The sequence below is a fragment of a genome, unplaced genomic scaffold (assembly GCF_019419815.1).
Source record: "Pyrus x bretschneideri cultivar Hongxiangsu unplaced genomic scaffold, Pyrus_bretschneideri_v1 Contig14, whole genome shotgun sequence".
Classification (NCBI taxonomy): domain Eukaryota; kingdom Viridiplantae; phylum Streptophyta; class Magnoliopsida; order Rosales; family Rosaceae; genus Pyrus; species Pyrus x bretschneideri.
This window is the reverse complement of record NW_025999435.1, coordinates 7,549,392-7,621,480: the sequence shown is the minus strand read 5'-3', so window position 1 is coordinate 7,621,480 and position 72,089 is coordinate 7,549,392. Positions and strand designations below refer to the sequence as shown.

Here is a 72,089-nt window from a genome sequence, read left to right as displayed (position 1 = left end):
ATATGGGTTTCCGAAACCATTATTAAGATAGTCTTGATAATATATGTCTAAAACTATAAATCACAAGACAGGTTAGTTGTAGAGATCCATCCATCATGGATCTTAGCAAGCTAGTGGGAGCTATAAGCGTCTTATGAGAAAAGATCAATTGTTTGATTTCTCATAAAGATGTAAATGAATCTTTTGTTTACTAGGTTTACAAAAGATTACTGGGAGTTGATCATATTCCTAAATTTGAATATATATACATGATATATATTAATTTTGAAAATGAAAGGAATTCTTCATCGTTAAAGTTATGACTTTAAACATTCTATAATGATAGAATGTATATGGGAGACATAGTCTATATACATGGGATGGAAATCTATAATGATAGATTTCAAGATATAATTGGATTATATCAATCCCTAAAATAGACAAGAGATGCTAGGAAGTTTCTCATATGATGATAAACTTCAATTAGAATGACAATTCTAGTGAGATTAGGAAGTTGTTCTTCTCAAAGGGAATATACCCTTTGACTCCCAAAGAAATAATGCGTAAATAGAATCCTTTATGCATACGCAGAAAGGTGATTTATGTATTTCATATTGTATGAAAACATTGATATAAGTTGTACCTAGAACGGTACAAGATGATATCAGTGCAAGCCCAAGATCAGAACCATGGCAACTGTCAAGTGAATCCTTAGGTATTTAAGAAATACTAAGGATGGATTCCTCAAGAATGAGGAAGAATTAGAGTAACGTAATGGAAGCGTAAATGTATTAGATTATGAATCTAATCCATCATAGAATATCTCTTCATTATGAATGAAGTGATAATGAGATATCTCTTTATTATGACTAAAGAGATATTTGGGTGGAAACGTTAAAAGTAAATGACTTTAATGTGTTCCATCATGTATGCAAAATATATTGCCATATAGAAGCTTACAACATTGTTGTTTGGATGGGAAAGTTCATTCATGAACTCTCCATTTGGTTCCAACCAGAAAGTGTATGACACTAATGGGGCGATAGCTCAAGCCAGGGAATCAAGGTCTCATCAAGGTCCGAACTCAAATGAGAGACTGAACCACATGATTGAGAATCATGTATAATGGTGACGTCGTTATTCTCAAGGTTGCTTCTATGGATAACATATAGATATCCATTGTCTAAGCCTACTACTCAGCCATTTATGAAATGACTACAGAAGAGGTATCATCACTGATGACTAAGCTGATTGGCTCTAGTGAAAGTGGGAGATTGTTGGAAATGTGCCCTAAAACCAATCATATGATGATACTTTATGGACATTTCACATGTTAAACTAATCTAGTTTAATATTAAGGGCAAACATTATTGTTTGAGCCATCTCATATAAATGTTATATGCTTAAACGATAAGTCCAAGGAATATGTGATTGGAAGAATGCGATCTAAAGAAGTTAGATTCATGAGACCATTCTTTTGTTGACACATCCTAAACGTTCCTGATCATAGGATTGTCAATTGGGCATTGACAGTCCGTTAAGATCAGTACGTGCTATGTCTTCTCTCAGGGAGAGTGACTAGTCTCGAGTCATTGGTGTGTGTGACATCAAGACAAGTACGTAGGTGCTCAATAGAGAATGAGTTCACTGAACACGATCAACGAAGAGTTCTCATATTCATGTCACATGAGAACTCATGGTTGGGATAATGCAAATTAGTCTTTTGACCTGAGGCATCACAGTTGTCTTGTGGTTAGGTCCTTAATCTTTGATTATGTCAAAGTCACTCCATCATGAGGGTGTCCATGGCATCGTTGGGGTTAAGCCACTTAGCCATGGAGGCAAGTGAATGCGCAACAAGGGATCTCTAACCTTCAAACTGTTTGAGGGAGAATACTCTATGATATGATTTAGAATCTCTGGCCAGAGTATGAATGAGATGTTGGAATGCGTTCCAGATCACATTCAAGGTAATCATATAAGTACAAGATTCACATTGGATAGTAGACATGAATAAACTATCAAACCAAACAATGTGGTCAAGAGTATTGTATTAGAGAAATACCGTATTGCATTTGTAATCCTAAACTGAATAGGTTCTCCACCTCTTCTGATTAGCTTGGGTAACCATGACATGCTGCTAGGCGTCAACCATGGTTTGTGGAAGCCCTAAAAGTGTATTATCACTAACGGGAGAATTGAAAGTAAGTTTCAATTCACAATCGATTAGAAAGAGTTTTGATCGCCCACTGCCTCGCTAAAAGGAACCTAATGGATCGTTCACCGAGTAAGGTAGAGTTTGAAGAAACAATGGAGATGAGTAAGAATAATTAAATGGTTTAATTATTTATCTAAGGCTAGGATTAATTAATATGTTAATTAATCAAACGAATAAGTTCGTTAAAGACCTCGGGTTAGTTTTGGGCCGCAAGGCCCAATGGGATTTGAATGTCAAGCCCATTAACTCAAGTTGTATGACAACTTGAATAAAACAAAGGGCTTGAAAGCCCAATAAACCTATAGGCCATGTGTAAAAGAATAGGGCTTTTGGTCCATTAGGTCACTTATTTGAAGGGACTATATAAAGGACTTTATAGCCTAAAATTTACTAAGGGTTATTTTTGGGGAAAGGATGAGAACACAAGCTCTCCTTTCTCTCTAAAATTTCGGCCACCTTGGAGGGATCATCTAGCAATCAAACTCCTCCAAGGTCACTCATTTCTTCTTCATTATGCCTTGGTGATGAATCATTAGAGGTTCTCAATTTTGGGAACTTTGGAGAAACCTTTTCATCCATCCAAATCCATGGATCTAAGATGCAAGGAATGAAGGCCCTCTCTTTGGGTGATTAGCCTTTGCTTATGCAAAGTGGAATCTACAAAGGTATTGATTTCTCAACTCACTTTGTTTTGAGTTGAGTCTTGGTTCACCTATCTACTAGGCTTTGAATTTCATGGGTAAATGTTTTGTTTTTAAGTGCATACAAGCATGATTCCGCCTTTAATTGTTAATTGCATGCTATTGATGTTGCTTAAATGAACATGTTTTTCACAAATCTTCCTTCAGTGAGTTGTTGGCAGTCGTATTCAGCTGCTAAGACCTTTAGAGGTGTGAGCTGGGCGTGGGAGTATCTGAGGAGTCTGCCCATTTATTGAGGGCAATCCCGTCTTTCTTGAGCAAAAGTCCACATGTCGCCATTAGAATTTTTGGGATTATTTTATGCTCCACAAATGCCCCCATACCTGTTGGGCTGCACGTAGGAAAAGAGCAGTAGGTGTGGAAATCCTAAGCTGTATGGGCTTATAGAGTTGTTTCCCAATTTGAACTTAATTTCTTTCTATCCAGCTGGAAATTGCTTATCAGAAAGTCCTAAGAATCTCGAATCTAAACTCATCATTTTTAAGGGGTTTGATGTCTCTACCTCTACTTCTATGTAGCTGGAACCGTTTCATCAGGAAGTCATCCACTTGAAGGCTAAGCTTAGTGCGACTCAGGCGATGTTGGAAGCTACAAAGAAGGAAGTCAGTTGTGTTTCACTGGTGGTCAAGGACCTTGAGCATGTCAATTCGAAACTATGATCTGCTTGTTTTGCCAAGGACGAGGAGTTTGTCTTTATGCATGCTGAAGTGTCTCGTCTCAAGGATGTTGTTAGTAAGCTTGAGTCCAAGGAAGTGGATCTGCAAGGTGTGTTCTCTGCTAATGAGAACCTGAAAAAGGAATTGGGTAAGCTACAAGATGCTTACAATGGACTTGTTGAGGAGAATGTGTAGTTGAGGAATGGGAAAACCGGTCGCGAAGTGACTCTTGCTTCTTGCCAGGCCGATTTCTACAAGCTTAGCTATGTAGACCATCTTCAGGGTAGGCCGTCGAATTATGAGTTTTCCGAGAAGGACTTCGAGACTTTCTCAATTTCTCCAGTTGATTTCTTAATTTCTCGTTTAAGGCTACCTTTAGTGGAGCAGTTGAAGGTTAAGCAGTCCAGGCAAGGGTGGCTGAGGATGAGCTGATGGAAGCTATGGCTGCTGAGAACGGTGTTGCTGCTAAAAACGTGGCAGTCGAGGGACCGGTGGTTGTGCAGGTTGCCAATGAGTAGTTTTTTTGCTTAGACTTAGGAATTTTCTTCTTTTCCTTTTCGTCTGTCTTATTTGAACTTTGTTGGCCTTTGAGTCGGTTTATCAATTTGCTAGAAATTTAATAAACAGCTTTCCTTCCTTTGCTTCATCCTTCTATTTCGCCATGTCTTTTGCAAAACATTACCGTAGGATGGGCGGCTGGGTAAGCTGCTTCAATGAAATAGTCGATCCCACGTCGCCACTTAGGTTTTAGTTTCGGCCTTGAGGCTCAAGGAGCTTTACTTGCAAGAGGAAAAAGTGCAAGATTTCTAACTTATAGAGCCGGCAGCTGAACTTGTAGCCTCTGTAGGAAGCAGGCGAGTCCGCGTAGCTACTATAGTTGTGAATCTCGACTTTAGCGGCTACATGAGCCTTGGCCCTTCTGGAGCATGTTGCAAAATTTTTAACTTATATAGCTGGCGGTCGAACACTTGTTTCTCGTAGAAAGCAGAGGAAATCTGCAGAGCTGTTATAGTTATACATTTCGACTTTAGCGGTTGCATAAGCTTTGGCCTTTCTGGGGCATGTTGCGAAATTTTTTACTTATAGAGCCGGCGGCCGGACACTTGCTTATTGTGAGAAATTCAACGTAACGGAAAATTCAAGAAACTAAACACAAGAGGCTTCTATGAGTATTTGAATTAGCTCTCAATGAAAGCACCTATTTGTTTATGCAAATTTCTGCTGTATCTAGCTTTGACAAAAATGCCCTGCAAAACAATCAACACCTTTGATCAATGGCCTAAGCTTCACATGCCCACAAGGTTTTTTTTTTGGGGGGGGGGGGGAGGGTTAGGCTAATGGATGTCTGATGCCTAAGTTAGTTTTTCTGAGAAGAGTAAAGTGTTTAGAGCTTTTCAGGGTAGCAAAAGCCTCTGAAATTTGGTAAAATATGGGGTATATATAGAGGGAGAGGGCTGGCCATAGTGTTAGGGTTTTACCCTACACATGGTAGCATCCTATTGGCCAAGGTTTATGGACAAATATTCTCAAGATATTAAATAGGAAATAATATCTTGAGATAATGGAGTAATTATCTCTAATTGATATAAATTGAGATTACTTACTTGAATGGAGGCAATCTTCAATTGGGAATGTATTAAAGATAGAATTTGGGTAATTAATCCTTATCTTTAATGCTTTGACTTTTCTTTGCTAAGGGCAGGTGAGTTATGGGCAGTCGTATTCAGCTGCTGAGACCTTCAGGGGTGTGAGCTGTGTGTGGGAGTATTTGGGGAGCTTGCCCTTTTATTGAGTGCAATCTTATATTTTTTGAGCAAAAGTCCATGTGTCGCCTCTAGAATTTTTTGGGATTATTTTAGGCTCCACAGTGCCCATGATGGATTGAAATCTATCATAGACATTCATTGTGATAGGTGAGCTCTTTTCTTCTAGTGTGCATTTAGGATTAATGCTTTTCTTCTTGAAATGGAAAATTGCATATAGGATTTGTCGATCAAATTTTGTAACTTATTACCAAGCATTGTGTTTATATAATTAGATGTCCTAACCAAGATTACGGGAGATTTGACTGGGATGCGTTAGGACCAGAATTTCTTTTTCATATTCAAGCAGAAAATGCAAATGTAATTATGCGTATTTAAGTCTAATAAATTTCTATATTTCGTTAAAAAAAAAAAAAAAAAAACACCAAGATTACGGGCCCATTTGAAAATGCTTTCTTTAGAAAGAACTAATGCTCATAATTGTTTTCAGTAACAACGCCACAACGCCATACACGCCATAAACTTTTTCTTTCAAATATAGTTCCAAACATATCATACACTTTTTTTTGTCCAACATAGTTCCAAACATACCATACACGATACACGCCATACATGCCATACAAAGAGCAATATAAATATATGGAAACTTTTAGGTTATTAATAGAGTTCCTCTTGTTGAATTTCAAACTCTTGTAATATTTCCCTTATCATTTCTTTTAACACCCTTCGAGCTTAACGGAGTGGACAACACAAGGTACTAATTAAGCTCAAAGGGCTCGAAGCAAATGGAGCAAAGATAGAACGTGAATCCAAGCAAATTTTGCGTGATTAGCCCCAAAAAACTACTTGTGAGCAATTCAAACATTTTGAAAAACAGTTGAATCAACAAATATGGATTTCAATTCGATCGGTAGATCATGAGTCGCTTTAACATGTGTTGGTGCTTTTAATTTTTAATTTTTATTGATGTGTTTAATGGTGCTTAAAGCATCATAATATGTTTGGGTTTTCTTGCTACACTTTCTCTGAGAAAATGCGATGTTGTGCGTGTGTACATTTTTCTGTTAAACTTGAAATAATTCATTACCAGGAACTTGTATGGATCCCGTTGCCCATCAGGTCAAATATTAAGCAAGAAACTACTAAACAACATACATGATCGAGAATTTTGATGTCCAAAATTAGTCAAACTGTTCACCACCTTATATCAGCTTCTTCAAGTATGCGCGTGTGATCATGAAATGAGTAAGTTGCTTCAAAAGATGCCAAATATCTCGAATTATAAATATTTTTCACGCAATCTTTAATTTTTGTTTTCTTCTCTGAACCAAAATCTTGAAATTTCCTTGAATAATAATTTGATTGAATCACATCCTGACTGTCCAACTTAAAGTTTGCTTAAGAGCCACAGTATCTACCTGCAAAATCGTCGAAAAGCCTAACAGAAAAGAACCTGCAGAATTGTAATAAATCCCACAAGAATTTCGAATTACAAAAACATACATCAAGCTTACAATTATTTCTAACACTACTTACATAATTATTTGGAGGTTCCAACCATATGTTTCCGAGTGCGTGTATGTACGTTTCTATACAAATTTAGTGATTGAAATAATAAAGTACAGTAAATGGTATTTACAACATAATATAAGATAATTATATCGTACTCATAAAAAAATGTGGTCAACGTAGAAAATCATTAGTAGAAAATTTTGTTGTGTAGGAAATAGGAAATCCGATCATAAAGTTTGGGGATTGTTGGGGTCTATTTTGCTAATAAAATAATAAGCTACAACTTATATGCATATATACATATATACATGACAGTTCAACTATATATCAGACATACTACCAAATATATATATATATATGTATGTATGTATGTATGTATGTACGTTGCTGTAATATTATTTTTAATTTTCATTTCAATTCCACGAGCTTAAAAATTCGAATAAGAAATGACTAGCTAGCTTCAACACCGTGCAATATTGGAAAGAACATATATATCATTGGATATTCTGGTCGTTGAGGTGATCATAAACTCTCAACTGCTACAGTTTTCTTGGATGTGCCTCTCACCCGCACTTACAAGCAAATCAAGTAATGCCACCACATTACCAAAAAAAAAGTAAGCCACCACATTACCTATTTTCTCCTTCTACCCAAACTACCAACCTGTTCATTCATGTGTGTGTGTGTGTGTGTCTGTGTATATATATATCATACCTAAGTAAACAACCATTATACTCCACCTGTCTTTACCTTAAATTAAATGCACGAATTTGATTTAATTTATACCCCATTTTATAATTGTTGGCACAGAAAATATGGTTTTATAGGTAAGCTAAGTAGCTATCTGGCTTGCTGCATGAAGTTCTCTTCCCTTCTGGGGAAGGTATATGTATATAGTTTTTGCAGTACGTATTTGCATGACAGTAACAAATAAGTAGATAGCAAAGTAAAATGTAAAATATATGTAAAGTGCCTTACAAGGTATACGTGCGATACTTGTCATCTAATTATAATTTGTGACATCTGTCAGTGCCAAAGTTGATTAGCTAGGCGGGGGCATAGATTGGATCAAATTCATTCTAATTATTTATGACGATATGAATATAAAACCAAAGAACACGTAGCTTGCTACGGTTAGATTATGGAAGGCTTGATTATTCCACTTGTAATAATCTAAGCCTTCCATATTATATCAAGTTCTAAGGCAACATGTAGCTAGCTAGGGTTTGTGTTTCTTTAAACATTTTATGTAGTGTTTGATGTGTTAATAATTAGTTATAATAATTGATGTAAGTAGTACGCGTTAATTGTCATATGATCATTGCATGTACTTTATTCTTTGGTCGGGTTGGCACGTAATTTTAGTATGGATAACTATCAAGGCAATATTAGAGTTTAGTTAGCAGAATAATCGTACGACAAATATAAATTGCAAACCGAAATATTAGTTAGTTAATAAATTGTTCCTCTTTTGTATACACCAACTTCCAATTTTGCTCAAACATAATATAGTAAGGAATAAGGACTCATCCTACATATCCCATGAAAAAAAAAATTTGTGGTCAGGAATATATATGGCCCCTCTCCTTTAGCATTGTGATTTCGTGACCACACATGTAATGTTACTAAGGGTCCACTGTTGAACTGTATGGCACCTAAGGCAAGAGCTATAAGTCAAGGACCAACAGATCGGATAATTAACTACCCCCAATCTATATAGCTAAATGTTAAACATGAAAACGTAAGAGATTGACCATTTATCAGAAAACCCTGACATCATAAGGTCAAGCTTTTGAATCAAATGTTTTCATAGACATATCGCTATGGTGGTACCACATTAACTTTACACGATCTTTGCTAAATGAACTAAGTTGGTACCAGATGTTGGCTATTATCTTCCATCAGATTGCGGAAACTAAAACCACATAAGTCGTCAAACAACCAAGTTCTTTAACCAATGAGTTAGCACAGACTTGGATTTGGGAATTGAACAATATTCTCAAGCGAAACATACGTGGCACTTTTGTAGCACTTAGTAGTACGTGTTAGCATAAACATATATACTTAATCACCTACACATGGTCCGTGTCGAAAATAGCAAACCATTTCTTGCGAGTTGTGAGCTGTTTTACTAAGATCTGCACGCATGTATACGGGCTTGTTGATGTGTTGGCACATGCATGCTTAGTTATCAACGACATTAATATCTAGGGTTTAGAGATTGGATAATCGCCAAGGGGTGACGAGGCTTCAAGTGCATGCAGTTAATGAATTGAAATATAACTTAGTAGAAATTTGTAATAATGGTAAGTAGTTGTTTATATGTAGAGCGCCGCTGAAAGTACGCTAGTTCAAACCATGGTGAGAAAGTGTGATATGGCTAAGGAGTACGGATCAACAAAATTATTAATACTACTAATAATAAATCTCTCACATATATAGGTGATGCTTATGTGTACATACAAAGAAAGTCAAATGCGTGCATTGACAAAATGTTGATGATGGTTTTCTTAGTTACTTCACCAAAAAATATTTTACATGTACACATATATGCAATTATTTTATACTGATTAACTGAATATGCAGATAAAAATATCGACGACTATGCTATATATCAACAACTATATGTTTGCAATATTAATGACTAATTAAATCAGCGACACACCGAAAACGCATCTGCATTTTAAAAAATACAGTTTACCGCAACATAGAAAATCTGCACAGAATACAGACACATATACATGTACAGAGTGATAATCTGCACAGAATACAGACACATATACATGTATAGAGTGATTTTGTGTATATGTATTCAATCATATACATAGTACGTATTACGTACATATATTAATTCAAGCACATATACAAATTTATACAGCTTTCCTTTAATTTAAACTTTTGGTGCTTTCAATTCAAGAGTGAAAAATCGTAGCTTTAAACATAGTCTACTGAGTGATATTCAACCCAAATTCAAGGAAATGCTAGAGATTTCCATGCCAGTTGCTGCAATTCTTTAATTGGGCAGTTGAATGAACATGCACATAGAAAAGGCTAGGGCCTCATTATGGGTTCTTTAACTATAGCCACTTGCCAAAGTCACAAAACAAACTTGAAGAAGAAGATGACACAACACAATACACACATTTAATTAGGTGAATAAACATGATTTCGTCGACATAATCAAACCCATCTGAGTGCTTAATTTCCCTTATTAACAAAATCAGAAATTAAAACAAACCTTAAATATTCATCTACTTATCAAGCGCTTCATGTTGTTAATGTAAAGCAAGATTTATTTGGCTTAAAACTTAAAAGAGCAACACCGGATCATACTCCTTCAAGATAAGGACACGTAAGCGTGGTGATGACGAAATGGGTGATGGAATGGTGGAGTAAGAGTGCAATCAAAGGGCAGTGGGTTTGTGTAGGAAAATAGGAAGAAAATATTTGGATGCTTATTACATGTAAAGAAAATCTCTCTCTCTCTCTGCCCTTAGGTCACCTATCTTTCACCATCACCCATTTTCTGAAGCCAGACACACCTGAACACAATGTAGTTCCCACATGCCTTTCACAACCCAATGGTGGACCCTAAAATCTATCTCTAGAATATTATAATTTGTGTATGTGCGAATTTGATAAATTAATTTTATTGGACATGACATGAGGCGAGGGAAAGTTGAGGACTGAGGACTTTATATAAATGTGGGGGTGGGGCTTTTGGGTCTTTAGGGCTTTTACTGGTAGCGTTGGTGAGCCTAATTGAGTAGTTTGTTGGTGCTTACTAGCTAGTCAGAGTACTTGTTTGTACATTGGTGGTGTTTGTTTAATTAGTACTAGACTAGTAGTATGGGAAGGCAACCGTGTTGTGACAAACTTGGGGTAAAGAAAGGGCCATGGACTGCTGAGGAGGACAAGAAGCTCATCAGCTTTATTATCACCAATGGCCAGTGTTGTTGGAGGGCTGTGCCTAAACTCGCTGGCCTTCGCCGGTGTGGTAAGAGTTGCAGGCTCCGTTGGACGAATTATCTCCGCCCCGACTTGAAGAGAGGCCTCCTCACTGAAGCTGAAGAACAGTTGGTTATCGATCTCCACGCTCGTCTTGGAAATAGGTCACCCTCTAATATTCATGTTTCTGTGTGCATGATTCATATACATGTACATATCAATCATTCATTACATTTGTGTTTGGGAGCATGTATCCGTACATGTGAATGGTTTTATTAAATAATGGTGTTTGGTGGTGAAAAAGGTTGTTTCACCTTCATCTTAATTTTAGTATATATTATAAAAGATGTCAATATTTCTTCTTCTTCTTTTTCTTCTTTCTTGAGTTACAAGCTTGGTTTCAAACTTTCTTTCTCCATAAAGCTGAAAATGTGACTGGAATTAATGTGTTCAACAAGACAAAGAAATTAAGGTTGATTTAAGAGAAATGACCTTCAATTTCTTGGTTTAGATTTTTTTTTATTTTTTTACGTGTATCATATTTACTAACCATATTACTGATCACGTCTCTCACATGGGAATGTATGCATTAGTTCTAACATCTTCATCTCATATGGTATGCATAAGGCTCAAGAGTAATTTACCCCTCAAGATTTTGCTTGCTTATAAGTTTAAGTTTACTCTAGTGCTAATTACATGCATCCTATATTAATTAGTTGGTAACTTATGAGAAGCATTAAGCTTATGATCACTAATACAAGTTTTACTAACTAATATATATGGTTTTCTGCTTGTTTTGGACATATAGGTGGTCCAAGATTGCAGGCAGATTGCCAGGGAGAACAGATAATGAGATCAAGAATCATTGGAACACCCATATCAAGAAAAAGCTGCTTAGGATGGGAATTGATCCTGTCACACATGAACCCCTCCACAAAGAAGAAGAGTTGGCGTCCAATATTAAAGAAACTAACTCATCATCATCATCGTCACATGATCATGATGATCATAACAATAATTTGCCAGCTGATCAGTCTACAAATGATCTTCACAATTCACAAGAAAATGATCAAAGCGTGGTGAATTCATCAGGATCGGAGGAAATAAACTCATCGACCGAAAACTCCTCCACAGGCGCTGAATCGGTGTTGTTAAACAACATTTGCAATGACGATTCGTTAATGAACAGCCTGTGGATGGATGAAACACCTCTGATTGATGCATTGTGGAACGACAACAATCAAGTAGAACTTGATCAAGGAGGGATCGATTACAATATCATTGAGAATAATGGAATGGGATTCCAATCTAATTGGGAGGACAATTGTGCATGGCTTTTGGACTGCCAAGACTTTGGTATTCATGATTTTGGTATGGATTGCTTCAATGATGTGGAAGTAAATGGTAACAAAACACTAGAGGTGGGGGGAAAATTAAGCACTAAAATAAATTAATTAAATAGAAAGCATGCAGTTAATGTTTATTAATGTATTAGTGAAGAGAGAGTAGTAGTCAAAATTCAAATGTGCTAACATGTTACAAAGTACCATGTCTGCTGCCTCACTTTTTATTAAGTTCTTGGTGTTGAATTTTATCTATTACGTTATACAATATTCTTGGAAGGTCGAGGATTAGACCCGCTTCTTAAGAGGTTTTCTCACCTACCAAAGAAACAGCGATACCAAATTACCTAATAAAATGTACATGTTGTGATATATCTTACGTAAAAGTATATGTTAGGGAGTTGGATAATATTGTAAAAGTATTCGTAGTACTGCTGGGTTTTGCTAAGATGAAACTTCTGTATATCAATTATGTTCTTCAATATTTATGCTGAAATTAAATAAAACAAAAGGTTAATTTATTACATTCGATTGTGTTTGTTTATAGACTAGAGATTTTATTTTATCTAAATAAAAAAGAAGATTGGGCGAAATTAAAAAGTGTGAGTTCATATGTACTACATCCATATATGAGAACTGAATTATAAACGTGCATATGAACCATGCATGCTTAATTTGAGATAAATCATGCACAATCGCCACAAGTAATACATGATGGAAAAAAAAAAGAGAGGAAAATTAATTCATCCTATTCCCAAATTAATATGTTAATTAGCCTTTGCAAAGAATGTGAATGGATCCAGACCCTTGATCTGTCCTGCATCATGAATTTTCTTTTCTGTGTTTTGGTGCTAAAAACTAAAATGAAGGTGTTTACATAGCATGCCACTACTACCACTTTAGGGTTTAGAGTTTATAGCTGAAATCCAATTAGCCACTTCCCAAGTGGCCAGAAAATCGTGTCGATATATGATGAAATCCTAAGCACACCTTTGTAGTGCCACAATCAGCTAGGTTTTGATAAATTATGCGGAGATGATAAAACTTGAGTGCGCACTAGTCAATTTATTCATTGGAGTTCCCTTTTAAAGCATTGTCACCCTATCATCATTGAGAACATCTTCAAGGGGAAAAAAGAAGGAAAACGAAAAAAAAAATACACTATGTTATGAGATATATTTTTATATACCTGAAATACGAGTCGGTACATTATATGTTATAAAAAATTCTTAAAACTAAAACCTTTTAGGTTGATTATTTCAAAAGTTACTTAATATCTTAGCTAGTTTTTATTTCAAGCAGACATAATAATTTTGTACTTTTTATGCTGCCATATATGCACCTTAATGTATTTTGTAATAAGCATTCAATTTAAAGACATGTTTATTGAAATAAGGTCTTCTTCTTAATATTTTATAGGATATTATGTTAATGTTAGAGAGAACTAAATATAATATAAGCGTAGGATTTGAATCTTAAAAAGAACAATACTTCCGGGTTCTTTGACAGGACGAAAAAAAAAGGGTCTTGTTTTCAAGAAGTTCATTAATTGATGTCACATGCACATCACTTGTGACATCCCACATCGTTCAGGGGAGTGATCCTTAAATGTATATTCTCATCCCTACTTAGCACGAGGCATTTTGGGAGCTCACTGGCTTCGAGTTCCGTAGGAACTCCGAAGTTAAGCGAGAAGGGGGCTAGAGCAATCCCATGATGGGTGACCCACTGGGAAGTTGCTCGTGAGTTCCCAAAAATAAAACCGTGAGGGAATGGTAAGCCCAAAACGGACAATATCGTGCTACGGTGGTGGAGCGGGGCCGGGAAGTGATCCGTCCCAGGCCGGGATGTGACATCACTTGCTACACAAATGTGGTACAAAAATATGATTTCTCAAACATTTTCCGAATCAAAATAATTCACAACTTTTAGCCCCTGGATTACCGAATATAGTACTCTACACACACACACCCCAACCATATATATCTGTATTCCCAAGTAATTAGATTGCTGTACGTACATAATAGATTATGATTAAGACTGGTCATCTTTTTTATATAACAAAATTAGATTGGTCTTTATCTATCACTACTCATGACTAGGGAGATAGCTAACGATTACTCCTCACATTCAACATAAGCACTTGTCATTAAGCGCTAATCATCATATGTTTTAGACCTGATTGAAAACACGAAACACACATGTCTGTCTATTCCATTTCAACAAGTTGGTATTTACAAGAATTTACAATATATCTCTTACATAATCATGATGTCAACGTGAATCAGTTTCTTGAGAAACAAGTTAAAGTGAATATAACGCTAGTATAGTAAAAGTAATCATAGCATCAGTAAGAAATTGCACAATTATATGGGGAGAGCCACCTATAGGTTTGAAGTGGTAGTAGTCAAAAAGTCCTGCAAGAAGTTTTACAAGAAGTTGGTTCTTTTCATTAATTTTGGAGTGGAATTTCAACTTTATGGGGTTTATATTATTCGGTTAAATTATTTGTGTGTTAAGTTTAGCTTGAAATTTCATCACAGATGATTCATGTGAGGACGTGGAAAATCATCTTACTTCAAAAACTTACGAAACCTTACACAATTATAAGGAATTGAGCCCCTTTTCTCAACAGAAGTAGAAAAGGAGATCATCTCTAATTAAGAGAATTGAGAATATGTACACACTAATGTGAATGGGAAGAACATAGTTCGCACCCATGATGCCACAACAAATAATTAAATAATTAAATACACATCAAAGTGTAAAAACAAAAGGGAGATACAAGCGAGAAGGAGATCATCTCTAATTAACAGAATTGAGAATATGTATATATATACACCAATGTGAATGTGATGAAAATAGTTCGCACCCATGATGCCACAACAAATAATTAAATAATTTAAATACACATCAAAGTGTAAAAACAAAAGGGAAATACAAGCGAGGCGAGAGAGACCCAACACCTAAGAATCTCATCAATCCTCATCGATCGATCGAGTGCTCATGGTCATGGTGGCCGGCCTCAACAAGGAATGATTGTTTAGTGGAAAGCTCAATCACTTGTGGTGTTGTTAAATTGAAAAATGGACCATGTTTTCAAGTGCCCCTTACGTGATGCTTGAATATTTTTTGTGACTTTGAAAAACAAGGTAACTCGTGTGACCTATCAAATTAGCTTATATGTAGGAGGATAAAGTCATAAGTGAGCTCCTTTGATGTGTACATAGAACCACCTAAAGTTCAAAGCAATTGGATGATCAAAATGTGAGAATACGTAGTTTGACTTCAATGGCAAATCCTATACACAATGATTGTGTGATGAAAATTATAACCAAAAAACAAAAAAACTTGTAGCTCTTGTTTAATAGCATTGACTCTTACATCTGATATCTTAAGGGCCTGTTTGGTATTTTATTACAAAAATTTCATAATTTTATAAAACATTTCTTGAGAACAATTTTCTTCATAATTCAAAAACTTGTTTGGTATGAAATTCACAATTATTTTTAAAGAAAAAAAAAATGTCATCCTACACCAAGAACTTCTAAATTCAACAAAGGGAAAGATGAGAGAGAGAGCATCAGAGGAGAGGAGAGAGGAGAAAGAAATAGGAGAGACAATCAGAGGAGAGAGAGAGAGAGACAAAGAAAGAGAAGGAGAAAAAGCAAAGGTAAATTGGGGAGGGTAAGGATAGGGAAGATTGGAGAGGAGAGAGAAATCATTGAGTTAGAAGATAAGGAATTAGGTGTAAGAGGAAAGGGAAAAGAGAAAGAGGGAGTTTTAAATTTAAAAACTCTAAAACCTCTTGTTTTTAAGAAATAGGTTAATTTTTAAATTAGTTTTGAGTCCAGTTTTTAAAGAGTCTACCAAACAAATTTTTTTGTCAAATACCAAACAAGTTCTCAACACTTAAAAACTTGAAATTTTTTTTTGAGTTTAAAAAGTTAGATTCAAGTAAATTACCAACAAGCCCTAACATATTCTCCTCTTTTTCCATATCGCTTATATATTAAAAAAAAAATTTAAAAAGTATCAGACATAAACAAAAATGGATTTAGTTGAAAATAATAATTTCAAGTTAATCGTAATTAGCCTTTCATGCTTTCACAATTTATTAAAAAAACACTCTAAATACCCTTTTGAATAAACAACAAGCCTAAACTAATTTAAGTTCCATAGAAACACTATAAATCATAGCTGTTTCTTTTTCTTCTATAGTTGGATTTTTTTTCTCGAATTTTAACCTTGAATTGTTAATTTATAATATACCACAAAGGTGGTATTACTAATTAGGGTAATTTTTTTTTATAAAACCAATAAAATGTTATGATATTGATAACTGGGTAATTCTCACTTTATTACCCTCAAGTATCATGAAGTTCACACTTTGCTATCCTTAGGCTTTTTTGGTCTCAGCTTCATATCTTAATTTTGATTTTTTTGATACTTTAACACTTCCATTAGTCTTTCTGTCAAGTTCTCCATTAAGTAATGACGTGACATAACTTTGGCAAATATGGTGTGACATAACTTTTGCTAAGTGTATTTTCTGTATATATTTGCTAGGTGTATTCCCCCTTAGTGTCAAACAATTTTCACTGAGGGTGAGGTCTTGTCTTCCCAAAAAATTGTACTCTTTTCATCTTTTGCCTTATTCATGGGCTTTGAATGTTTATTTCATACCTAACTTTGATTTTTTTGATACTTTAATACTTCCGTTAACCTCTCATTAAGTGATGACGTGACATAACTTTCGCTAAGTATATTTCCTGCATATGTTTGCTAAGTGTATTTCCCTTAGGTATTGAACAATTGTTGCTAAGGGCTAGGGCTTGTCTTCCTAAAAATTGTACTCTTCATGGGAATTTGGATGTTATTTCATCCCTAAACTTTGATTTTTTTGACACATAATACTTCCTTAATCTTTCTGTCAAGTTTTTCTTCATTAAGTGATGACATGGCAAAACTTTTGTTAAAAGTGTATCTTGCATATGTTTGTGAAGTGTATTTCCCTTAGGTGTTGAATTTTCACTTGGGACCAGGGCTTGTCTTCCCAAAAATTGTATCATTTTACCCTATTTATGGGACTTTGAATGCTTATTTCATACCTAAACTTTGATTTTTCTGACACTTTAATAATTCCCTTAATTTTTCCGTCAAGTTATCTGTTAAGTGATAACGTGGCATAACTATCGCTAAGTGCATTTCCTGCATATATTTGCTAAGTGTATTCCTTTAGGTGTTTGAACAATTTTCACTAAGGACCAAGCTTTGTCTTCCCAAAAATTGTCTTTTTGCCCTATTCATGGGTCTTTGAATGTTTTTTTTACATGCAATGAAAATTTTTTTTGCACATATTTACTAAGGTATTTTACTCAAGTCATTAATCTTGTTAGAGTAAAAATACTTAGAACTTATCATCCTTTGCTTCCTTGAAGTGAAATATAATTTAATTCAATTAATTTTTGGAGTTAGCTAAACTCGAAGTTAATAAGTAACAGAATTAAACACAGATATGTTTGCAGGCTTAGGTGCCCTTTAGACCCCTATGATAACATTGCATAAAAAATGCTATACCCTACACTTATTGTTTATAAAGTTTCCCGCTGCAATAATCCGAACACTACCTTACTCTGACATTAGGTCTAAGAGCTGTGGAAAATTTCTTGCTCTTAAACTTGCTTTGGTGCATTGATAGGATTGAGGATGATAAAGTGATCGTTTTTTGTCCGGAATGGCCTATGGATCTTAATGTCAGTCGGCATATTTCGATTGCCTTGCTAGCTAAATAACATTTGCTTACACTTGCAAAAGATTAATCTAAGTGTTGCAAGATATTTTGAGCATGACCTTGGATCCATTATTCGTTCGCCTTGCCCTACTCCAGTATGAGGATTTTAATAATCATAACTTGTAACCCAGAAGGCACTTCCTCCTTAAACTGAATGCGTATTTGTTTCTAGTGAACCTTAAGCAAAATGTTCATTAGGGATTCAGCCGCTTGTATGTAAGATAAAAAAATACCTTTTGAATTCTTTTGTCAGACCTTATATGCATCACACCTGAGAGTTTTTTTATTGGATTACACTTAAACTGATTTTGCTAAGTTACTTATGCGAATTAGAGCTCCGTTGGAATAAAATTCCATTCAGAGGATTTCCAAGTTTAGATGCCTTAATCTGACCTAATTTAGGCACAAGTTCACAGCATAACGTACTTGACTTAGTATGCTAGACCTAGATAGAAGTAATCATACTTCAAGGTCGAAGTTTAGAGCCACCACTCAATAGGGTTCGGTTCGCCCTTTTCAATTATTCCCTCGAATGGGCAGAGCCAATGTGTACCCCACAGCCCTTAAGTTGCATAAACTTTCTAGAAGCCATATGGTGTATTAGAAGCTTATGGACAACATGGCCATGTCCCAATGTTCGTAGTCTTCCTAACGTAACTACGCTCAATATGAGTCGGGTCTCCCAAGCTGCTAAACATAATACCATGGGAATAGGCTTTATCATAAGAGTCTTCTTTAACACTACCACTTAGAATTTTTTTAACTTGGAATTTGGCAGAGTTTCAAAGCTGTGTGATATTTGGGATATTGGGGGATTCTCTGTACCGCAAAAAAGAAAAAGAAGAAGAAGAAGAAAGAACCGAACAAACAAAATTCGTGTGATAATCAAACTAAATTCTTATTATTAAAGAATGAAGGTTTGATGGAGTGTGGTTAAATCCAGATTGAACTACTTACATATCTCTAAGAAAGAGAATCAAATCGCTGATGTAACTCTAAGAAAAGATGATACAATAGGGGTTTACATTGGGGTTCATCTTTGAAGGTGGCTTGGCTTAGGCAAGCTTTCAAGTTGTTTCTCCAAGTCTAACCGTAGACGGGTGGCGTTGGAAGTTCTTAGTAATGTTGCCGAAGTTTGATATCTTTTGGTGATCAAAGTTTCATCCATGTGTGCAAGGTGTACATTCATTTGCCTCGTACTCCAATGACTTTGTATATACCTTCCCAGTTAGCCCCTAGGTTGCCTTCTTCAGGTACCTTAGTGTTCTCAAACTTCCCTTAAGACAAGATCTCAAATTTGGGTGTGCAAGGTAAGTACTCATTTCGATTGGTTGTATTACAAGAATGTTAATTATGATGCTAGAGGGAAGCTAAAGGGTTGCTATCTTTTTCTTGGTTATTTAAATTCTAATGTTCCTTTTTATGATTTCGAAAGGGTAATTATTAATGTTTTCGTGTGTGCTTGGGTTAATTTTAGGCGGCCCGAGGTTCAGCAAGCCCATTGTAGAGTTTGTTTCAGGGCGATTAGTATTCTGATATTTATCGAGGTTACGTGCTTAGGTGCATCTATTGATCTTCCCATGGTGAGTATCTGATGCATGCTCCGGGGTAGTATTTATAGATGGTGGAAGTTAGTTGTAGTGATCATCCAAACCTTTAATCCTCCTTGCTTAAGTGTCCTTAGTTTAGCCATGACAGTCGTCTCTCAACTTGAAGGTCTAGGCATGCTCGCATTCCTACTAGCTCTAGGATCCTGTCTTGGCCAAATATGTTTGCCAACCCATTGCATGGTTAACCTCCTGTTGTGGTGGAAGGGGCTCGTGGAACCTTCACTTTGGAGAATGGGGTTACTCGGGTCTCTACTAGCCTCTTCTCTAACCTCAATATGGAGTACATGGAGAGTAGAGTCCTAGTGGGTAAACTCGTGGGTAAACAACTGGATGCTAGGACTATTAAGTGGAAGCTTGGTCTAACTTGGGGGGATAGAGTCAAAAACCCTTTTTATCTTTACCACTTTGGGCATAGATGGTATGCTGTTAAGTTTACGAATGAGGAAAAATTGGAGTTTGTGCTGGACCATAGGCCCTGGTATATGAGAGGGCAAATATTTCATTTGGAAAGGTAGAGCATCCAATTTCATGATACTAACTTTATATCCAACCTAAGAGTTTGGGTAAGAATTCCAAGGGTGCCAGTCCAATATAGGAATGCGGAAATTCTGGAGGTTAATACTGAACCTATTGGAAGCTTTATTAGGGCTAGTGAGACTACTTTGTCTGGTTTAAATGGCTTATTTGTTTGTGTTTTGCTGGAGGTTGACCTTTGATTGCCTCTTAAAAGATTAATTGTGATGAATGATGATGAGGAGTGTCTGCTTCTGTTAAGTTATGAGAAGTTATTTGAAATTTGTTTTTATTGTAGATGAATGCGCTCTAAGAGGCACTCATATCCTGCAGATTTTGATAATGATTGATGCTTGCTAGTGGATAGGATTTTTTAGGATGAGCCGATGATTTGCCTAGAGAACTTCCCAGTTAGTGATGAGACTAAGAATGACCTTGAAGAGGGGGTTATGTTGTTGTTTTCTCAACCTACCTTGGTGGACGAGTTTGGTCATTTGAAGGGTGATGGTCTATCTCAAGGGGCAAATGTTTAAAAGCAGCGTGAGGAAATAAGAGGTGGTCTGAGGTTCTTGTGAGGAGAGGTAGAAACATCAGTAGGGGTAAAAGCTCATCTCGTAGAGATGGGAGAAGCTATGATAATGTTGTCAAGGGCAATATGACTTGGGTCTCGGGGCTGACTTGGTGTATAAGTGGTGCGTGGTGGCTAATTGAGGGTCTAGGTATAGTACCGTTGGTCACATGAGTGTTGCTGAAGAGTTGGGTAATGGTAGTAGTAGCAAGCGAAAAAGTGTGAAAGAGGTTACCGATCTTGGGGCCTGAGATTATGTTTTCATGGAAACAGAAGATGGTGTGCTTGAGCAAGTTCAGATGGGGGGAATGGGAAGAGGATAAGAAGTGAAGCTAAAGATAGAGAGAGTCCGAGTTACAACCTGGATGAAGTTGATTGATGAAGTTGATTTATTGGAATTGTAGCGGCTAGGGCAGGCCTGATTTTGCCAGCCAGTTTAATTGCCTTTGTAGTTTAAATATTTTAGATGTTTTTTGTTTAGTAGGACCGAAGTTTAACCTAGATAGAGGTCTAAGTGCTAAATTGTCTAAGCGGTTCAGTAATATGCTTTTTGCCAGATGAGATGGTAGGGCTAGTAGTCTTTGTTTATGTTGGAATGTTTTCAATATTAATATTAATGTTCTTGCCCACAATTCTTAGATTTATTCACTGTGAAGTCACTGAAAAATGCTCTGCTAAGCAATTCTTATTTACTTGTGTTTATGCATACCCCCAAAAAAGTCTCCAACCCCAACTTTGGAATGAAATTATATCTTTATTTCCTAGCAATAATCCTCTTCCTCCCTGGTTGCTGATAGGCGATTTTGATAACATTGTTAACTTGGAAGAAAAGTTTGGGGGTGATAGGAATGTTAGTGAGCATATGGTAAACTTTAATAATTTTCTTAATGAGGGAAATTTAATTTCAATCTCTGTTACTGGGGTGCCATTTACTTGGTGTAATGGTCATAAGGATAAGTTATTATCTTTGAAAGACTAGACAGAGCCATTGCTAATATGAATTGGATTAATACATTTCCAGATGCTAATCTTCATAACTACCCTATCTTTGGGTCTGACCATAGTCCTATTCTTCTTGATACCAATAATTTTAGAAGTGGTAACACTCTGGGGGTTAGCACCTTTAAATTTGAGGCCATATGGCTTTCTCATCCAGAGTTTAAAAGTGTTGTTAGGAAGGCTTGGGATCAAACTTTTATTAGCAGTGAGTGTGAGAAAGTAATGGGTTGTTTAGGGACTTTTAGATTTCTAGTCAAGAACTGGAATAAAGAGGTATTTGGGAATTTATTCGAGAGAAACAAGAGTTTGCTGTGGGATTTAAATAAAGTGCAGAAAGAGATATGAATAACCCTAATTCTAATAGCCTGTTTGTTAAGGAAATGTGGATCAAGAATCAATTTAATGAGGTTCTTAAGATTGAAGAATTATTCTGGGCCCAAAAAGCTGGAACCATTTGGCTGCAGCTTGGTGATAGAAATACTAGATATTTCCAAACGGTGGCTAATGTAAGAAGGAAATGGAATGAAATTTGTAGAATCAAGGATAGTCAAGGCAATTGGTGGTAGATGGGTGAGGGCATGGAGAGTGTGATCGTTGAGGATTTCAAATCTAGATTTTGAGGCCTTCCCATGACGTTCTGGCGAGCTTCATTGACATCCTTGTTCCTTGTACAAGTAATGTGCATAATGATAATCTTAATAGGCCTATTATCGAAGTTGAAGTGTTTGAGGCGGTTAAAAGTATTGGAGCCTTGAAAGCTCTAGGGTCAGGTGGTATTCATGCTTCTTTGTATCATAATTGCTAGGAAATAATTGGCCCTTCTGTGGTTAATTTGGTTAAAGTTTTCTTCTTGAATGGTTCAAGCCTTCATCTAATAAACCATACCAATATTGCCCTTATCCCAAAGGTGGAGAACCCTGAAGTGTTTACTAACTTTAGACCAATAAGCCTGTGTAATGTTACTTATAAGATAATTACCAAAATCTTGTTGAGTGGAATAAACCTTTGTTAAAAGTTACATTTCTAAAAACCAAGGGGCCTTTGCTCCTGGAAGATCCATTCAGGATAACATTCTTATAGCTCATGAAATCTTTGCCTCTTTTAAGGCTAAAAAAGATAGGAAGGGTGCTATGGCTATTAAGCTTGATCTGGAAAAGGCTTATGCTCTTCTCAGGTGGGATTATATTAAGGAAGTGTTGGCTAAGTTCGGTTTTCATGATCACTGGCTCAAGTTGATCATGGATTGTATTACATTGGCATCCTTCTTGGTGATTATTAATGATAAGTCTTATGGTTATTTTTGCCCGTCCAGAAGCATTAGACAAGGTGATCATTTATCCCCTTATATTTTCATCCTTTGTATAGAGCCCTTAATTAGACATTTAGATAAGTTAGGAAACTCACCTAAAAGTAATGTTGGTATTTTAACGGCGCCTAGAGGTTATAGAATTTCTAATTTGATGTTTATGGATGATTGTTTGATTTTTTTCTTGTGCTACTAGCATTGCGAATAGGAATATAGCTAGAGTTCTTAATAATTTTGCCCAAACTTCTGGCCAAAAACTAAACATTCATAAGTCTTCTCTTTATTTTTCTAACAACACCCCTAACAACATTAGGAATGACATTGTTAATATTCTTGCTATTCAACATAAAGCCACGATTGGCAGGTATTTAGGTATCCATAATATTATTCTATGGAAGGACCAAGTTAATTCTGAAGAGCTTATTATCAAAATAAAGAATAAGTTAGCTGGCTGGAAAGCAATTACTCTCTCTAAAGCTGGAAGACTAACTTTTATCAAGGCTAACCTGCTAGGTGTTCCCAATCATAGTATGTTTTGTTTTAAATGTCCTAAGAAAGTTTCTGAAACTTTAGATAGAGAAAGTAGGAGATTCTTGTGGGGAAAAGATAGTAAGCTTGTCCCTGTGGCCTGGAATAAAGTGTGCAGCCCTAAAGATAAGGCAGGTTTGGGCATTAGGAAAAGTAGTCATTTCAATAATGCTTGTCTAGCTAAGCTTGGATGGAAAATTTTAACGGATAGTCAAAACTGGTGGGTTCAAATTGTAAAGGATAAATATCTAAAAAGAGAGAAGTTCCTTAAAGCTAAAGTCAGACAACACCACTCATGTGCCTGGAAATGTATTCTTAAGTCCAAGAATATCATTAATTGGGGATGCGGTGGATTGTGGGAAATGGTGAGAGCGTCTGCTTCTGGACCCATAATTGGGTTTTTCCTTTCCCCCTATCCAACTTGATCCCGCCCAGTAACTTGGTTAATATTGATTCAAACTTGAAAGTGAGTTATTTCATTACTAATGGTCAATAGGATTGTAGTCAGTTGAGCCAGTTACTTCATAATGACATTGTGGTTAAGATATCCATCATTCTTCTCCCTATGACACCTCAAGATGATGTGTTTTGCTGGGGCCCTAATGCGAATGGTAAGTTTTTGGTTAAGTCAGTAACGTGGATCCAAAACGGAAATTTTAATAATAATAATGTTAGTGGGCTTCTTAAGAAAGATTGCATACAAGAGATAGATTATCCAGGTTGGTCAACAATATTCCTTCCTCCTGCCCTATGTGCGATGATGAGGAAGAGAATAAAGCTTATTTATTCTTGAACTATAACTTTGCAAGATTAATATGGAATGGTCAAGCTATTCCTAACTCTATAAGGTTAAATCAAAATCTCCATTTTATTGATTGGCTTAATGATCTTGAGGTTAAGATTGATGTTTGTATGTGTGCTCTTAGTAAAGCTTTACTCATTTGTTGGCAAATCTGGAAGGAACGAAACCAGGTGATATTTCAGAATAAAGTGCTAAACCATTCCTGGATTGTTAAGGATGTGGTTAATCTTGGAAAGGAGTTTCTTGAAACTAATAATTTAAGCCCTGTAAGTCAAAATGGTAACTCATCTCCCCATTGTTCTCATATTCGATGGCGGCTTCCTCATAATGGTTTTGTTAAGCTCAACTTTGATGGCTCTATGATGGACCAAGGTGCAGCTTCTGGTTTTGTGATTAGGAATGAGGCGGAGGATCCTATTACTACGGGGGCTAGACGTACTGGCAAAAACACGATTTCTGTTGTGGAATGCCTTGCTCTGCAAGATGGCCTTTGGTTGGCTAAGGCCAAAGGTGTGTCTCGTATCATGGTGGAAGGTGATTCAAAATTGGTGATTGAGGCTATTAGGGGTAACTATAACCCCCGGTAGAGACTAAGGACCATTCTTGAAGATATTCGTTAGTTGGCTAAGTCGTTCTTGAAGATTAGTTGGAATCATGTCTTTAGGGAAGCGAATTTTCTGGCTGATGCTGCCAGTAGAGTTGGTTTTTCAGCTGATTTGCATATTTGGGATAATTTTCTCCCTGTGGAAGCCTTCTAGACTTTTATGTTTGATTGTACCTAAACTGGTTGCCCTAGGGGCTTTTCTCTTTAATTTAATTCTTTTTTATTATAAAAAAAAAAGTTTTAACCCCTTTATTATACTATGACTCGATCTGTTGTTGATAGGCGACAAGTTGGACTTAGGCACATTCCTTGCGCTTTTTCGCAAAGTCATTTAGATTTAAGGATTCTAGCATTTTCCAATTTAGTCTGTTCTTCAGTATCTAAGTTTGGCATTATTATGACCTAGACCAGGATGATGGCTTCTGTTTCTAAGGCATGGAAAATGGAGTTTCTCCAGTTGGTTTCCACACAATAGTGTGATACATCCATAGAACTCAAGACAATTCCTCTGTCTGCTTACCTTTCTTTTGCTCAAGTCTTTTCTCCAAGCAATGGATGATCGTTTTGTCTGAAGCTTCTACTTGACCATTGCCCCGAGAGTATCGCATAGTGGAAGTAAGATAGAGGATTTCGAGTTCTTTGTACCAGTCTGTGACTTTGCAGATCATTGTTGGAGAATGGTGTGTGAAATGTTGAATCAGTAGTTGAAATTTTTCAAGACAAAAGACTTGACCACTACACTAGTACCGAGACAAGGGCTCTGCTTCGAATCATTTAAAGAAGTAATCTATTGCTACTATAAGGTATACTCTGTTTCTTTAGCCTTATTAAGTTCTTCTGCATGCTGATGATTCATTGGTGCATAAGATGAAAAACTACCAGGTTGTTGTAGGGTTACGCCTAAATCGCCAGTTTCACAATTCTAAGAGATTGAGTTGAAGCGCCATTAAAGGTATGTAGAGTAATCTTACTCTTCTCATCCTCCTCGTTGTTTCTTTAATGAAGAAGTTAACTTTGGATCTGTTATCTATCAGCACTTGGTGAACCATTGCATTTGAGATCTGAGAGTGTCATTATGTGAGAGCGCACATCTTCCAAATCTTGATCAAAGAACATCAAGATGTTGGACTCGATCGGAAAAAGTTTGTTGATGGAAGCTAGCATTCTCGATTTTTTGCAGCGGTCTTTCTCTCATTTCTGGTATTGTCATATGTTTTTGCTCCTCGTAGATGCAGTTGACGTTTAGTGTTCGTTTATTCACCAACCCTTGGTTATCATACTATTCTAGATCATGCTTAGGCTTTTTATGAGAGGTTTTGGAAGTTCGGCCATGTCATTTCGCATAGGTTTGGGGTCCAAATGAGTGTTGTCATGGCTAGTTGTTCTTCTGGAATTATGGTATTCAGGTCCTTAAATCTGAAAACAGCATCTTCTAGAGCTTCCACGCAAAGTTTGTTAACAAGTTTTGATCAATTCTCCACCTGAAAAGTCATTAAGATCTCGCGAAGTTTGTTCACAAAGGTATTGATCCTCATCAAGACTTCCCAAATCTAGTGTATGATAGGGGTAACTTCATCGTCAGGGCCCCGTTGTTTCCTAGTGCGACAAAAGTGTACAAATCTTGATTGCTTCCTCAATAGGAATTGGTACATCCCTTCACTAAACTATATAAACTATCTGAACTAGACATGATGTGGTAGAGTGATTAGGATGTGGGAATATGAAGTACTAGCATTCACTGAACTATCTGATGTACCAATTCTTGGAATCAAATTCACACACCATCGCAGACAGAGGAGTTACACAAATCCGACAACCTGTAAAAGAATAAACAACAAAGATAAAAGTTGGGTATATATGAGGTACCGGCCAAAGGATCTCCGACAGTCAAGTTAGTAAGCAATATAAGACTCAAACAGTGGGCAAGAGAATAGAGTATACGATAATTGCATTACCATAGATGAACCTTGGATGAGTGTATTTATACTAGTCAAGAGAGAGGCCTTTTAGGATATGGAATCCGTATTAAACTAGGAGAATCCAAGAGGATATTTAAGATTAGATATTGTGTTCTCTTTAGAGTATGGTTACTGCAGCACATACCAAGCCCTAAATTATAAGAATCTCCAAGAATATTGGAAATTAGTATGATCCCCAATCGAATCAGGTCGCCTACTTTTTTGGAGCTCAGCTGGATGTGGTGGCATCACTGGCTTGTTTGATCAACTCAATCTAATTCGAGTTGTTGAGTCCATGACTAGACTTCTGAGGTATTGTATTCTGATCCCTCTTACTCCAGCCTGGAATATCATGGTCCCCCATATTTCATTGATTATGTAAAAAAAAAAAAAAAAAAAAAAAAGATAAAAATTGGCAATGATACATGGCTAATTATTAAAGATTATATTGACCTTTGACTACATAACCTTACTCATTATCTATAAGATTTTAATTAGTGATTCAATCTAAATTATTTCAAGTAAGAAAAATAGTAAATCTATGATGCTAGGGAGTATAGATACTGCAAACTTTTTAACTGTTGATTCTTAATTTATTATTTATTTTTAAATAAAGATCTAGCTGTTAAAATTCCTAGAATATGGCATACTTCAGGGAACCATAGAAAATCCATATCACCAAATCTCTCTATCTAGGTAGCTCAACCTAGGCCTAAATCAATATAAGTAGACGGGTACATGTATTGTTTCAGTTTACCTATTTGATTGTAAGTAGTGTAAATCCAACATTATGGGACGTTACACGTACTTATAATGAGTTAGGATACTACTCATGCTGTGGTGGAACCTCAACTTCCTATACAATATCAAAGTAGGTTAACTAACGCGTTAAGCCCAACAACCGATGTGCTACCACATCATCAAGTATGTGTTATGCTTAAATGACCTCAAGCGTGAGGAGGCACATTGAGAGTGGTGAATCTCACATCGAGGAATCAAGGAATCTTATATGTGCTTATAAGGAGCTTGGTTTCTACACATATTCGACACGTATGATGCCATTTTGTTTTTTGTTTTATTTTTTTATTTTTTCACTTTTGTGTTAGTGATGAAGAAGAGTGGATGATGGATAATAGGAAAGTTGCTGAAAATATGTACAAGTATATACACACATGAAAACTAAAAACCAAAATTTATTTTAAGATGTTTTCACTTTCAAGATTTTGTTTTGATTGATTCCTCCTTATTCTTGCCTTGTATCCCATCATCCTTCTTCATCCCTCATTTCTCTAATATACATTCTTCATATCTAAATCACAAAAAATATAAATAAAAAAACTTTCATCAGCATTCCTTGTATACAAATGTTCACTTGCAATTTCATTAATTTGAAGTAAATACTAATGTTTTTGGATTGCCAATAACAATTCTGAAACTAAAAATTGAAGTAAATAGGCGTACCTATGAATTTATCCGGGCTTGTTATTTGATCCAGCCTAACCCAAAATTACTTCAGCTAAATTAGGCAGGCCTCCAAATCCAGGCCCTGTACTCTATTCTGCTTGCTCAAAATTTACAGGAATTTACAGCTCCTCCCCAAAACTTGACGCGTAGTTACAATTTCACCCACTCTCTTACTTTCCACGAGGTCTGTTGTTTCACCGATGCCCATATCGAGCAGAAGAAAGTGCGGCCCAAAGCGGCTATAGAGTGCCCTTCGTCGTATTGTCTTCCTCCAGAAGCACAGCCAGGTTTGCCTTCTTCTTCTTTCTTCTTTTCGTGGATCAATCTTTCGTTGAATTAGGGTTTTTTGTCACTTCATAGTTTGTTCTGGGATCGTTCGTTTAGGGTTTTGCATATTTGGCCTGCAAGCTGTTTGATTAAATGCCTCAAAGAAGTATCTGACGAATCAGTTAGGTTTTTTTGCTCCTTTTTGGTCTGTTGAAACTTCTATTGGTTTAGTTTTTAATTGCTTTTCGTATAAGGTGTGTAATGTTGTGGTAATTTTTGACATGAATTTGATGCTGTGGAGATTTTGGGTCGATACTTATATACTAGGGTTGCTGTTTATGCTGCAATTGTTTGTAAAATTTTCGAGGTTGAAAATTGTGGTCTTTGATTTCACTTCTCGACTAGTATTAAGCATTACTGAGCGGCCATATTGATGTTTGTGGTTATACAAATCATAATTCTCATAGGAAACAGATGAATGTAGACCACTATTTTTCTTATTCGGGAAATGCAGGGACTGGCTTAGGCATATTAATGCAACTTGAATTCAGTTGAACAAAAGTGATATGGTCCGCCTTATCTTTTCCCGTGTTTTACTTCCTGAGTTTGAAACCAGTTACAGATTAGGGAGTTTGAAACCTATTGGTTACACATTATGGAATAATAAGTGCTCCCAAAAAGATTGGGATAGAAAGTTTAACTATCAAAATTTATTCTCTATTGTATTTTAGTCTTCCATACTTGCATGTTAGTACTCTTCAAGTATAATTATTCCGTTTGTCATAGATATATTTGCACAAGCTATACTGTTTTTGTTTGTAATATTAGGCTTGGAAATGTGAAAAGGAGGAAAAAAGTTAACAAGATGTCAAATAGTTTGTTCTGTTTGAGTTGTGTGTATTTTGTCTTTTGTTGTCTCACTTCCACTTATAGATTAACTTAAGTTGATGTCATTACATGCCGTGGATAAGATATGTTATTGTGGTGATAGGTTTCTTTTCCATTCGTAACTTTGTGTTGATTAAACCCCCCAAATGAGTCTAATGTTATCAAAACTTGAGGTTGAATATCTTTTATATGTAAATAAGATATCTTTATAAAAGAGTCTTTTCAAACTTTAGGAGGACATTGGAGTACGTAATCTCTATATCGACAATAAACAGTTGAAGTAAACCTTGTCTGCTGGAAGGTGTATGAACTAAGATGCCACAACTTAGGATTCCTTAGAGATTTGGGAGATGGGATTTCTTCAAAATCCACGGAAATCCGTTGTGTGTATCATGTATCATAATACATCTGTCTAGCCAATGAAGCTATAACCATTAACATTCAGCAACTGAATCCTTGTTTTACTTTGTTGAATAGGCTTTATTCTCTTGAACTTGATCTTGGATTTTAAATTTCAATATTTGTTATGCATGCAACATAATTTGTGAAGGTTTAGAGATACCTTGAATCACAATGGTATAGTTACATTTGAACTTTATTAAGTTTGTCATTTTTTTCTTTGGTGTTTGATAATAATGTGTGTTCACAACTAGCTGTTGAATTTCATCCAAGAATAAGGCTGAGGGTCCTCATTTACTAGTATCCTACTGACATTGTCCTTAGTGTGCATGAGGTGAAGGGAATTACATAGCTATACAATGTACGATTTGTGTATCTTTCAAACAATTTAAAGTTTTTGACTGATGAAATCACTCAGCTGGCTGACCAACCCAGATATTTATAAGATTTGAAAAAAAATATAGGGTTAGTGTTTCACATTTGAAATTTCAAGTATGCGGGAGTTGTGTTGGATTCTAATATCCTTATTCGACCCTATTGGTCAAAATCTCTTGCTATCTTCACACATGAATGTGGGCCCAAGGCTAGAATATGTACATTTCTGTTAGTTCTTAATTTAAATTGTAGTTTTCCTTTTCAATTTCTAACAGAACTCATCTTCATCTCTTAAATTTTAGAGTTTGTTGCAACAATGTTTCACAGTTATTGGCTCTCTTTCGATAGTCATTTTATTTAGGTTCTAATTGGGCACAATTGCATAAATATTTCCAGCCTTCTAGGTATCTTATCAAGGAACTATCCCACCATGGATAATTTTAGCATTCAGATTAGCTCCAATCTGGTTAATAAACTTGTTGAGGATGGTGAGAAGTCAAAGAGGAAACCTAGAAGAACTAAAAAGCTACCACGAAAGCCTCCATAGCCCCAAGCGAAGATAACTCAGAAGCAGGGTTCTGATGACTTTGAAACACTTAAAAGGCCAAGTGCTAAAGGATGGCCTTTTCAGTCTCCTCTATTTGTTGCCTGTAACGCCTCATTCACAGTCACCCTATAAGGAGCTTGATGCCATCATATCTATTCTGCTAGAGAGCGAGAGGGATATGGAGCGGTTGCAGAAACAAGAGGAGAACATGCTGCAGGAAGTGACACAAAAAGCCAAGGAACTTCATGATAAGGAGTTCAAGCTTCCATTTCAGAAGCCTATGCCCTGCTCAAATGAAAAAGATGCTTGCTTGTCTTACTACAAAGAGCATGCCGACAACCCTCTGAAATGTGCTGGTGTTGTTAAAAGTTTTGAAAATTGCACTCGCAGAATTAGGCAGCAAGTGGGTTCAGCAGAAAAGTAATGAAGTATGGGGATTTTCAGGTCATATACTCAATTGCAAGCCGATTTCCAAGATTTTGGTAGTACCAAAATAAACCAAACACTAATTAGTGCCATATTCTTATACTGTCATCACATTTATGTTGATTCTTCAACTTTACATGCCGAAATTACTGCTAATTCACGAGAACAAGTGAAATGTTCACTATTTTAGACGTGTCAATCACAAATTTACAAGTTTTTGTATTCAAATCAAGCATTCTTCCTCGCGTTAAGATCGTGTGAAAAGTATACTGGATCTTGATACTGAACATGGATTGCTCATCAATTGTGTATGGTAATGTCTACTAATTCAGCCGTATTAACCTACATGCGCGTGAGCGATTGATGGAATTCACTATTCCTTATTCAGAGCCACTCAATCATTATTCTAAAAACCCATTTGGTGTTGGTTGCCTACTCAACCTTAGTGCACTATCGTGCCTTCTTCCACTCTTTTCTTCATGGTTACAAAAGGTAACAATATACAAGTAGATGGATGATGAATGGGTTTGGAAATGAAAATTGTATGGAGCTACCAATTTTTCCCTTGAACTTTAATTTTAGTCGATTATCCAAACTTTTATAATTAGCCAATTTCCCTATTGAACTTTAACATTAGCCGATTACTCCCATGAACTTTCATAAATAGCCAGTTTCCCCCTTCACAATAGATTTTAAAAACTTTCATCTAATTTTTCATCCATTTTGATGACACAGAAAATACATGACAACCACATGGGGGCATAAAGAATGGAAAAATTGATTGATGAAAATTGGATGAAATTTTTTAAAATCTAACGCTAGGGGGAAATTGTTATTTATAAATTTTTAAGGGGGCTAACCGGCTAAAGTTAAAGTTCAAAGGGAAAATTGGCTACTTATAAAAGTTCAGGAGGGTGATTGACTAAAATTAAAGTTCATGCTAGAAATTGACAGCTTTATACAAGTTCGGAGGGCAAACCAAGAAATACATCTTCACATATATATAATAAAGTTAAATTGCACTAAATTTATCCATCTGATTTATTCATCAAATAATGTGTGTTCGAATACATTTTTGTCTAAAATAATGGGAACAAACAAAAAATCCTAGCATAGTATTAAAAAGTACATAAGAAATAAAGAAACAAAAAAAAAAAAAAATTAAAGAATTGAAAACAAAAAGGGTAAATGACAAAAAACTACCTCAACTACTGGTATCACGACACTTTCATACCTCATCTTTTAAATTTGACAATGTTATACCTCATCTTACGAATTTGTGCCAATGTCAGACCTCCGTCAGTTTTTCTGTTAATTTTTTTGTTAAGTGCTGACGTGGCTAGAGACGAGACCCATTTTTATTAAAAAATTAATTAAATATTTTAAAAAATTAATTAAATATTAAAAAAAAAAAAACAAAAAACAAAAAAAAAAAACCCATCAACCCATGTCCTCGTCCCTAGATCCCCTTCTTTCCGACCCAACCCTCTCTCTCCTCTCTCTCTCTCTCTCTTTTTCTCTCTCTCGCCTATCTCTCTTCTCTCTCCCTGCAACCTGCATCCCTAAAATCCCAAAACCCAGAAACCTTTCCCACCCGACCTGTAATGCTCCACCCTAACTTGCCCCTTCTACAGGCCAGGGCACACCAGCACTAGCGACCCCGCCACCTGCAACATCGCGCACAACCCCTTGAGGTTCGCGATCGTCTCAACGAAATAGCATCTCGACGACACCGATTTCGCCCCCGTTGTCAAAGTCGCGGAGAAAGAGCTCGCAGAATGGGTAGCAGTTTTAGATCTGGAACCCGTGGCCCGTCCCCATGGCAAATCAGGCCTAGTCTTGGTTAAAGCATACGTGGAAGAGTGATGGAGGCGAGTGGGGCGCCAGGGGCAGACTCCAGGGGCAAGGAGGAGAAGGGAATGTTGTTGTGGAGGTTGTGGCTAGAGTTAGGGTTTGGGGGCGATTGGGGGTCGTGGTTGTCATCGCTGGAGTTAATGACAGATGTAGGGTTGTCGTCGGTGGGATTGGAAAGGAAGGTTGGGGGAGGGACGGGTGGGAAGGGTTTCTCGGTTTTGGAATTTTAGGGATGCAAGTTGTGGGGAGCGAGAAGAGAGAAAGGCGAGAGAGAGAGAGAGAGGAGAAAGAGAGGGTTGGGTGGTAGAGAAGGGGATCTGGGGTGGGGGGACACGGGTTGATTGGTTTTTTTTGTTTTTAATTTTTTAATGTTTAGTTAATTTTTTAAAAATATTTAATTAATTTTTTAATAAAAAATAGGTCCCGTCTCTAGCCACGTCAGCACTTAACAGAGAAATTAATATAAAAACTAACGGAGGTTTGACATTGGCACAAATTTGTAAGATGAGGTATGACATTGTCAATTTTAAAAGATGAGGTATGAAAGTATCGTGACATCAATAATTGAGGTATTTTTTGTAATTTACCAAAAAAAAAAAAAAAAAAAGCAAGAAAAAAATAGCAAAGAAATGGAAAGGTAGAAATGTTTTCGCAGTTCAAACTTCAAAGGACAACTGTGAGAAAATGAAGGACACGAGCAAGTCATGTGCAACGGTTTTAGGAGAGTTCAGAGTTCTATGCCTTTTCCTCGGTCAAGGGCCAAGCGAAGACCACTGATTTATCGCCGTGGTTTTTCATTTCCTCGGCACTCTTCCTGCATCCTTCCCTCCAAAATCGCCGATCCCAGTTTGCGGGTACCGACCGCTCCGGTCTTTACGCTTTCAGACCATATTTTACAAGCAGGTGCCCTCTCTCTCTCTCTCTCTCTCTCTCTCTCTCTCTGTAAGTCTAAATTCCGATTAACAACATGAACTAATATAACTGAGTTGCTTAAGCTCAATAAAAATAAATAAATGTTTATTTACTTACTGAACTTTTGAATACTTATTTACAAGTTAGGTTTGGATTAACATATTTGTCGGTTGGAACGAATGATTTTGTGGGTTACTGGGAAAATTAACGTATAGAGGAAGATATGTCTGAAAGAAGAAGACATGAATCCACTGCGGCCCGGACCACTGGTGGTTAGGGTCTTCTGTTCAATGTACCGCGTCTCTCGTTCAAAACGTCCCTAATATACATTAGTGTAGAATATCGCTTGTGATGAACAAAAGACATGAACCCAGTTTGATGTTAACTACATTGAAATGTTTGGGAATTGAGGAGAAAATCAAGAAGAAATGATGAACAGAAGGATGAACACAGAGATCTTAGGGAGAGAGAGTTTAGAGAGAGAAATATGATTTGTATTAACTGAGAGAATGAAGATTAGGGTTTTACACACTTTGTTGTTATACTAGTAAGCCTAACAACTCTAACCAAATACTAACAAACTTGCTAACTATATTTCTAACTGTATTGCTTACTTGTACCCTTAATATTTGAATGTAAGCTTGTGCTATAGAATTTGAATAAGTTAGAAAAACTAAAAGAGGATATATGTTGCCACTTAGCACTACGGTCTAGTGGTATTCCTCTTTAAGTGAGAGGTTTTAGAATCGAATCTCGTGGATAACGAATTTGATATCAAATTAGGTTGCTCATTGTGTGGCTTAGCCGAACTCTCCCTCCCCTTAGTGTAAAATTTATCTTTGTACTGAAAAAAAAAAAAAAAGAAGAGAGGATATGTGTTGTCTTTAATGTGTAGAATTCTGCAGCATAAAAATGAAGAATTTGATGCCTAAAGATTCATGGTAAGTGCTTCGTTGAAATGCAGAGTTTGTTTTATTGGGATGGATTGTAACTGAGTGAGATATTAGAGTTCCCAAGTTAATCACTGTGACAAAAGAATGTGTAACAAATTGTGCATATTTAACTGGCATTGTACTCTATTACTTCGTTTGTATGGATCCGGTACAGAGGTGGGACATCTTCCGTGTGAATTTCTTGTTTTAGTTGCTTATACAGAAAATAAATGAACAAACAAACAAAAAGTTGCGAAGATGCATTTGCTATTAATGGTGTTTCAGTTCAAACTTAGATAATGGAAACGAGGAATGGGGTTGTAAAGTTAGTGAAACCTTAGGTAGAAATGGATACTTGGATTGAATTAGCAATTTAGCATGCTTAGGTGCTTTCCTTTTACCATGTAACAATGAATGATAAACAATTGTCGGGAGATCCAGGTAATGGCAAGTAGGTGTTTGAATATAGAATGTCATTCTGGAAGGCATTTCAAACTATTTGTTTTCTTCTTCTCTTGCATCAAATAATGCCTTTATAGGACAATTACTGCAATGTATTGTAACATTTATATTCATTTGAATGGAAATAATAGTTATTGCATTTTTGTTGTCAAAGATAATGGTTCGTGGAAGAGATGCATGTTGGGAACACTGTGTCCTGGTTGATGCAACAAAGCAGAAGGTTAGGTGTAATTATTGTCAACGGGAGTTCAGTGGAGGCGTATACAGAATGAAGTTTCACTTAGCTCAAATTAAAAACAAAGATATAGTCCCCTGCACAGAAGTTCCGACTGATGTGCGGGATAACATTTTAAGCATAATAAGCACTCCAAAGAAACAGAAAACTCCCAAGAAACCAAAGGTTGATAAGGCACTTGCAGCCAATGGTCAACAGAATAGCTCCTCTGCTAGTGGTGGCTTCCATCCTAACCATGGGACTAGCGGACAGAATGGAAGCACATCCCCGTCTTTGTTGTTTCCGTGCCCTTCACCGGTGGCACACCTAGAAGTGGGTGATGCTCAAAAGCAAAAGCAGGATGTTGCTGATAAAAAAATTGCTGTGTTTTTCATCCACAATTCTGTCCCTTTTAGTGCTGCTAAATCCATATATTATCAGGAAATGGTGGATGCTATAGCAGATTGTGGGGTTGACTACAAAGCCCCAAGCTACGAAAGCCTACGATCTTCTCTTCTGGAAAAAGTCAAAGGTGATATACATGATTGCTACAAGAAATGCAGAGATGAATGGAAAGAAACAGGTTGCACTATCTTATGTGATAGCTGGTCTGATGGTAGGAACAAATCACTTGTAATATTCTCAGTTACATATCCGAAGGGAACTCTGTTTCTGAAGTCATTTGATGTATCGGGTCATGAAGACGATGCTACTTACTTGTTTGAGCTGATTGAATCTGTTGTCTTGGAGGTAGGTGTTGAGAATGTTGTGCAAGTTATAACGAATACTACTGCCAGTTATGTTTACGCAGGAAGACTTCTTATGGCCAAGTACAACTCATTGTTTTGGTCTCCTTGTGCGTCTGATTGTATTAATAATATGCTGGAGGATATCGGTAAACAGGAGTGGGTAGCTACTGTTCTGGAAGAGGCAAAGACCATCGCTAGGTTCCTATACAGTCATCCATGGACTTTGAGTACGATGAGAAAATTCACTGGTGGAATGGAATTGCTAAGGCCAAAAATTACTAGATTCGTGACTAATTTCCTCACCTTGAGGTCCATTGTGATTCAGGAGGACAATCTAAAGCATATGTTTTCATTGTCTTCAGTATACAGTAGACACCCTGAGGCTCAAGCTATTAAGTCGTCGTTGTATTTAGAGAGATTTTGGAAGCATGCACGAGAAGCTGTGAGTATTTCTGAACCGCTACTTAAAATACTTAGGGTTGTTGATGGGGATATGCCAGCTATGGGGTACATGTATGAAGGAATAGAGAGGGCAAAAGTTGCAATAAAGACCCATTATAAGGGTATCGAAGAGAAATATATGCTGATCTGGGATATAATTGATCAGAGATGGAATATGCAGCTTCACTCATCCTTGCATGCAGCGGCAGCTTCCCTTAACCCTTCGGTATTCTACAGTCCAAACTTTAAGATTGATTTAAGGATGAGAAATGGATTTCAAGAAACTATGTTGAGGATGGCTACCACACATGACGATAGAATGGAAGTAACAAAAGAACATCCTATGTATGTTAATGCACAAGGTGCTTTTGGGACGGATTTTGCAATCCTGGGAAGGACACTGAATTCGCCAGGTATGTAAACTTGCAATTATTATCAAAGTACTAATCAAATAAAAAAATTTGAAGCATGTGCTGGTTATATAATTATGGTTGCCAACATAATGCAATTTGACTACTTATGGCCTGCTTGATTACTATTTCGTTTTTTGTTACTTGTTTTTATTTCTGTGTTAAGTGGAACAGGTCTGACAGACCAATTTTGAGTATTGAACATGTACTTTCTCAGTTCCCCTTTAAGGGCTTGTTAGTGATGCTTCTAGAATGGCGTTAAGCTTCATCTAACAACAAAAAGTTCTTTTGATTACGTTTGGCATAAAGACTTTAAAAAAATTCTTTGTTTTATAGGATCACTTTATAGAGAAGCACTTTCCAAGTGCTTTTCCGGGAAGAGCCTGAGTTTCTAATAAAAAAATTCAACTTGTTTCTAAGAAAAGGACTTTTAGTAAAAGCGTTTATAAGCAAAAGTGTTTCCCATAACAGTCCCAAACGAGCTTTAAGACTGATTAATGGTCTTTTTCTTCTCCAATCATCTGTCATAGGACAGTAGCTCTTCTTTGTTATTTTGGTCTATATTTGTTCAAAAACGTGGGGTATGTATCTAACATTTCTCATACATTTACAGGAGATTGGTGGGCAGGTTATGGTTATGAAATTCCCACAATCCAGAGATGTGCAATACGGATACTGAGCCAACCATGTAGCTCCCATTGGTGCTGTTGGAACTGGACCACCTTCGAGAGCATGCACAGCAAGAAGCACAACCGAGGAGAGCTGGAAAAATTCAATGATCTGGTTTTCGTACACTGCAACCTTTGGTTGCAGTCTATTTATCACCACAGAGATGGGAAATGCAAACCCATTGTGTTTGATGAAGTCGATGTAAGTTCTCAATGGCCTACTGAGTTGGATTCTTCTGCCCCACTTTTGGATGATTCATGGCTGGACAACTTACCCCTTGAATGTAGAGGTAGTCCCTAAAATTGTTGAGGGAGAAAAAACGAAGTACCATATATATGTATATTCATATACGCATGTATATAATGTGTGTTTTTGATTAGGTAATTTTGTATGATATTGTAAGTGATATCTGCACATATTTTTTGCTTGCTGCACACCTTTATTTTTGTTGGGGAAACTTGATATAAGTTCAATTTTTTGAGCCAATAGTAGGAATAGTCCAGTTTATTAAAATAAGTTCAATTTGTTATATTTAATTATTTAATTATTAATAGTTATCTGTTCAATGATAACATTTATTATAAAAATCAAATTTCTTCCCAATTATCTCTTTGCTTATTTCTTTTCATTTATCTTTATGTTATTTCTCGTTCTTCCTTCTACTTTAAACCCCATTTATAGATTTTATTTTTAATTTTTATAATCAACCTATATCACAGGTTAATTGTAATTATCTACCTATATGACAGATTCTTTTTTTATAATCAACTTGTCACAGATTAATGTGTCTTGCTTGTAGGTATGTTATGTTGTTTTCTACCTTTTAATTAGGTTTCATATCTCACGTATAGGTATTATATACATTCATATATTTGTTACTTGAGTCAGGGTAGAATGTTTTGCAGATAAATTTATGTTAGTATATTAGTTTTTTTGTTATAAGATATTAAATATATTCTTTTGGAGTTGGAAAATGCATAATATTAGAAAATTTTAATTGATTTTTAATATTTTTAGAAAATATAAAATGAGTATAAAAGAAATAAAAACATATAATTAGATAACTGGACTCACTCCTAAAGACAGTCTACGTTTTTGGACTTGGATCTAAAACCCCTTATTTGTTTATGTCCATGGATTATCATTTATTTAGGGTTTTAACCACAAATGGTCCATAAAATTGACCTACTCTATTAAGATGGTCCTTGAAATTAAAAATTAATCAATGTACTCCTTAAAAATAGGCGTTGTCAATCAATGTGTTCCTTTTGTCACAATTGTATTAAAACTTCAGTTATGTGCTTATGTGCCACATACGAAATCCCACAAGTCTAATTAAATATTGCCACGAAGATTAAAAAAATTAAATAATGAAAAAAAACAATTTTATCTTTTTTATAGTTAAAAACTTGAAAAAAAAATTCAAAATTCTTCTGGTGGGGCCATCTGTATTGTGAAAACCCTTCTGACTCGTGCCGTGGCCGGCGAGGCTAAGACGATGTTTTTCTCGTGCGCGGCTTCGGAGTTCGTGGAGTTGTTTGTGGGAAGTGAGGGTGTTGAGAGTGCTGGGCCTGTTCGAGAAGGCCAAGTTGAAGGCGCCGTGTATTGTGTTCATTGATGAGATAGATGAGGTAAGGAGGCAAAGAGGCGGGGATGGGTGGCGAGAGAGAAGGCCGGATGTTCTTGGTTCGGCGTTGTTGAGGCCTGGGAGGTTTGACCGACAGGTGACTGTCGCCAAGCCTGATGTTGATGGCAGAGTTTTTTCTTTTATTAAATAGAATCTCCCCGAGAACAACTAGTTCCGATACAATCAAATAATAGGCTTTACAGGCAAAAGACGGTAAGGATCTATCGCAGATGTGAAGGTATCATACTGAATGCCTACATCTACCAGAAAATTTGCTTCACGAAAAACATGTGCCCACGAGATACACTCAAAGGACCTGGCAATATTCTTGACGTCCTCAATAATACTCAGAAGCCGCCAGGGAACACCGCTCGTGCCCCGAACCGCATCGATCACTAGTTTAGCGTCAGACATTCCACAACCTTAACAATGGTTTTGCCTAGGGATCTAGCGCCAGCAATCACCGGGTTTCATTCCTGACGATGAAGCCAGCCGCCGCGTTCGAATTCCTCACAGAGCCGTCAAAGTTTACCATAATCATTTCCCACATTTAAAGCCAGCGTTACCACTCTAGCCGGATAAGCTTTTGCATAATTGAAACAACTTGGTTTTCTCATCTTCCCAATTTGCGAGCAAATAAGGAGAGTAACAAGGATCTGTTCCAAGCCCCATTTATAATAAAGTGACTTACCTCAGGGCTTAAATGTAGTTGAACTAACTGATCTTCCTGGAGAAGGTTAATGATAGTGAAACGAAAAACCCAATTATGAGTCCAGAACAAAATGTTCCTCCTATTTTCCATGATCCATTTCATCCCTTCAATAATGGATCTTGCATTCAGAATTCCTTTTCAGGCTGCAGAATGATTCTATCTAACCTTTGCCTCCATAAAATATTCCCACCTCAAATATTTCTGCTTAAGATTTACTCTACCAGCTTTAAGTTTATTTTTTATTCTTAATATGATATCCCTTGTATTCATAGGATCTTTCTAACATATTCTTAAGTATTTCCCAATCATAGTTTTGTGTTGGATTTGAATAATATTGACAAATATCATTTCAGATCTGACTAATAGTATTCTTCAAAAAATAGAGGGACGATTTATTAAAATTTATCTTCGTTGATGGCAGAGTTTAAATCCTGCAGGTTAGTCACCATGCCCAATATTGGTACAACATTCTCAATCTTAATAGCATGAAATCCATATACATATCTACTTTTCGAAATGATTTTATGTAAATATGTTTTTCATTATACAAAAATAAAACGGCGTCCCAACCTCGGCGGCCGTGGTGCCAGCTAGAAGGGTCTTCGGTCTTCCGGGTACCAGGTGGGCCCATTAGAAGACGAATTTATTTTATTTTATTTTGCCCTTTTTAATGTTTTAATTATGCCAAAGATAAAATCGTTTTTCATTTATTTATATTTTTTATCTATATGAAAATATTTAATTAGACTTGTAGAACCCAGTACGCGCACATAAGCAAAGAATAAAGAATAGAATTTTTAACAGAATTATGACGGAATGACCATATTAATTTGCAACAATCATTTTTAGAACTATATTGATTGGATTTTCAATTTAATAGAGTAAGTGAATTTCAAAAATTATAGGTGATAGAAACCTTTTTATTTATTAGTGATCATAAACAAATGGCATTGCGCATGGCGTGTGACATCTCACATCGCTCAGGAGAGTGATCCTTATATGTATATTCTCATCTCTACCTAGCATGAAGCTTTTTGGGAGCTCACTGGCTTCGGGTTCCGTAGGAACTTTAAAGTTAAGCGAGAAGAGGGCTAGAGCAATCCCATGATGGGTGACCCACTGGAAAGTTACTCGTGAGTTCCCAAAAACAAAACCGTGAGGGAATGGTAAGTCCAAAGCGGACAATATCGTGCTAAGGTGGTGGAGCGGACCTAGGAAGTGATCCGCCCCGGACCAGGATGTGACATGGCGGCTATTGAATAATGGTGTATGTGGTTCCGGGCCGGGATGTGACATGGCGGCTATTGAATAATGGTGTATGTGGCCCTCTTTCGGATGAGTCTATCACTAATAAATTGTTATATAACAATGTTGTGCTAGCTAAGTGCCAATTTCATTTAATATTAAATTATCCATACGGACGACTAAATATTATATTAACCCAGTCCTCCTCCCATTCCCAAACGCTGCACAGTAGTACAGTACACAGCAATGGCATTCGATTCCCATTCCCATTCCAACTATTTGTATTCGTTGTGGTCTCAATCCGATCAAACTTCGCTGACCTTCATCTCTGCCATTTTCCTCGTCTTTCTGTACCTCTGGCTGGTCAGAAAATCTAACAACCCGTACCCGCCTCTGCCACCTGGGCCGCGGGCCCTGCCCTTGGTCGGGAACCTCCTCTCCCTCGACCCAGAACTCCACTCCTACTTCATGGGCCTGGCCCAATCCCACGGCCCAATCTTCAAACTCCGCCTCGGCAACATCGTCGGCGTTGTGGTTACCTCCCCTTCCTCCGCTCGCGAGATTCTCAGGGACCATGACGCCACCTTCGCCAACCGCGACGTCCCTGTCGCGGCTCGGGCCGCGACGTACGGGGGAATCGACATCGCGTGGACTTCGTACGGACCGGAATGGCGGATGTTGAGGAAAGTCTGCATGCTGAAAATGCTCAGCAACACCGCTCTCGACACGGTGTATGCGCTCCGGAGGAAACAGCTCCGACAGACTGTCAGGTATTTCTACAATCGGATCGGGTCGCGGGTCAACGTGGGGGAGCAGATGTTCCTGAACGCGCTGAATGTTATTACGAACATGCTGTGGGGCAGAACCGTGGAGGAGGACGTGAGGGCGGGGCCCGGGGCGGAGTTTCGAGAAGTGGTGTTGGAGATGACGAAGCTTATAGGGAAGCCGAATGTTTCAGACTTTTATCCGGGTTTGGCCCCGTTTGATTTACAGGGGTTGGTGAAACAGGTTAGCAGGTTGGCCTGGAGGATTGATGGGATATTTGAGAAGATAATAGATCAACGGCTGGCGCTTGACAAGGAAGGAGAGAAGGAGGAGAGCAATAAGGATTTTTTAACGTTTTTGTTGAAGTTTAAGGAGGAGGGAGGAGATTCCAAGACGCCTTTCACCATGTCTCATCTCAAAGCTTTGCTTATGGTTAGTAAATTTTTGATTGACTGAATTTGTCGCAAGGTTTTAGTTTTGGTTTTCAATTCTTTTCTTTTTTTTAATTATTATTAACTAAATGTAGATTAACGTGTTTATTTTGTATTGCTGACACATCATTTAATCTACAAATTTGATCTATTTTCACAGAAAACTTGTTTAGTAAATGTTTCTAGAATCGCTTAACTAAAAATGGAAAGGTAAAGTTTGAAAACTAAAAAAAATAGCTTTCAGTTTGAATTTCTGATTCAGTTTTCATTTGGGGTGGTCAAACAAGTTTCCAAATAAATTCAAAATAAATAGTTATCACATAATAACTGATTTCTAGTTGGAAGTTTGTGCCTACCCTTGCATTTGGTCCATGAGAATCTCGATGGTTTTGTTGTTTGTACTTGATTGATGATTGGCCTGCAATTTGTGAAATTTTATGAAATTTGTCGAACTTATTTCAATAAAAAAACAATTCTAAAAGTTCCAACGTTTTATTGTGTTGTTAGTTTTGGATGTGTTCAATTAATGGGTTTTTTTTTCAGTACATTTTTTCTTGTTGATGAGATTACCGATCCTCATTCCTATATAACTTCCAGCTATGTGATGAGTATGACAAAATCACGAATGGCGTATGATGAGAACATAACATTAAAATAGTAGGTCAGGTGATGGTCACAATTCCGAATGTGGTGTCATGGATGAAAAGCTCAAATATGGAGTCAGGAAAACTAATGAAAAGGGTTTGAAAACTTTAAGTTGTAACGAGAATGACAAAATAAAGGGCAAAGTGAATAGTACCAGGATTGATTTTTTAGTGTAAAAATATAGTTTTTCGTTAAAGTGGATTGTACCAGAAACTTTTCGTTAAAATTCTCTATGGACTCACTAGGAATACTTGTTATAGTTACTCTTCCGTTTGAGAACTATCTTTAGATTAAGATGATGAAGATTCACTAAAATCCCAAATGGTAAGTAGGTGTTCTGGTTTGGTTAGATTGCTCTTTAGTTACAAGTATTTTTCATGAGATAGTCATTCAAGGCTACTGGAGTTGTGACAGTTAAGCTTTGAGATTGAAGTTTTAATCACACTTTGACTTCTTAGCATACAACTCGTTGTCCATTAAAAGTCTTAAGTGTATATTTACTTAGCGTGATTTGAATTTGAGACAAAGAAGGATGGAGTACACAAATTAGTCCAATAACATAATAATGTGGTATCTTTCTCTACACAGGATATGGTTGTGGGTGGGACTGACAATTCCTCCAACACAATTGAGTTTGCACTGGCTGAAATCATGAACAAGCCAGAGATGATGGAAAAAGCCCGGAAAGAGTTAGAAGATGTAGTTGGCAAACACAACATTGTAGAAGAGTCCCACATCGACAAATTGCCATACTTACAAGCTGTGATGAAAGAAACTTTGCGCTTGCACCCATCAGTGCCTTTGTTAATCCCTCATTGCCCAAGTGAAAATTGCATTGTGGGAGGCTACACCATTCCCAAGGGATCTCGGATTTTTGTCAACGTTTGGGCTATACACAGAGACCCTTCGATTTGGGAAAACCCATTGGAGTTCAAGCCGGAGAGGTTCTTGGATAGCAAATGGGACTACAGTGGGAAAAACTTCAACTATTTTCCATTTGGGTCAGGTAGAAGAATGTGTGCTGGGATTGCAATGGCTGAGAGGATGGTGATGCAGTCACTTGCTACACTTTTGCATTCTTTTGACTGGAAATTGCCAGAGGGAGAGAAGTTGGATCTTTCTGAGAAATTTGGGATTGTGTTGAAGAAGAAGATTCCTTTGGTTGCCATCCCAACTCCAAGGTTATCAGATCTAGCACTCTATAAGTAAAACAATGCTGCTACCAAATTCCTTGGAATACTTCACTTGTAATAAATGATACCCACTTAGCCCAAAAAAATTTCTTGAAAACCGCATGTTTACTATAATGTTCTCTTGTCAAAATAAAATATGTTGTGTAATCAATTTGACTCTGAATTTATACCGAACTTATGTTCCTCTTTTGATGGTGTAAGAGCATTTGTTATTGAAACCTCAAACTTGTCTTCCTCTTTTTACGGTTTTCTTTTCTTGTCATTTGACATGTTTTATTTCTTATGTTCGTCACCATAATCCCACGCCTTTGTTTGGCCTCATTAACTATCACTAGACTAGACTGGATTGGACTATATATTAATGTAATCCTGTGTTTGTTAAGTGCAAGGACTAAGTTAAATGAGACTAAAGGGAACACGCGTGGAAAAACTCTCTCGTTGGCGAGGCCTATCAAGAACCAGGGGGTTTGCGATGACTAACTGCCTCACGTCTCTCTCTGCTATATGTTTTCACAAACCCAGCCATCATCGTTCCCCCTTTGCCAATTATCTCTCCCTCTCCTCCTCTTTCTCCTATTTTTCTTTTTTTTTTGCTCCGCCGAGATTTGATTCTCCTTAATCTGATCTGGCTGGCGCCCAATAATCCCATTCAATGAGTTCGTTCACCCCACAAAGGCCACCTGGATTTTAACGTCTCGAAAATCGCCCTATCAGATCTTTCGTACCCGGATCCAAACCTCTCAAAAGTCGAGTTTCTCTTCCTCCTCTTTGCCAACTACCTCCAGTCACTTAAGGTCTCCATGGACGTCAAATTGGCAATGTACAACTCGAAGGTGAAATTCAAATCAGTTTGGTATGTGCAGAGGTTGTGGTTTATGTTTTTTGTAAAGAAGGAGACAGAGAAGGTAATACGGCAACGTTTTGTAGGATAGTGGCAAATTACGAAGTCTAGTTCCATTGCAAAATGGAATAAAAAAATTGGGACTAAAATATTTTAGTCCGAGACTTAGTCCAGCACTGCACGAAACACTTCACTATTTTTATCCTGCTTAGTCTAGGCTAATCCAGTCTAGCTTAATCTCTAAAGCTAATCCAGTCTGAAATAGCTAGGTGTAACAAACGTCCTAATCCTTACCTAATCCCTATAAAGAGTGAGCCTGGTTTGCTTATTTTGAACAATAGTTGTAATATAAAAAAAATTGAAGCATGTGCTGGTTATATAATTATGGTTGCCAACATGATGCAATTTGACTGCTTGTGGCCTGCTAGATTACTATTTCATTTTTGGTTATTTGTTTTCAATTTTGCGTTAAGTGAAAATGTTTGACAGGTCATTTTAAGTATTGAACATTTACTTTCTCAGTTCCCCTTTAAAGGCTTGTTTGTGTGTGGTAATCTTAAGTGTATATTTGCTTAGCGTGATTTGAATTTGAGACAAAGAAGATGGATGGAGTGCACAGATTAGTACAGTAACATAATAGATGGAATCTTTCTCTGCATAGGATATGGTGGTGGGTGGGACTAACACTTTTCCAACACAACTGAGTTTGCACAAACTGAGTGAGATATTAGAGTTCCCAAGTTAATCATTGTGACAAAAGAATGTGTAACAAATTGTGCATATTTAACTGGCATTGTATTCTATTACTTGACTTCGTTTGTATGGATCCGGTACAGAGGTGGGACATCTTCCGTGTGAATTTCTTGTTTTAGTTGCTTATACAGAAAATAAATGAACAAACAAACAAAAATTTGCGAAGATGCATTTGCTATTAATGGTGTTTCAGTTCAAACTTAGATAATGGAAACGAGGAATGGGGTTGTAAAGTTAGTGAAACCTTAGGTAGAGATGGATACTTGGATTGAATTAGCAATTTAGCATGCTTAGGTGCTTTCCTTTTACCATGTAACAATGAATGATAAACAATTGTTGGGAGATCCAGGTAATGGCAAGTAGGTGTTTGAATATAGAATGTCATTCTGGAAGACATTTCAAACTATTTGTTTTCTTCTTCTCTTGCATCAAATAATGCCTTTATAGGACAATTACTGCAATGTATTGTAACATTTATATTCATTTGAATGGAAATAATAGTTATTGCATTTTTGTTGTCAAAGATAATGGTTCGTGGAAGAGATGCATGTTGGGAACACTGTGTCCTGGTTGATGCAACAAAGCAGAAGGTTAGGTGTAATTATTGTCAACGGGAGTTCAGTGGAGGCGTATACAGAATGAAGTTTCACTTAGCTCAAATTAAAAACAAAGATATAGTCCCCTGCACAGAAGTTCCGACTGATGTGCGGGATAACATTTTAAGCATAATAAGCACTCCAAAGAAACAGAAAACTCCCAAGAAACCAAGGGTTGATAAGGCACTTGCAGCCAATGGTCAACAGAATAGCTCCTCTGCTAGTGGTGGCTTCCATCCTAACCATGGGACTAGCGGACAAAATGGAAGCACATCCCCGTCTTTGTTGTTTCCGTGCCCTTCACCGGTGGCACACCTAGAAGTGGGTGATGCTCAAAAGCAAAAGCAGGATATTGCTGATAAAAAAATTGATGGGTTTTTCATCCACAATTCTGTCCCTTTTAGTGCTGCTAAATCCATATATTATCAGGAAATGGTGGATGCTATAGCAGATTGTGGGGTTGACTACAAAGCCCCAAGCTACGAAAGCCTACGATCTTCTCTTCTGGAAAAAGTCAAAGGTGATATACATGATTGCTACAAGAAATGCAGAGATGAATGGAAAGAAACAGGTTGCACTATCTTATGTGATAGCTGATCTGATGGTAGGAACAAATCACTTGTAATATTCTCAGTTACATATCCGAAGGGAACTCTGTTTCTGAAGTCAGTTGATGTATCGGGTCATGAAGACGATGCTACTTACTTGTTTGAGCTGATTGAGTCTGTTGTCTTGGAGGTAGGTGTTGAGAATGTTGTGCAAGTTATAACGAATACTACTGCCAGTTGTGTTTACGCAGGAAGACTTCTTATGGCCAAGTACAACTCATTGTTTTGGTCTCCTTGTGCGTCTGATTGTATTAATAAGATGCTGGAGGATATCGGTAAACAGGAGTGGGTAGCTACTGTTCTGGAAGAGGCAAAGACCATCGCTAGGTTCCTATACAGTCATCCATGGACTTTGAGTACGATGAGAAAATTCACTGGTGGAATGGAATTGCTAAGGCCAAAAATTACTAGATTCGTGACTAATTTCCTCACCTTGAGGTCCATTGTGATTCAGGAGGACAATCTAAAGCACATGTTTTCCTTGTCTTCAGTATACAGCAGACACCCTGAGGCTCAAGCTATTAAGTCGTCGTTGTATTTAGAGAGATTTTGGAAGCATGCACGAGAAGCTGTGAGTATTTCTGAACCGCTACTTAAAATCCTTAGGGTTGTTGACGGGGATATGCCAGCTATGGGGTACATGTATGAAGGAATAGAGTGGGCAAAAGTTGCAATAAAGACCCATTATAAGGGTATCGAAGAGAAATATATGCTGATCTGGGATATAATTGATCAGAGATGGAATATGCAGCTTCACTCATCCTTGCATGCAGCGGCAGCTTCCCTTAACCCTTCGGTATTCTACAGTCCAAACTTTAAGATTGATTTAAGGATGAGAAATGGATTTCAAGAAACTATGTTGAGGATGGCTACCACACATGACGATAGAATGGAAGTAACAAAAGAACATCCTATGTATGTTAATGCACAAGGTGCTTTTGGGACGGATTTTGCAATCCTGGGAAGGACACTGAATTCGCCAGGTATGTAAACTTGCAATTATTATCAAAGTACTAATAAAACAAAAAAAATTTGAAGCATGTGCTGGTTATATAATTATGGTTGCCAACATAATGCAATTTGACTACTTATGGCCTGCTTGATTACTATTTCGTTTTTTGTTATTTGTTTTTATTTCTGTGTTAAGTGAAACAGGTCTGACAGACCAATTTTGAGTATTGAACATGTACTTTCTCTGTTCCCCTTTAAGGGCTTGTTCGTGATGCTTCTAGAATGGCGTTAAGCTTCATCTAACAACAAAAAGTTCTTTTGATTACGTTTGGCATAAAGACTTTAAAAAAATTCTTTGTTTTATAGGATCGCTTTATAGAGAAGCACTTTCCAAGTGCTTTTCCAGGAAGAGCCTGAGTTTCTAATAAAAAAATTCAACTTGTTTCTAAGAAAAGGACTTTTAGTAAAAGCGTTTATAAGCAAAAGTGTTTCCCATAACAGTCCCAAACGAGCTTTAAGACTGATTAATGGTCTTTTTCTTCTCCAATCATCTGTCATAGGACAGTAGCTCTTCTTTGTTATTTTGGTCTATATTTGTTCAAAAACGTAGGGTATGGATCTAACATTTCTCATACATTTACAGGAGATTGGTGGGCAGGTTATGGTTATGAAATTCCCACAATCCAGAGATGTGCAATACGGATACTGAGCCAACCATGTAGCTCCCATTGGTGCTGTTGGAACTGGACCACCTTCGAGAGCATGCACAGCAAGAAACACAACCGAGGAGAGCTGGAAAAATTCAATGATCTGGTTTTCGTACACTGCAACCTTTGGTTGCAGTCTATTTATCACCACAGAGATGGGAAATGCAAACCCATTGTGTTTGATGAAGTCGATGTAAGTTCTCAATGGCCTACTGAGTTGGATTCTTCTGCCCCACTTTTGGATGATTCATGGCTGGACAACTTACCCCTTGAATGTAGAGGTAGTCCCTAAAATTGTTGAGGGAGAAAAAACGAAGTACCATATATATGTATATTCATATACGCATGTATATAATGTGTGTTTTTGATTAGGTAATTTTGTATGATATTGTAAGTGATATCCGCAAGTATTTTTTGCTTGCTGCACACCTTTATTTTTGTTGGGGAAACTTGATATAAGTTTAATTTTTTGAGCCAATAGTAGGAATAGTCCAATTTATTAAAATAAGTTCAATTTGTTATATTTAATTATTTAATTATTAATAGTTATCTGTTCAATGATAACATTTATTATAAAAATCAAATTTCTTCCCAATTATCTCTTTGCTTATTTCTTTTCATTTATCTTTATGTTATTTCTCGTTCTTCCTTCTACTTTAAACCCCATTTATAGATTTTATTTTTAATTTTTATAATCAACCTATATCACAGGTTAATTGTAATTATCTACCTATATGACAGATTCTTTTTTTATAATCAACCTGTCACAGATTAATGTGTCTTGCTTGTAGGTATGTTATGTTGTTTTCTACCTTTTAATTAGGTTTCATATCTCACGTATAGGTATTATATACATTCATATATTTGTTACTTGAGTCAGGGTAGAATGTTTTGCAGATAAATTCATGTTAGTATATTAGTTTTTTTGTTATAAGATATTAAATATATTCTTTTGGAGTTGGAAAATGCATAATATTAGAAAATTTTAATTGATTTTTAATATTTTTAGAAAATATAAAATGAGTATAAAAGAAATAAAAACATATAATTAGATAACTGGACTCATTCCTAAAGACAGTCTACGTTTTTGGACTTGGATCTAAAAGCCCCTTATTTGTTTATGTCCATGGATTATCATTTATTTAGGGTTTTAACCACAAATGGTCCATAAAATTGACCTACTCTATTAAGATGGTCCTTGAAATTAAAAATTAATCAATGTACTCCTTAAAAATAGGCGTTGTCAATCAATGTGTTCCTTTTGTCACAATTGTATTAAAACTTCAGTTATGTGCTTATGTGCCACATACGAAATCCCACAAGTCTAATTAAATATTGCCACGAAGATTAAAAAAATTAAATAATGAAAAAAAACAATTTTATCTTTTTTATAGTTAAAAACTTGAAAAAAAAATTCAAAATTCTTCTGGTGGGGCCATCTGTATTGTGAAAACCCTTCTGACTCGTGCCGTGGCCGGCGAGGCTAAGACGATGTTTTTCTCGTGCGCGGCTTCGGAGTTCGTGGAGTTGTTTGTGGGAAGTGAGGGCGTCGAGAGTGTTGGACTTGTTCGAGAAGGCCAAGTTGAAGGCGTCGTGTATTGTGTTCACTGATGAGATAGATGAGGTGGGTAGGCAGAGAGGCGGGGATGGGCGGCGAGAGGGAAGGCCGGATGTTCTTGGTTCGGCTTTGTTGAGGCCTGGGAGGTTTGACCGACAGGTGACTGTCGCCAAGCCTGATGTTGATGGCAGAGTTTTTTCTTTTATTAAATAGAATCTCCCCGAGAACAACTAGTTCCGATACAATCAAATAATAGGCTCTACAGGCAAAAGACGGTAAGGATCTATCGCAGATGTGAAGGTATCATACTGAATGCCTACATCTACCAGAAAATTTGCTTCACGAAAAGCATGTGCCCACGAGATACACTCAAAGGACCTGGCAATATTCTTGACGTCCTCAATAATATTCAGAAGCCGCCAGGTAACACCGCTCGTGCCCCGAACCGCATCGATCACTAGTTTAGCGTCAGACATTGCACAACCTTAACAATGGTTTTGCCTAGGGATCTAGCGCCAGCAATCACCGGGTCATCGTGTTCATTCCTGACGATGAAGCCAGCCGCCGCGTTCGAATTCCTCACAGAGCCGTCAAAGTTTACCATAATCATTTCCCACATTTAAAGCCAGCGTTACCACTCTAGCCGGATAAGCTTTTGCATAATTGAAACAACTTGGTTTTCTCATCTTCCCAATTTGCGAGCAAATAAGGAGAGCAACAAGGATCTGTTCCAAGCCCCATTTATAATAAAGTGACTTACCTTAGGGCTTAAATGTAGTTGAACTAACTGATCTTCCTGGAGAAGGTTAATGAGAGTGAAACGAAAAACCCAATTATGAGTCCAGAACAAAATGTTCCTCCTATTTTCCATGATCCATTTCATCCCTTCAATAATGGATCTTGCATTCAGAATTCCTTTTCAGGCTGCAGAATGATTCTATCTAACCTTTGCCTCCATAAAGTATTCCCACCTCAAATATTTCTGCTTAAGATTTACTCTACCAGCTTTAAGTTTATTTTTTATTCTTAATATGATATCCTTTGTATTCATAGGATCTTTCTAACATATTCTTAAGTATTTCCCAATCATAGTTTTGTGTTGGATTTGAATAATATTGACAAATATCATTTTAGATCTGACTAGTAGTATTCTTCAAAAAATAGAGGGACGATTTATTAAAATTTATCTTCATTGATGGCAGAGTTTAAATCCTGCAGGTTAGTCACTATGCCCAATATTGGTACAAAATTCTCAATCTTAATAGCATGAAATCCAAATACATATCTACTTTTCGAAAATGATTTTATGTAAATATGTTTTTCATTATACAATCTAAAGAACAGTAGCGTGATGGAATTGTTCTTTTCTTATTCATTCACAGAACTAGGGTTACACTTTTATACACAGATTGCATATCACGATCCTACTATATTGCCTATAATCAAGGCTAACTGGGAGCTAAATAAGAAAGTAAATAACTAAAATTAATTTACAATATTTGACCAATCAATCAGAATCAATCAGAGATCTCTTTCTTAACACTCCTCCTCAAGTTGGAGTGTATGTTGATGACACCCAACTTGCCAAGTAAGGTCTCAAACTTTGTCGAACTTAGTGGCTTGGTGAACAAATCTGCTGGTTGATTTGTTGTTCGTATATAGGCTGTTCGCACCATCCCTCCTTGAATTTTCTCGCGTACTAGGTGACAGTCTATTTCTATATGCTTCGTTCGTTCATGGAATAATGGGTTTGAAGCAATGTGCATGGCGGCTTGATTGTCACAGAATAGTGTAACAGGTTGTGCATGATTCACTCGCAAGTCCTTCAAAATATTCTTAAGCCATGTGACTTCGCAACAAGTAGTAGCCATGGAGCGATATTCTGCCTCTACACTAGAACGAGATACGGTGCTTTGTTTCTTTGTCTTCCAAGAGATAGGTGCTTGTCCAAGAAAGATACAATAACTAGTTACCGATCTTCTTGTGTCTTTACATCGAGCCCAATCAGCGTCACAAAAAGCTTGTAATTGCAATGAACCTGTAGTAGGTAGAAAAATTCCCTGTCCAGGAGCCTGTTTCATGTATCTGAGGACTTTATGTGCTTGCTTCAAGGTGTGGTTGTCGTGGCTTATCCATGAATTGGCTCAACACATGAACCACATATGTTAGGTCCGGCCTTGTAATTGTTAAATAAATTAACCTGCCTACGAGCCGTCTATATGAAGATGGATTATCCAACAGTGTCCCATTTGTTTGCGTAAGGGACAAGTTTTGTTCCATAGGGAACCGTGAGGGTTTTGATCCAAGGAAACCAGCATCATCTAATATTTCCAACTGCATACTTGCGTTGACATAAAGTAATTCCCTTGCTTGATCTTGCAACTTCTATTCCCATAAAATATTTGAGCTGTCCTAAATCCTTTAGTTTGAAATGTTGGGAAAGAAATCGTTTCGTCTCTTCAATCTCTTGAAGGTTATTTCTGCAAGTATTACATCATCAACGTAGACTAGTAATGCCATAAATCTACCTTGATGACTTCGGACAAACAGTGAGTAATCAGACCATGATTGATGGAAACCAGCGCCTTTGAGGCATTAGATAACTTGATAAACCATTGTCTTGAGGCCTGTTTTAAACCATAAAGTGATTTGTGTAGTTGCAAACACGAGTCTCCCCTTTCGTCCGAACCTAGGAGGCAAGGTCATATAGACATCTTGTACAAATCACCTATTCAAGAATGCATTGTTCATGTCGAGTTGGTGGAGATGCCAACCGCGAAGTGCAGCAACATCTCAGAAGGACACGGACAGTGGTGAGCTTGGCAATAGGAGCAAATGTTTCCCGATAATCAATCCCCTCTATTTGATTGTAACCTTTCGCAACAAGGCGAGCTTTGTAGTGCTCGACACTCCCATCAGGTTTGAGCTTCACTTTGTACACCCATTTGCAGCCAATGGGATGTTTGTGAGATGGTAAAGGCACAAGAGTCCAGGTATGATTTGCCTGGAGTGCGGCAATCTCATGTTGCATGGCATCACGCCATTTGGAGTCCTGAACAGCCTGTGAAAAACTAGTAGGTTCCTTGACAAGGGTGAGATTAGTGGTGAAGGTTTTTTGATTAGGAGAGAGGTGTTCATATGATAAATAACGGGAGAGAGAATGGGATGTACCTGACGATTGAACCATGCTCGTGGAAGAGTTGGGAACAACGCGGGAGGGGAGGGTTGCCTCTACGTGAAAATCCTGCAAAAAAGTGAAGGGTTTGGTGGGACGCGTGCTGCGACGAGGGGGGTGGGGACACGAGAAGAAGGGGACGGTAAGGTTGATGGGATGGGTGAAGGGGGAAGTGGGGAAGTAGGTGATGGGGGGTCTAAGATGAGGGGTGAGGAAATAGGAGTCATAATAGGTGAATTAGTTGTGGTTGATGAGGGTGGGCTAGGTTCATTAAGTGGTGGAGTAGAATCAGCAAGGTGATGGGAAAAATCAGGATGAGGGTCCCCTGATATGTATGCGGAATTGGGGGACTCATTAAAGGAGGCCATTGGGGACTGCAACAATGAAGTGGGAGTAGGTGACAAGGTGTGGTGTTGGGCAACAGAAGCTTCATTATCTTGATGGGGAAATTGGTCCTCAAAGAACACAACATCCCGTGAAACAACGACTTTCTTCAGAGTAAGATCAAACAGTCGATAACCCTTTTGGCCATACGGATATCCAAGAAAAACATAACAGTGTTGCCAAGTTTAGAGGGTTTATGTGCGTGTGTGGAAGCAAAACATAAACTGCCAAAAACTCTTAAATGGGAATAGTTAGGTTCTTTATGAAATAATTTTTCATAAGGTGTTTTACCTTGGAGGAGTGGAGTTGGTGTACGATTGATAAGATAGGCTGAAGCAAGTATGGCATCCCCCCAAAAGTGTTTTGGCAGACAGGCATGAAAAAGTAACGCCCTTAGCGACGTTGAGCAAATGTCGATGCTTACGTTCAGCAACACCATTTTGTTATGGTGTGTTGACACAACTAGACTGATGAATAATCCCTTTGAGAGCATAAAAAATCTCAAGTTTAAATTCAGGACCATTGTCACTTCTGATTATTTTGACCTTAGTATTGAATTGAGTTTCAACCATGTGGATAAATTTGACTAAGAGATCTTTTGTGTTAGATTTATGCTTCATCAAATAGACCCATGTAGTATGATCATTGATAATAGTAAGGAAATATTTGGCACCTGAAAGAGAAGGAACCTTATAACCACCCCAGATATCAATATGGAGTAATTCAAAAGCTGATTTACTAGAAATGGTGATCTTGTTTGTTTAGCCAAAGGACAAATTAAACAATTGTTGTTTACACAAGACTTATTATTGAAAAAGGGAAATAACGAAGACACTTTATGAGATGGATGTCCAAGACGTTGGTGCCAAAGATTTGAAGAAACAGTGTGAACAATGTTGAATATTCTTTTCTTCGGTGGATCGAGGTAGTAGAGCCCCTCCCGTTCAATTCTCGTCCCAATCATCTTCCCCGAGCATAAGTCCTGTATGACACAAAAATGTTTAAGGAAAACTGTGACATATAGGGAATCATAGGCTAGTTTACTGATGCATATCAAATTCAACCTAAAAGGTGGCACACACAAGACATTGTCAAGGATGAGATTGGGAGAGAACACTATTTGTCCAATATGAGTGACTTTGACAAATGATCCATTGGGTAGTTCAACAGTGTGGTTTTCAACAGGCTTTGAATTTGTAAGAAAATTAGGGTTACAAACAATGTGGTCCTTAGCACCACTGTCCAGGATCCAGATGTTTTTCGTGCCATTATGAGTGAAAGAAAATGCTTTACCTGAAAGTTCTTCATGAGGAGAGGAATTACCAACTTGATTGACAAAGGATGACTTGTTCTTGTTGAGCATTTGAAGGATTTGCTTGCATTCCTCCTAGGAAAATGGGAAAGTGGGTGTGTCCATCTTTTCATATGTTGTGACTTGATTTCCTTTTGAAGAAAAAGAACGATTTGACTCGATCTCAGCAGAAGCCTTTCTTTTTCGACAGAACTCGAAGGTATGACATTTCCACCCACAAAACGTGCACTTGAGATGTGCACGGCAGTTCTTGGTGGTGTGGTTAGTTTTGTTACACTTTCCACATCGAGTCCCATTGTCGTCTAATGCAGGTTCTCGACTGGAGTTCTTTACCGCAAAAACAGCAGCTTCTGGTTGAGTGTTCTTCCCGCTGGAGACTTCTGCCTGCCGTTCATGTCGAAGGACTAATGCATAGGCCTTATTCACCGTGGGCAGTGGGTCGAGAAAAAGAGTATTGCTTTGAATAGTAGCATATGAGTCATTCAATCCCATAAGGAACTTCATTGTTTTTTGAGTTTCAAAATAGGACGTGATTTCTTTCTTTGTTTCATAATTACATGCTGGGATTGAACACAAGACATCGCGTTCATCCCACAAGCTTTTAAATTTTGTGAAATAAGAACTTACACTCATGTTACCTTGTATGCAATCATGGATTTCATTCTCTACATGAAATAGCTGAACAATATTTACGTGTGAAAATCTCTCTTGCAAGTCAAGCCACATTTGTCGAGCATCTTTGCGGTTGATAACACTCCCTGAAATTTCTCTCGACATGGACCCCAGTAGCCATGTCTTGACCAAGTTGTTGCAGCGGTTCCATTGTTGTAACTCCTCAGGATTGTTTGCACTTGGTTCCTTGATTGTTCCATCAACAAGTCCAAGTTTGTTCTTGACCGTTAAGGCCATGCTCATTGACTGAACCCATGTGCTATAATTATCTTCCATCAATGGTTGTGGTACAAGAATTGCACCAGGTTGGTCCGAGTGATGAAGGAAAAGTGGATGGTTGGGATTTTCCCATTGTGAATGAGAAGTCATGCCTAAGGAGGTTGACTTTGATTCTAACTTGTCACCCATGCCGTGTCAGCTAGGGTTGAATTTTTTTTTTTTTTTTTTTTTTGTTGTGTGTTTTCCCAGATCAGTGCTCTGGTACCATCTAAAGAATAGTAGCATGATGGAATTGTTCTTTTCTTATTCATTCACAGAACTAGGGTTACACTTTTATACACAGATTGCATATCACGATCCTACTCTATTGCCTATAATCAACGCTAACTGGGAGCGAAATAAGAAAGTAAATAACTAAAATTAATTTACAATATTTGACCAATCAATCAGAATCAATCAAAGATCTCTTTCTTAACATACAAAAAAAAAAGGCGTCCCAACCGCGCCGGCAGTGGAGCCAGCTAGAAGGGTCTTCGATCTTCCCGCTACCAGGTGGGCCCACTAGAAGACAAATTTATTTTATTTTATTTTTCCCTTTTTAATATTTTAATTATGCCAAAGATAAAATCGTTTTTTATTTATTTATATTTTTTTATCTATATGAAAATATTTAATTAGACTTGTAAGACCCAGTACGTACACATAAGCAAAGAATAAATAATAGAATTTTTAACAGAATTATGACGGAATGACCATATTAATTTACAACAATCATTTTTAGAACTATATTGATTGGATTTTCAATTTAATAGAGTGAGTGAATTTCAAAAATTATTGATGATGGAAACCTTTTTATTTATTAGTGATCATAAACAAATGGCATTGCGCATGGGGCGGCTATTGAATAATGGTGTATGTGGCCCTCTTTCGGATGAGTCTATCACAATAAATTGTTATATAACAGTGTTGTGCTAGCTAAGTGCCAATTTCATCTAATATTAAATTATCCATACGGACGACTAAATATTATATTAACCCAGTCCTCCTCCCATTCCCAAACGCTGCACAGTAGTACAGTACACAGCAATGGCATTCGATTCCCATTCCCCTTCCAACTATTTGTACTCGCTGTGGTCTCAATCCGATCAAACTTCGCTGACCTTCATCTCCTCCATTTTCCTCGTCTTTCTGTACCTCTGGCTGGTCAAAAAATCCAACAACCCGTACCCACCTCTGCCACCTGGCCCGCGGGCCCTGCCCTTGGTCGGGAACCTCCTCTCCCTCGACCCAGAACTTCACTCCTACTTCACGAGCCTGGCCCAATCCCACGGCCCAATCTTCAAACTCCGCCTCGGCAACACCGTCGGTGTTGTGGTTACCTCCCCTTCCTCCGCTCGCGAGATTCTCAAGGACCATGACGCCACCTTCGCCAACCGCGACGTCCCCGCCGCGGCTCGGGCCGCGACGTACGGGGGAATCGACATCGCGTGGACTCCGTACGGACCGGAGTGGCGGATGTTGAGGAAAGTCTGCATGCTGAAAATGCTCAGTAACACCACTCTCGACACGGTGTATGCGCTCCGGAGGAAACAGCTCCGACAGACCGTCGGGTATTTCTACGATCGGATCGGATCGCGGGTCAACGTTGGGGAGCAGATGTTCCTGAACGCGCTGAATGTTATTACGAGCATGCTGTGGGGCGGAACGGTGGAGGGAGACGAGAGGGCGGGGCTCGGGGCGGAGTTTCGAGAAGTGGTGTCGGAGATGACGGAGCTTTTAGGGAAGCCGAATGTTTCGGACTTTTATCCGGGTTTGGCTCCGTTTGATTTACAGGGGGTGGTGAAACAGATTAGCAGGTTGGTCCGGAGGTTTGATGGGATATTTGAGAAGATAATAGATCAACGGCCGGCGCTTGACAAGGAAGGAGAGAAGGAGGAGAGCAATAAGGATTTTTTAACGTTTTTGTTGAAGTTTAAGGAGGAGGGAGGAGATTCCAAGACGCCTTTCACCATGTCTCATCTCAAAGCTTTGCTTATGGTTAGTAAATTTTTTATTGACTGAATTTGTCGCAAGGTTTTAGTTTTGGTTTTCAATTTTTTTTTTAATTATTATTAACTAAATGTAGATTAATATGTTTATTTTGTATTGCTGACATATTATTTTGTCTACAAATTTGATCTATTTTCACTGAAAACTTGTTTAGTAAATGTTTCTAGAATCGTTTAACTAAAAATGGAAAGTTAAGGTTTGAAAACTATAAAAAATAGCTTTCAGTTTTGAATTTCTGAGTTTTGATTTTCAGTTTTCATTTGGGGTGATCAAACAAGTTTCCAAATAAATTCAAAATAAATAGTTATCACATAATAACTGATTTCTAGTTGGAAGTTTGTGCCTACCCTTCCATGTGGTCCATGAGAATCTCGATGGATTTGTTGTTTGTACTTGATTGATGATTGGCCTGCAATTTGTGAAATTTTATGTAATTTGTCGAACTTATTTCAATAAAAAAACAATTCTAAAAGATTCCAACGTTTTATTGTGTTAGTTTTGGATGTTTTCAATTAATGGGTTTTTTTTTTTTCAGTACATTTTTTCTTGTTGATGAGATTACCGATCCTCATTCCTATATAACTTCCAGCTAATGTGATGAGTATGACAAAATCACGAATGACGTATGATGAGAACATAACATTAAAATAGTAGGTCAGGTGATGGTCACAATTCCGAATGTGGTGTCATGGATGAAGGCTCAAATATGGAGTCAGGAAAATTAATGAAAAGGATTTGAAAACTTTAAGTTGTAACGATAAGGACAAAATAAAAGACAAAGTGAATAGTAACATGATTAATTTTTTAGTGTAAAAATATGATTTTTCGTTAAAATAGTTGTACCAAAAACTTTTCATTAAAATTCTCTATGGAGTCACTAGGAATACTTGTTATAGTTACTCTTCCGTTTGAGAACTATCTTTAGATTAAGATGATGAAGATTCACTAAAATCCCAAATGGTTAGTAGGTGTTCTGGTTTGGTTAGATTGCTCTTTAGTTACAAGTATTTTTCATGAGATAGTCATTCAAGGCTACTGGAGTTGTGACAGTTAAGCTTTGAGATTGAACTTTTAATCACACTTTGACTTCTTAGCATACAACTCGTTGTCCATTAAAAGTCTTAAGTGTATATTTACTTAGTGTGATTTGAATTTGAGACAAAGAAGAAGGATGGAGTGCACAAATTAGTCCAGTAACATAATAATGTGGTATCTTTCTCTACACAGGATATGGTGGTGGGTGGGACTGACACTTCCTCCAACACAACTGAGTTTGCACTAGCTGAAATCATGAACAAGCCAGAGATGATGGAAAAAGCCCAGAAAGAGTTAGAAGATGTAGTTGGCAAACACAACATTGTAGAAGAGTCCCACATCGACAAATTGCCATACTTACAAGCTGTGATGAAAGAAACTTTGCGCTTGCACCCAGCACTACCTTTGTTAATCCCTCATTGCCCAAGTGAAAATTGCATTGTGGGAGGCTACACCATTCCCAAGGGATCTCGGATTTTTGTCAACGTTTGGGCTATACACAGAGACCCTTCGATTTGGGAAAACCCATTGGAGTTCAAGCCAGAGAGGTTCTTGGATAGCAAATGGGACTACAGTGGGAAAAACTTCAACTATTTTCCATTTGGGTCAGGTAGAAGAATGTGTGCTGGGATTGCAATGGCTGAGAGGATGGTGATGCATTCACTTTCTACACTTTTGCATTCTTTTGACTGGAATTTGCCAGAGGGAGAGAAGTTGGATCTTTCTGAGAAATTTGGGATTGTGTTGAAGAAGAAGATTCCTTTGGTTGCCATCCCAACTCCAAGGTTATCAGATCCAGCACTCTATGAGTAAAACAATGCTGCTACCAAATTCCTTGGAATACTTCACTTGTAATAAATGATACTCACTTAGCCCAAAAAGATTTCTTGAAAACCGCATGTTTACGATAATGTTCTCTTGTCAAAATAAAATACGTTGTGTAATCAATTTGACTTTGAATTTATACCAAACTTATGTTCCTCTTTTGATGGTGTAAGAGCATTTGTTATTGAAACCTCAAACTTATCTTCCTCTTTTTACGGTTTTCTTTTCTCGTGATTTGACATGTTTTATTTCTTATGTTCGTCACCATAATCCCGCGCCTTTGTTTGGCCTCATTAACTATCACTAGACTGGATTGGACTATATATTAATGTAATCCTGTTTTTGTTAAGTGCAGGGACTAAGTTAAATGAGACTAAAGGGAACAAGCGTGGAAAAACTCTCTCGCTGGCGAGGCCTATCAAGAACCAGGGGATTTGCGATGACTAACTACCTCTCGTCTCTCTCTGCTATATGTTTTCACAAACCAAGGCATCATTGTTCCCCCTTTGCCAATTATCTCTCCCTTTCCTCCTCTCTCCTATCTTTCTTTTTTTTTGCTTTTTTTTTGCTTCGCCGAGATTTGATTCTCCTTAATCTGATTTGGTTGGCGCCCAATAATCCCATTCAATGAGTTCGTTCACCCTACAAGGGCCACCTAGATTTTAACGTCTCAAAAATCGCCCTATCGAATCTTTGGTACTCGGATCCAAACCTCTCAAAAGTCGAGTTTCTCTTCTCCTCTTTGCCAACTACCTCCAGTCACTTAAGGTCTCCATGGACATCAAATTGGCAATGTACAACTCGAAGGTGAAATTCAAATCAGTTTGGTATGTGCAGAGGTTGTGGTTTATGTTTTCTGTTAAGAGGGAGACAGAGAAGGTAATACGGCAACGTTTTGTAGGATAGTGGCAAATTATGAAGTCTAGTTCCATTGCAAAATGGAATAAAAAAATTGGGACTAAAATATTTTAGTTCGAGACTTAGTCCAGCACTGCACCAAACACTTCACTATTTTTATCCTGCTTAGTCTAGGCCAATCCAATCCAGCTTAATCTCTAAAGCTAATCCAGTCTGAAATAGTTAGGTGTAACAAACGTTCTAATCCCTACCTAATCCCTATAAAGAGTGAGCCTGGTTTGCTTATTTTGAACAATAGTAGTAATATAAAAAAAAAAATTGAAGCATGTGCTTGTTATATAATTATGGTTGCCAACATGATGCAATTTGATTGCTTGTGGCCTGCTTGATTACTATTTCGTTTTTGGTTATTTGTTTTCAATTTTGCGTTAAGTGAAAATGTTTGACAGATCATTTTAAGTATTGAACATTTACTTTGTCAATTCTCCTTTAAGGGCTTGTTTGTGTGTGGTAATCTTAAGTGTATATTTACTTAGCGTGATTTGAATTTGAGACAAAGAAGATGGATGGAGTGCACAAATTAGTACAGTAACATAATAGTGTGGAATCTTTCTCTGCATAGGATATGGTGGTGGGTGGGATTGACACTTTTCCAACACAACTGAGTTTGCACTAGCTGAAATCATGAATAAGCTAGAGATGATGGAAAAAGCCCAGAAAGAGTTAGGAGATGTAGTTGGCAAACACAACATTGTAGAAGAGTTCCACATCGACAAATTGCCATACTTACAAGCTGTGATGAAAGAAACTTTGCGCTTACACCTAGCCCTGCCTATGGTAGGCCATCTCTAACCGACCTGGCCAAAGGGCCATAGGCCAAAATATAGCCCATTTTGACATGAAAATCGTCTCTAACCGAAGGCTAAACCAAAGAGCTCGTTGGCCCCACTTGGCCAAAAGTTGGAGAGCTTGCTAAAGGGCTAGCCAACCAGCCTTATAGCCCAGCCCAAACACATGCTACCTGATGTTAGGTTATTGTTGGATTTGACTTTTTTTTTTAGACGAAATTTAAAAAAAAAAAATCTATTTTTTTTCCCTATAAATACCTAAGCCATTTCTACCCCATTTCTCACATCATTTTAAGCATTCCATAATATCTTACCTCATTTTATTTCAATTCTTCACCAATTTTTCACATTCTTTTTCATTATATAAAGATAAGAAATCCGGAGGCTTATTAATTTAGCGACAAGTGGCACTTAAAATATGTCCAAATACATTATTTTAATTTGGTAGTTTAATTCAATTGCCTATATTAATTCAATTAAAATAATAAATTATTGAAGGGGCTAAAAAATAGCCCCTTTCAGTTGGAGATGGGTTTTTTGTCAAATGGCTATGCTTTGGCCTATGGCCTTTTGGCCCCCTCGATTGGAGATGGTATAAAATATGGCATGGCACTGTTTATTAAAAAATAATTTCTTGCAGGGTTATAAGGCTAAACATGGTCCTTTAGTCCTCTTTCGGTTAGAGATGACCTTAGTCCCTCATTGCCCAAGTGAAACTTGCATTGTGGAAGGCTACATCATTCCTAAAGGATCTCAAATTTTCGTCAACGTTTGGGCTATACATAAAGACCCTTCAATTTGGGAAAACCGATTAGAGTTCAAGTTGGAGAGGTTCTTGGATAGCAAATGGGACTACACAGTGGGAAAAACTTCAACTAGTTTCCATTTGGGTCAGGCATAAGAATATGTGCTGGGATTATAATGGCTGAGAGGATGGTGATGCATTCACTGGCTACACTTTTGCATTCTTTTGACTGGAAATTGCCAAAAGGAGAGAAGTTGGATCTTTCTAAGAAGTTTGGAATTGTGTTGAAGAAGAAGATTTCTTTGGTTGCCATCCCAACTCCAAGGTTATCAAATCCAGCATTCTATGAGTAAAACAATGCTGCTAGAGGTGTGCTTAGTATCACTATTGCATTCTTCTCATTACGCTTCCTCACGAAAACTCACTTGTAGTCCACGAGCTTCACATGTGGTGGAGTATGAGCTATAGGTCTAAACACTTTATGTTTTGCAAGTGAATCGAGTTCAACCTAGATTGCTTGCTTCTAGTTTAACCAATCTATGCTACGTCGGCATTCATCAACAGAACGTGGTTTAATGTCATTGCTAAGTATGATGTCAGTAGCTACTGTGTACGTAAATACATCATTGACAATCATCTCATTCCGATTCTAAACCTCATCTAATACTACTAGTGGACCGAAATCTTGCGATTCTCGGGAGGTTAGGTTGTCTCATCTAAGACATCACCGTAATCTAGAATAACCTTATGTGTTGGAACAAATGAGTGAGTGATGATCGGATTCAGACTGGGTTACTAGTTTGTGCCCTTTTCTTCTTCCAGGGTTGTGAATCCTTTGAACCAGAGGGTCTGCCACGCTTCAGAAGCAGATGATTGGCTTACCGCCAATGTACCGAGTCGACTGGAAGATGCTGCCCCTAACCTTCGGGGATGGTTCAGCCTTCTTAAGCGGTATTACGATGTAAGTCTATCCTTGCAAGTGCATTTATTGCGATTACATGTGATCTCGTCACCTTTGCTAGATCAGTAAAAACATCTAGCATATGCTTTGAAGATCTATAATATGTCGCACTTTAGTTTCAGATTGGGCAGTGCGTGAATCTAAATGAGACATAGTGGGAGCATACCGTGACAATTCGCGGCGTTCTCTAGGAACATTAGCATGCTTATCTCCCCTTAACGACAGGAAGACTGTGTCATCAAAGTGACAATCAGTAAAACGTGTGGTGAAGTAATCTTCTGTCCAGGGCTCTAAATAGTGAATAATTGATGGTGAATCATAATCAACATAGATTCCCATTTTTCTCTGATGATCCATTTTGGTACGTAGTGGCAGTGTTATCGGCACATAAACTGTGCACCCAAACACACGTAAATGCGAGGTGTCAGGCTCGTATTCTGTAACCAACTATAACGGTGAATGAGGTTGGGTAGCAGTGGGCCTGAGGTAGACCAACATGGTTGTGTGCAATATTGCATAGCCCCAAGCAGATACCAGTAGTTGGGTTCGCATAACCAATGTTCGAGCTATCAATTGAATGCGCTTTATGAAAGCTTTTGCCAAGCCGTTTTGGGTATGAACATGGGGTACATGATGTTCGACTTCAATCCTAACTGACATGCAATAGTCGTCAAAAGTCTGTGACATAAAATCTCCAGCATTATCCAATTGTATCGACTTGATCGGATAATCAGGGTGGTGAGCCTTAAGCTTAATAATTTGTGTTAGGAGTTTCGCAAATGCAGCGTTGCGTGTTGATAATAAACAAACATGTGACCAACATGTCGATGCATCAACCAACACCATAAAGTATCTAAATGGTCCATATGTTGGTTGGATAGGTCCACAAATATCCCATTAAATCCTCTGAAGAAACTTAGGAGGGTTGTGAATAATCTTTGTAATTGAGGGTTTAGTATTCAACTTCCCCAAAGAACAAGCTTTGCATGGCGGAAATCCAACGTAGGGAGGTAAATGATGCCCATGTTATGATTTAAGGATATGATGCATCATGTCACGCCTAGGATGTCCCATACGATCATGCCAAAACAGCAAAGTGCTCTGGAATCTGGGCTCAAAGCTGGCCACATGGTGAGTCTCTATGTCACAAATGGTTGTGATATATAATCCACTCGAGTGATGTTCCAGCTTCTCATGAATATGCTTCTGGCCATACTCGTAAGAAGTGATACAAAGAAATTCATAATTATTCTCTTCAGTGGTTTCAACATGATATTGATTATCTTGAATATCTTTAAAACTCAGCAATGTTCTTCCGAAATATGGAGAATAGAGGGCCTCTTTAATGGTTAAGACAATATCATTGGACAACATTATACGAGCCTTTCCTTATCCTTCAATCAGGTTAGATGAGCCTGAGAGGGTTGTCAGAGGTGCTTTCTTAGGTATGAAGTTAGTAAAATAATGTTGCTCACATAATATGGTGTGCGTAGTAGTACTATCAGCCAGACAACTAACTTCCCCACTAGTCATACCTAGAAATAAATTAATTGAATTGGCCACATGCATAAATATAATTCCATTCATTCAATTAATAAATTCGAGAAATAATATCCATAAAATAATTATCCATAATTCAAAACAAACCAAAACCAAACAAATTATTCCAAATACTTAGAAAAAATTATCCAAAAATTAGACCATGAACCTAGAAAATAGGGGGATTTCGGCCACTCCTAATGGGTTTGGCCACTAGGGGTAAAAACTCCCTAAAAACATATCTAGAAGAATAAAAGTTATTCGTCCATAAGAGCTGATGCCTCCTGAAAATCTGATATCTCTATGGATGTAGTAGCATCTTCGGGATGTTCCACATGGGCAAAGTTAACTCGCGATGGGAATGATACTTGGCAATGGCCTCAAGGGTAGATCTACATACGCATGACCAATGATCTTTTGATCCATAGCTGTAGCACATGTCCATTTCAGTAGAAGCCAATTGAACGGTAGCCTTTCCTTTGTTCTTGAAGTTTAGGGCCTTAGGGGCAAGAGGTTGGCGCTTCTAGGTCAAATTTCCTCCTTTGGGTGGGCCTTGGCTCTGTTGCCCATGGTTGGGCTTGCCGGTCATTACCACGGCCACGATGATGTTTTCATCATTTGTGGCTGCTAGAATTGGTCGCGTGCGTTTCAGGTGTTACGTTCGATCCAGTGAGTTGAGCTTGATGATTTTTCATCAAAAGCTGGTTCCGCTTTTGAGCGAAAAGTAAAACAAAGATCAAATCTGAAAATTTGGTGAACTTTTGTGCCCTATATTGTTGCTGCATGACATTATTGGTGGCATGAAAGGTCGAATAGGTATTCTTTAGGAGATCTACATCTGTGAAGTCTACTTTATAGAACTTAAGCAGTGATTAGATTCTACGAACTTCAGAGTTGTATTCATGGACTTAAAGTCTTGGAAGCGTAGATATTGCTAGTCGTGTCTTGCTTCAGGCAAGTAAATGTCTTTCTGGTGATCGAAACGATCAGCCAGAGCAAGTGAAAGGGTGCGTGGGTCCTCCTCAGCAAGGTACTTAGTCTACAGTGCATCATAGATGTATCTTTGAATAAGGATCATTCCAGTAGCTTTCTAAGCTTTATCAATGAGGTTGGCGTCGGTAGGTGCCTCAATGGTGGCTCTAATACCCTTTGCAGTAAAATGGAGCTTCACATCCTAAACCCACTTCAAGTAGTTTCTTCCAGATACTTCCAAAGCGGTGAAATCAAGCTTGTTCAAGTTAGACATGTCCCTAAAATGGAGGGTACAATAAAATGTGGTTAGTCATATGGTAATCTATAGATATACATCATAGAACATTCGGGTTCTATAGACATGTATTAGTTTAATTTAAGCATGAAAGCTACAAGTTTCATGTGGTAAGTTTTGAATGAAAACTTTGGGTTTCAAAGGCACTAAATATGAAACCGCATGTTCAATTTTGTTATTAACAATCAGTTCATAAAGGATAGGTTCTTGCAAGAACACATAATGCATATGTTGATTTAAGTGTAATGGATTTGAGTTGCTTTGGGAATTCAAGTGTGAAAGTTTCAGGACTATGAAAGGATGTAGATGGTTTAAAATAGAAAAATAAGTTATTGAATCGTTAATGTCCAAAAGTGATCTTCAGGTCAATAATTTTGGATTAATTATTAGATTAATGGACCGTAGGTCTAATTAATTCAATAAATTGGGACCAAACAGGGTTGATCGTGGAAGCAAAATAATGATAGACGGGTCATATTAGCTTCGGTTGGTGATAAAACAAGTGATAATTAAATTAGAATTAATTAGCGTAAACCAAAGTATCCCAAAAAAAAAAATATTTGGGCATGATTTATAACACGAGGATGCCAAAAATTGGCAGTGGCTTGAAAAAATAACGCAGCCCAAAAAAAAGTGGGCGAGTAACAATGCGGGGATAGGCCTTGCATCTCAGCTACAGGCTATTGGGCCTGAGGGAGGGCTGCAGGCCTCGAGTCGTGTGGTCTAGGTAAGCCCAGCAACAAAAGCTATTGGTTTTAGGCCAAAAACATAACACAAGTGTAGACCTAGCATGTGTTAGCATGTGGTTTGGTACATGGAAGCCCAGTTGAGGTTGCATTTCTGGTTTTGGGTCGGGGCAAGTCAAGCCTAGTAGCAAAAGTTGCGAGCAAGTGGGCCGAGGGGTCGCGAAGGCCAACAAGCAACACGGGCTTGTTGTAGGCAAGCCTGAGGCACGAGTTGGACCTAGCAAGCTACGGGCTTGCTGTAGGTGATGCGAGAATTATACGCACACAAATTAAACCCTCTTTTTATCAATTGTAGTAAGTATGTAAGTAGGGATCGTTCTGGACCGGGGATTAGGAGGGATTGTTAATCACTTGGATTTGACTCAAAAACGTAAAAACAAGTTTAAAACACTATACTAGACTCAAAGAATGCAAAACTCAAAACAAGATAGATTAAGACTAAGACTAAACAAAATAGGGGGGGGGATTAAGGTTTTGACGACATTAAACTAAAATGCACACTTTGTAATTAAGGGCAAAATGTAAATATGAATGTGATGAAAATATGGATGAATGCTAGCTAGAAGGTTCTTCTCCACACATGTTACACTTGCATACAAGATAATTTTTGGTTGGTCTTTCGATGAATTATCAAACTCAACACCCCGGGTTGATTAGGTCCGCTTAAATTTACCGTCAAGTTTTCCTTAAGTTAATGAATTGGATGATTGCATGCGACAACCTAAAGCATTCCCCACAAGTTCCCTACATGAATTGCATAATAGAGATACAAGCAAGAATCATTAAGCATCATGAAAACTATAAGTGTTGACGAGGCATTCGTTACTATGAATTGCATGAAACTTATGCCAAGAATTTACTTAACGCGATTGTTTATAAGCAACCTCCACTACTTGTGAATATAAGTTCATAACTATTAGGTGAAACTCACTTATATTCTAGCGTCATATTCATGCATGAAAATTAAGCGTGCATTCTCAATAAACATACATAAATAGGTTATCAATCTAATAGTTAAACAAATTGAATCCACAACTCATGAAATTCCAACCAAAGGTAATCAATTCATAATGCAAGCGTAAACATGGTTTCGAATCCCCCCTTAGCCAAGGGGGGTTTAGTTCCTCATACGTACAAGACAAAGAGAATTGAAATTAAACATTGTAATCGAGGAAAAGAAACACCTAAACATTCCAACAACTCAAACTTGAATTGTATGAACGTTTAGGCACTCTTCTCCTCCTCTTCGTTGTAGCATAAGGTCTAAGGATAATGTTTTGGAGGGATGGAAGTGTGGAATGGAGTGGGGAGTTATGGAAATGGATGGAGATGGAGGAGAAAATGGTGTAGAAAATGGAGAGAACCCACGGCAAAGTGGAAGTGTTTGTGGAAGATGGTGTGTGTTTGTGTTGTGAATGGAGGTGTGGGAATTGAATCAATTGTGTGATGGAATTGCATGGTTTTATAGGGAGAGAATGGGTGAGAATGTGAGAGAATGTGGCTGCAATTATGAAGGGAATGCATGTGAAAAACAGCTAGGTTGGTTGGTGGAAAGCTGGAATTGTCAAAGGTGAATGCATGTGCACGGCAAGGAAGGTGTTTTGGGTGATGGGTGCATGTGTTGGCTGATTTGTTTGTTGGGAAAGCATGTGAGGGAAGGATTATGGTGAATGATGATGAATACATGTGGAAGTGTGGCTGAATTGAAGGATACATGTGGCTGAAATGAAAGGGAAATGCAAAGGGAAAAGCTGGAATTGTAGTGAAGTGCACGGCAAGGTTGATTTCTTGATGGTTTTGGGGTTGTGATGCATGTGAATGCATGTGAATGGCAGCTAGGGTGTGTGATGATGAATGCATGTGGAATAAAGAGTGAATGGTGGCTGCAATAATGAAATGGAGTGGCTGGAAATGCAAGGGGAATGCATGTGGAATGACAACTAGGGTGTGTTGGTGTGTGTATTGGAATTTCTGGTTCTAAGGCTTTGTTTGATTGGGCTAGGCCCTTTATTTTATGTCCTAAAGTGCATAAGTGGCCTTCAATTTCGTCCATCCTCTTGGCTCTATGGTTAAGCTATCCAATCCATGCCCAAAAATGCTCCAAATAGCCTCAAAATGCACTTTCTTGCTCCCTTTGCCATTAGGACCTAAAAACAAACGAAAATAGCTTAAACTACTAAAACAACTATGAATTAACAACATAAATGCACGAAAACAAGCTAAGTAAGTCGCCTAAATATGCTCCTATCAGTAGGTTTGGGCCAGGTACTAAGACAAAGGCCAGTAACTTAAAAGTTGTTGTTTTAGGGATTGGAAGGGTTGCAGGCCCATGGTAACCCTTACCAGGCCGAAGCCTAGTGCTCATGTAGGCGCAGCAAAGCCCAAAGGGCTGTTATCGTAATCTAGACGTCACAATGACGTCATTCTAGTGGAGTGCATCGACGTGGCTAGGCTGCAGGCCAACACGGTGCTTGGTAGTGGTGCCAGCGGCGATGTCGCATAAAATTCCTATATTTTGTTTTTTTTATTTCGACATGTTTAGGGTTTGAAAAAACCCTAAATTGCTTCTAATTTATTTATATGCTTTGAATCACAAATTCCACATAGCAAAATAATTGTGTAATGCATGAAATATATATATATATATATTGACAAATATATGAATCATATACAATATATATATCGAAAGGAAAATATAACTATAGGGGGTTCATGCATCATGGAGAATGTTTTCATGCTTCGTGGACGTTTCAAATATCATAATTGATTTTAAGTGTACCTGATTGGTAGAAAACAAATAAAAGCCTTTGAATGTTGTAGAAGAAAACCTCATCATACGATCCTTCAGTTCTTTAGCTTCTAGCATGAGTGTGCTGATAACTTGTTGCAGACCTATTTATCTGAACTGTATTTAGGACTAGAGAGGGAGGGAAGCCGATGGAAAGAGAGAGAGAAGAGAGATATTTAATTGTGAGGTGTGTTGTATAACCCCATTGTGTCTTTATTTATAGTAGTAAGATATGTTAAATCCTTATCCTTTAAGGATTACAACTCTAATAGGATATTAACTACCAAAGGGAATATTCAAAGATATCCGTAGATACACTAGGTTTTACACAATCAAATTCCTATTCTAAATATAACTGCAACAGATGTGAATATATTTATTGCATTTTAACTTTTTTAGCCAAGCAAATGATTTGATTGATAACTTACAGTTGATTTCTTTTTCTTTATGTCTACATATTTCGGGGCAACGACGATGGGGGTTTAATATTTGATAACTTAAAGTGGATTTCTTTTTCTTTATGTCTACATATTACAGGGGCAACGATGATATGGGTTGAAGTTAAACGCATGCGTGGGACAGATTTCAAGGTTATTCAGTAAGTCACTGATTAAGTCAGATTAAACTGCCTTCCCTTCTTTTTGTGTCCATGGTCTAATTTTACTTGGGTGATTTAATTCTATGTGATGATTTCTTCTGGGTTTTTTCTATTTTATATTTTAAATACGTTTAAGATTGAAGAATGAGTTAGCGATGGAATTTTGGATGCCGAAGGGAATAAGCCTGGTATTGTTTCTTCTTTCTTTTTGAGTGAGCAATCTTTCTTTTCTTCTAATTTTTCTTCTTTCTTTTTGTTGTCGAATGTTTCAAAAATTCAACTCACATATTCGTGTGCATTGTTGATGAGTGTATTTTGTGATTACTAGGCCATTAGTTTGTCTTTTCAGTGGTTGTTTCTTTAATTTTTTTTGTATTATTTTTCACAAAACTTAATCATCATAGCAAAGCCTTTTCAAGCAGAATTCTTTAAATATGTTGCGGAATGGATGAAGCAATAAAAAATAAAAATAAAACGATGCGAGTATATTTGCACACTACAATGGGTTTTCTTTTTGCCAAGTTTAAATTTCTCATTCGCATTCATGAGCACCTTTTAAGTGTAGTGATGTAGAAAATGTGAGTAACTTTAAACCTAAAAGTGCCTAAATGCAAGATTGCGCATGTGAGCAGGAATGAACCCAATTCACACGTGATGTCAGAGCATAAGTACAGTATAGTAAAGGTAGGATAAGAATCATACCGTGGAAGGTACATTCGTATACCAACATTTGCCAATAATCCTTGTCGATACGAAAGCTCTGCTACTAAAACCTAGAGGGGTGAAAAACAAGGGTGAGTGGGCCTAAAAATAAAGCTTTGTAAAACCTTTTCAAAATGTAATAACCCCTCCCTGTAAAACAAGTATATTTTCCAAATACACACACACACACACACACACACACACACACACACACACACACTACATATAGTAAGTATACACTTACCGTGAACGGCAATATATCAAAAATACGATAAATCCCAATATTTCACCTATAAAACATATGACAACTGGTACCATATCTTGCATAAATGAACATGTAATATCAGGTGCTCATCAACATATGATGACACACGAGTTCATGTAGAGATATTCTGACATAAACAGGACAAGGTGTAATAATTACGCTCTGGTACTACAATCACGTGAAGACTGGTGCTATGTGCGTCATATACGGGTCCTAATTGCCTATAGCAATCTAGGACAGGACTCGCACCTTCAATGGATTCAAAGTAACCATACAGTGTGATGTGAACATACACGTGAAGACTGGCCCTGTCCTTGGCAAGTACTAACACCAGTGTAGCACACGATGAGCAAATAACGTAAATATGATCATGCCACAATAATTCAACAATTCCAGTCAATATAATACTATTTCCGAGCCGTAAATATAATTAAGGCATTCCTCATAGTCTGCTTACTTGTGCATCCCATAGGATTAATCATAATTTCCCAACTATACGACATTTTCTTATAACCATTAATTTAATTACGGCAATCACGTAGAAAATTCATTAATAAATATATATGTGGAAACTAACAGATATACATACTATATAAATGAAAAAACCCTCACAGATACTTGCTAAGTTGTAACCCAAATGAGCGAAGCCGGAGTCTTC

At 37.5% G+C, this 72,089-nt stretch overlaps 5 protein-coding genes and 1 pseudogene across 6 annotated transcripts; all 6 read left to right on the top strand.

Moving 5' to 3' along the window:
* Positions 1–10,526: 10,526 nt before the first annotated feature.
* LOC103952278 (MYB-like transcription factor ODO1) lies at positions 10,527–12,646 on the top strand. The gene is made up of 2 exons (XM_009363846.3): positions 10,527–10,941; positions 11,586–12,646. The coding sequence occupies exons 1-2, from the start codon at positions 10,679–10,681 to the stop codon at positions 12,229–12,231; spliced, it is 909 nt and encodes a 302-aa protein (XP_009362121.2). The 5' UTR covers positions 10,527–10,678; the 3' UTR covers positions 12,232–12,646.
* Positions 12,647–30,776: 18,130 nt separating this feature from the next.
* On the top strand, positions 30,777–31,166 carry LOC103952279. The gene has a single exon (XM_048579533.1). The coding sequence runs from the start codon at positions 30,777–30,779 to the stop codon at positions 31,164–31,166; it is 390 nt and encodes a 129-aa protein (XP_048435490.1).
* A 2,533-nt stretch (positions 31,167–33,699) lies between these two features.
* LOC103952280 lies at positions 33,700–38,297 on the top strand. The gene is made up of 3 exons (XM_009363847.3): positions 33,700–33,925; positions 35,483–37,145; positions 37,756–38,297. The coding sequence occupies exons 2-3, from the start codon at positions 35,486–35,488 to the stop codon at positions 38,109–38,111; spliced, it is 2,016 nt and encodes a 671-aa protein (XP_009362122.2). The 5' UTR covers positions 33,700–33,925; positions 35,483–35,485; the 3' UTR covers positions 38,112–38,297.
* Positions 38,298–41,554: 3,257 nt separating this feature from the next.
* On the top strand, positions 41,555–45,901 carry LOC103952304 (flavonoid 3'-monooxygenase CYP75B137-like). Of its 2 annotated transcripts, XM_048579978.1 has the most exons (3): positions 41,555–42,592; positions 43,825–44,418; positions 44,819–45,901. In XM_048579978.1, the coding sequence occupies exons 1-3, from the start codon at positions 41,642–41,644 to the stop codon at positions 44,822–44,824; spliced, it is 1,551 nt and encodes a 516-aa protein (XP_048435935.1). In that variant the 5' UTR covers positions 41,555–41,641; the 3' UTR covers positions 44,825–45,901. The 2 variants fall into 2 exon arrangements, with proteins under 2 accessions (XP_048435935.1, XP_048435934.1); XM_048579977.1 differs by lacking the exon at positions 44,819–45,901 and having other exon boundaries at positions 43,825–44,629.
* Positions 45,902–46,429: 528 nt separating this feature from the next.
* Positions 46,430–49,261, top strand: LOC125468177 (annotated as a pseudogene).
* Positions 49,262–57,210: 7,949 nt separating this feature from the next.
* Positions 57,211–60,322, top strand: LOC125475281 (flavonoid 3'-monooxygenase CYP75B137-like). Its single transcript, XM_048579976.1, has 2 exons — positions 57,211–58,242; positions 59,482–60,322. Exons 1-2 carry the CDS (start codon positions 57,292–57,294, stop codon positions 60,100–60,102), a joined length of 1,572 nt encoding a protein of 523 aa, XP_048435933.1. The 5' UTR covers positions 57,211–57,291; the 3' UTR covers positions 60,103–60,322.
* The last annotated feature ends 11,767 nt before the right edge of the window (positions 60,323–72,089 follow it).

Coding starts and splice junctions, on each gene's coding strand:
- LOC103952278 (XM_009363846.3), top strand. CDS start 10,679: ATGGGAAGGCAACCGTGTTGTGACAAACTTGGGGTAAAGAAAGGGCCA. Junction 10,942..11,585: donor CACGCTCGTCTTGGAAATAG/GTCACCCTCTAA, acceptor TTGGACATATAG/GTGGTCCAAGATTGCAGGCA.
- LOC103952279 (XM_048579533.1), top strand. CDS start 30,777: ATGACTTTGAAACACTTAAAAGGCCAAGTGCTAAAGGATGGCCTTTTC.
- LOC103952280 (XM_009363847.3), top strand. CDS start 35,486: ATGGTTCGTGGAAGAGATGCATGTTGGGAACACTGTGTCCTGGTTGAT. Junction 37,146..37,755: donor AAGGACACTGAATTCGCCAG/GTATGTAAACTT, acceptor ATACATTTACAG/GAGATTGGTGGGCAGGTTAT.
- LOC103952304 (XM_048579977.1), top strand. CDS start 41,642: ATGGCATTCGATTCCCATTCCCATTCCAACTATTTGTATTCGTTGTGG. Junction 42,593..43,824: donor ATCTCAAAGCTTTGCTTATG/GTTAGTAAATTT, acceptor TTCTCTACACAG/GATATGGTTGTGGGTGGGAC.
- LOC125475281 (XM_048579976.1), top strand. CDS start 57,292: ATGGCATTCGATTCCCATTCCCCTTCCAACTATTTGTACTCGCTGTGG. Junction 58,243..59,481: donor ATCTCAAAGCTTTGCTTATG/GTTAGTAAATTT, acceptor TTCTCTACACAG/GATATGGTGGTGGGTGGGAC.